A 72,089-nucleotide genomic window follows, 5' to 3' on the forward strand; every position below is an offset into this window, starting at 1 on the left:
ACATTCCGACAACTCTATCGGAATGTTCTCAAATTTTGAGAACAAAATGACCACTTTACAGTTGTATATCTATAAAAAAGAAGCAATTTTCCTAGTTTCATAGTTTTATACATTTTGATAACTCTCTCGGAATGTTCTCAAATTTTGAGAAAAAATGGTCACTTTAAAGTTGTATATATATATAAAAAAGAAGCTATTTTCCTAGTTTCATAGTTTTATACACTCGGATAACTCTATCGGAATGTTCTCAAATTTGGAGAACTAAATGACCACTGTACAATTGTATTTTCCTAGTTTCATAGTTTTATACATTCCGATAACTCTAACAAAATACTCACTGTATAGTTGTATGTCTATAAAAAAGAAGTTATTTAGGAAAATAAGTTGTACATCTATAAGAAAAGCTATTTTTCTAGTTTCATAGTTCCATACATTCCGATAATTCTATCGAAATGTTTTCACGTTTTTAGAACAAAATGGTCACTGTAAAGTTGTATATCTATAAGAAAGAGGCTATTTTCCTAGTTTCATACATTCTGATAACTCTATCGAAACGTTTTCAAATTTTTAGAACAAAATGGTTACTGTACAGTTGATATATCTACAAAAAAGAAGCTTTTTTCTTAGCTTCGTAGTTGTATACATTCCGAATACTCTATCGAAATGGTCTCAAATTTTGAGAACAAAATGAGCATTATACAGCTTTATATCTATAAGAAAGAAGCTATTTTCCTAGTTTCATAGTCTTATACATTTCGATAACTCTATCGGAATGTTTTCAAATTTTGAAAACAACATGGTCACTGTACAATTTTATATCTATAAGAAAGAAGCTATTTTCCTAGTTTCATAGTCTTATACATTTTATTAAGTCAATCAGAATGTTCTCAAATTTTGAGAACAAATGGTCACTTTAAAGTTGTATATCTATAAAAAAGAAGCTATTTTCCTAGTCTCATAGTTTTATACATTCCAATAACTCTATCGGAATGTTCTCAAATTTTCAGAACAAAATGGTCACTGTACAGTTGTATATTAATAAAAAAAAGAAGCTATTTTCCTAGTTTCATAGTTTTGTATATTCTGATAACTCTATTCCTATAAAACTTAATGAAAAAGAAGCTCTTTTCCTAGTTTCATAGTTTTATACATTTTGATAACTCCATCGGATTGTTCTCAAATTTTGAGAACAAAAAAAAACCACTGTACAGTTGTATATCTATAAAAAAGAAGCTATTTTCCTATTTTCATAGTTTATACATTCATTTAAATCTATCGGAATGTTCTCAAATTTTGAGAACAAAATGACAACTGTACAGTTGTATATCAACAGTTCGTGGTAACGAACTGTAGTAAGGAGCGACCCGGCTCAATAGTAACCAAAACTCTAAAAATTGAATTTTGATATTAATAGCTACATCAAAAGAATTGCATTTTAATGCTGATTTTAAATATATAAGTTTCATCAAGTTTAGTCTTACCCATCAAAAGTTAAGCGCCTGAGAAAAATTTGCCTTATTTAGGAAAATAGGGGGAAACACCCCCTAAAAGTCGTAGGATCTTAACGAAAATGACACCATCGGATTCAGCGTATCAGAGAACCCTACTGTAGAAGATTCAAGCTCGTATCTACAAAAATGTGGAATTTTGTATTTTTTGCCAGAAGACAAATCACGGGTGCGTGTTTATTTGTTTGTTTTTTTTTCCCCAGGGGTCATTGTATCGACCAAGTGGTCCTAGAGTGTCGCAAGAGGGCTCATTCTAACGGAAATGAGCAGTTCTAGTGCCCTTTTTAAGTGACCAAAAAAATTGGAGGGCATCTAGGCCCCCTCCCACGCTCATTTTTTTCCCAAATTCAACGGATCAAAATTCAACGGATCATTTTGTTCAACATAGTCGAAAACCATAATAACTATGTCTTTGGATATGACTTACTTCCCCACAATCCCTGGGGGAGGGGCTGCAAGTTACAAACTTTGACCAGTGTTTACATATAGTAATGGTTATTGGGAAGTGTACAGACGTTTTCAGGGGGATTTTATTTTGTTTGGGGGTGGGGCTGAGGAGATGGGGCTATGTTGGAGGATCTTTTCTTGGAGGAATCTGTCATGGGGGAAGAAAAATTCAATGACAAGGTCGCAGGACTCTCTTGCATTACTATAAGAAAACAATGAAAAATAAACATGAAAACGTTTTTTCAAATGAAAGGAAGAAGTAGCATTGAAACTTAAAACGAACAGAGATTATTACGCAAATGAGGGGTTCTAAAAATACTTTAGCATAAAGAGCGAGGTATTTAGGAGGAGATAAATACCTTGCTCTTTATGCTAAAGTATTTTTAGTAATTTCAACTATTTATTCTACGGCCTTTCCGATTCAGGGGTCATTCTTAAAGAATTGGGACAAAACTTACGATTCAGTGTAAGGAGCGAGGTATTAAGGAGGGTACAAACCCCCTCGTATACATAATAAAAATATAAGGTTATGAAAGTTTGTTACGTAAGTTAATTCTTAAGTTACGTATATTTTTTACTAATAAAAACGTTCGTTAATAATTAAAAGTTCTAGTTGCCTTTCTAAGTAACCTAAAAATTGGAGGGCAGCTAGGCCTCCTTCTCCACCCCTTATTTCTCAAAATCGTCTGATCAAAACTAAGAGAAAGCCATTTAGCCAAAAAAAGAATTAATATACAAATTTCATTTTAATAATTTATGTGCGGAGAGCCAAAACCAAACATGCATTAATTCAAAAACGTTCAGAAATTAAATAAAATAAAAACTAATTTTTTTAGCTGAAAGTAAGGAGCGACATTAAAACTTAAAACGAACAGAAATTACTCTGTATATGAAATGAGTTGTCCCCTCCGCAATCCCTCACTCTTTACGCTAAAGTTTGACTCTTTGCCACAATTCTACTTTTTAAAACAATTAAAAACTTGACTCTTTGCCACAATTCTGCTTTTTAAAACAATTAAAAGCTTTAGCGCAAAGAGCGAGGCATTGCGGAGGGGACAGCTCATTTCATATACGGAGTAATTTCTGTTCGTTTTAAGTTTTAATGTCGCTCCTTATTTTCAGCTAAAAAAATAGTTTTTTTTATTTAATTTATATAAAAGATGCTATTTTCCTAGTTTCATAGTTTTATACATACCGATAACTGTACCGAAAGGTTCTAAAATTTTGCGAACAAAATGACCACTTTACAGTTGTATATCGATAAAAAAAGGAGCTATTTCCCTAGTTTCTTAGTTTTATACATTACGATAACTTTATCAGAATATTCTCAAACTTCGAGAATAAATGGTCACTGTACATTTTTATATCTATAAAAAGAAACTATTTTCCTAGTTTCATAGTTTCATACATTCCGATAACTCTATCGTAATGTTCTTAAATTTTGAGAACAAAATTACCACTGTACAGTTGTAAATCTATAATAAAGAAGCTATTTTCCTAGTTTCATAGTTTTATACATTCCGTTAATTTTATCAGAATGTTCTCGAAATTTGAGCATATAATGACCACTATACAGTTGTATATCTATAGAAAAGAAGCTATTTTCTAGTTTCATACTTTTATATATTCAGATAGGTCTATCCGAATGTTCTCAAGATATGAGAACAAAATGACCACTGTACAATTGTAAATCTATAAAAAAAAAGCTATTTTCCGAGTTTCACAGTCTTATACATTCCGATACCTCTATCAGAATGTTCTCAAATTTGGAGAATAAAATGACCACTTTACAGTTGTATAGCTATAAAAAGAAGCTATTTTTCTAGTTTCATAGTTTTTTTACAATCCGATAACTCTATCGGTAAATTCTCAAATTTTGAGAACAAATGGTCAAGGTATATTTGTATATCTAAAAAAAAGCAATTTTCCTAGTTTCATAGTTGTATTGATTCCAATAACTCTATCGGAATGTTCATAAATTTTGAGAACAAAATGACCACTGTACTGTAGTATATCGGTAAAAAAGAGGCTATTTTCCTAGTTTTATAGTTGTATACATTCTGATAACTCTATCGAAATATTTTCAAATTTTTAGAAAAAAAATGGTCACTTTACAGTAGTATATCTCAAAATTTGAGAACATTCCGATATAGCTGTCAGAATGTATAAAACTATGAAACTAGGAAAATAGCTTCTTTTTTGTAGATTTACAACTGTATAGTGATCATTTAAAATTTAAAATTTGAGAACATTTCAATAGAGTTATCAGAAAGTATAAAACTATGAAAATAGAAAAATAGCTTCTTTTTTATAGATTCAACTCTACAGTGACAATTTTGATCTAAAAATTTTAAAACATTCCAAGAGAAATATTAGAATGTATAAAACTATGAAACTAGGAAAACAGCTTCTTTCTTATATATATGCAACTCTACAGTGACCATTTGGTTCTCGAAATTTAAAAGCATTCCGATAGAGGTATCAGAATGTATAAAACTAGGGAACTAGAAAAATAGCTTCTTTTTCATAAATATACAATTGTACAATGGCTATTTTGTTATTAAAATTTGAGAAAATTCCGATAGTTATCGGAATGTAAAAAACTATGAAACTTGGAAAATAGCTTTTTTTTATAGATATAAAACTGTACAGTGGTCATTTTGTCCTTAAATTTGAGAACATTCCGATAGAGTTACTGGAAAATATAAAACTATGAAACTAGGAAAATAGCTTCTTTTTTATAGATATACAGCTATATAGTGGTTATTTTGTTCTCAAAACTTGAGATAATTCCGATAGAGTTATCGGAATGTATAAAACTATGAAACTAGGAAAATAGCTTCTTTTTATAGATATACAACTGTAGAGTGGTTATTTTTTTCCGAAAACTTGAGATTATTCCGATAGAGTTATCCAAATGTATAAAACTACGAAACTAGGAAAATAACTTCTTTTTTATAGATATACAACTGTACATTGGTCATATATTCTCAAAATTTGAGAACCTTCCGATATAGAATTTCTATATCGGAAATTCTGAATATAATTCTGAACATATCTGAATATCTGAGTATATATAACATATATAGAAATTCTGAATACTCTATCGGAATGTTTTCAAATTTTTAGAAAAAAATCGTCACTGTACAGTTGTATATCTATAAAAAAGAAGCTATTTTCCTAGTTTCATAGTTTTATACATTCCGATAACTCTATCGAAAAGTTTTCAAATTTTGATAACAAAATTTTTCTAGTTTCATAGTTTTATATATTCCGATAACTCTATCGGAATATTCTCAAATTTTGAGAACAAAATGACCACTGTACAGTTATCTATAAAAAAAAGCTATTTCCCTAGTTTCATAGTCTTATAAATTCCGATAACTCTATCGGAATGTTTTTAAATTTTGAGAACAAAATGAACACTGTACAACTGTATATCTATCAAAAATAAGCCATTTTCCTAGTTTCATAGTTTTATACATTCCTATAACTCTTTCGGAATATTCTCAAATTTTGAGAACTAAATAACCACTGCATAGTTGCATATCTTAAAAAAAGAAACTATTTTTCAAGTTTCATAGTTTTACACATTCCAAAAACTCTATCGGAAATATCCCAAAATTTGAGAACAAAACGACTAATGTACAGTTGTATATCTATAAAAAAGAAGCTATTTTCCAAGTTTCATAGTTCTATACATTCCAAAAAATCTATTGGAATGTTCTCAAATTTTTGAACAAAATGACCAATGTACAGTTGTATATTTATAAAAAAGAAGCTAAATTCCTTGTTTCATAGTTTTATACATTCTGATAACTCTATTGGAATGTTCTCAAATTTTGAGAACAAAAAGGTCACTTTACAGTTGTATATTTATAAAAATAAGCTATTTTCCTAGTTTCATAGTTTTCTAAATTCCGATAACTCTATCAGAATGTTCTCAAATTTTGAGAACAAAATGACCACTGTACTGCTGTATATCTATAAAAAAAGAAGTCATTTTCCAAGTTTCATAGTTTTATACATTCCGAAAAATCTATTGGAATGTTCTCAAATTTTTAGAACAAAATGACCAATGTACAGTTGTATATTTATAAAAAAGAAGCTATTTTCCTTGTTTCATAGTTTTACACATTCTGATAACTCTATCGGAATGTTCTCAAATTTTGAGAACAAAAAGATCACTTTACAGTTGTACATCTATAAAAATAAGCTATTTCCTAGTTTCATGGTTTTCTAAATTCCGATAATTCTATCGGAATGTTCATAAATATTGAGAACAAAATGACCAATTTACAGTTGTATAATTATAAAAAAAATAAGCTATTTTCCTAGTCTCATACTTTGATACATTACGATAACTCTATGAGAATGTTCTCAAATTTTGAGAACAAAATGTTCACTGTACAGTTGTATATCTTAAAAAAAGAAGCTATTTTCCAAGTTTTATAGTTTTATACATTCCGATAACTCTATTGGAATATTCTCAAATTTTGAGAACAAAATGACTAATCTACAGTTGTATATCTATAAAAAAGAAGCTATTTTCTTAGTTTTCTAGTTTTATGCATTCCTATAACTCCATCGGAATGTCCTCAAATTATGAAGACAAAATGACCAATTTACAGTTGTATATCTGTAAAAAAAGAAGCTATTTACCTAGTTTCATAGTTTTATACATTCTGATAAAACTTTCGGATTGTTCTCAAATTTTCAGAACAAACTGACCAATCTAAAGTTGTATATTTATAAAAAAGAAGCTATTTTCCTAGTTTCATAGTTGTATACATTCTGATAGCTCTATTGGAATGTTCTCAAATTCTGAGAACAAAATGATCACTTTACAGTTGTATATCTATAAAAAATAAGCTATTTTCCTAGTTTCATAGTTTTATACACTCCGATAACTCCATCGGAATGTTTTCAAATTTTAAGAACAAAATGGTCACTGTACTGTTGTATATATATAAAAAAGAAGCTATTTTCCTAGTTTTATAGTTTTATACATTCCGACAGCTCTATTGGAATGTTCTCAAATTTTGAGATATACAACTGTACAGTGGCCATTTTGTTCTAAAAATTTGAAAACATTTCGATAGAGTTATCAGAATGTATACAGCTATGAAACTAGGAAAATAGTCTCTTTCTTATAGATATACAACTGTACACTGATCGTTTTGTTCTTAAAATTTGAAAACATTCCGATGGAGTTATCGGAATGTACAAAATTAAGAAACTAGGAAAATTTTTCCTAAACTTTTTTTAAAAATACCATAAATTGCAATTTGTTTCATAACTAATAATTAGATTATCATTCTATAATATTTCTATTTCTTTGCTATCGTAATTAGTAGAAATAAAACTTTTTAATATTATTTAATATTTTTGACTGGTTAATTTAAATATTTAATTTCTTTTAATGAATTATAAAAATATTTTGTTAATAACATACCTAATAAACACAATTAGTGAAGTATTAATCGTATTTATTTAATAGACAATCCCAAAAGATGATCATATCTTATTCACAATCAACCGAGTTTATCATAGATCGTAATACCAAACAGATCCAATGACTTCTTAGCGGAATAACACCATCTGTTGATTGTTGGTTGTTGATTGTCACAATACATCTGTTTATTGTCACAAAATAAATTGTGTATTTTGTAAATTTTGATTTATATTTACTAATAGTATTCACTAAGTTGTACACGAGTAACAATAAATCTATAATGTTATTACAAGATGTTAAATTATGTATTAAGACAACTAGTAGAATAATCTTAAAATAGATATGTTAAGACTTAAGAAGTGTTGCGTTCTTATTATGAAGTCAGTAATTATGTAAATTATATTAATTATTGTTTACAATCTTTTATCAAGATTATCAAAAAATCTTGAAAGATTATCAAGAATATAACCATTTATTCCTTAAATCATTTTTCGATAGAACTTTATTATCAAACAATTTGAGTTCAAGTTTTTAAGAAACTCGAAACTCTATTTCAAACATTGTATTTTCTTATTCACATGTAAATTACATAAAGAAAAATAAATTAAAAATAGTTTTTTTTGAAAAATCATAAAATAACACGTAAATCAATTATACGTTTGATAATAATTATAATAAAGTTAATGAAAGTTATATTCCGGTACTAAATCACAAAACTAATTATTTGGTTTTAACAATTTACATCATCAAAAAACTAGCATAAGTATATCAATAAATATGAGATTAAAATATAATTTTTAACTAATTTTTTTATCTTAAAAGGATTTCACAATATAAAATATAGCTATAAAAATAATGCAAGTTTTTCTACAGTTAACAATAATACAATCATGACTAATAGATTTATCTTTTCTACTTTTACATTAAATACACACTTTGTTAATTAACAATCCTTAGAAAAACTTAAATTAATATTATAAGATTACAAATTGTTTGAAAAATGTATGAAGATTTATTAAAAACAAAATCATATTTAACAATATAGTGTCATTCGTTTCTTACTAAACGGGTTTTTATATAAAAATTAGTTATTATATTATACTTGTTTAAAGCATAAAATGTTCAAAAGAATTTAATTATAATAAATCAGATTAATATAATATTGATTATGGTCAAAAATGCTATTTGACTTATATGTTATAACTTGGAATATAACATATATAAACTTGTATTATTTACAGAATCATTATGCTATTTTCAAATACTTTTTCTCTATATTCTATGAAAAACTTAAAAACTAATTTCTCTTTGTTTTTGGGTCATTCTACAAATTAGGTTATTTATTTATTTGATTACTTTTTTTAATATCTTTTTGCGTGCTATATATTTACTTGGTTAGATTCAAACAACAAGACCATTGGTTATTATATTAAATCTTGATCTATATGTTAGAATTATGCTATTGATCTATAGCCTGTTACAAATAAATTTTGTTTATTTATTTGAATGATGTTCTTATAATCCAAATTGAGTAATATCTGCTACCATTTTATTTCTGTTGATATTTATAAAATTGTTTTCAGATAAATATTTATTATAGTTATTATTTTATATCAAATATTCTGTGATCCAAAGAGTTTACATTGTAGACTAGTATTTATTTTCAATTATTTAGACAATAGGTTTAGCTTTTATAGCTAAAACTCAAGGTGCAGTGTACATGGATATTATATAGTTAATTATATAATTACTAGTAATTGAGATATACAAACTTTATTCTATTTTATATCGTTTAATATATTTCTTCCTTAATTAGATATCGTATTATAATAAAGTTTTATATTATTTTTGAATAAAACACAATTCTATAATTTAATATTTTGTATTTAGATTTTGAACTATAATTTAAGGAGTATTATAACATCATAACAAATATTTTGTTGATTTAGTAACAATTCTATAAATAATATATAAAACAAATAGATAGAAACTGTCAACATGAGATTCGAACATGCATCTAAATATAAATTTTATTTGATTTTAAAACTTCTATGGTAATATAATCATTATATAAAACATTTTATTATTTTATCATACAAAATAACAAAATTTTATCATATATAAATAAATTTATTAATATATAGAATGAACAACTATTTAATATATATAAAAGACTTTACTAAGTAAATATAAAAATATTTTTATATATTTCTATTGTATAAAAAAAATATTTCCGTATAAAAACGATATTATTAAGATTCGAACATAAACACACCTTTTTTCCAAAAACACAATTCCTGGTTGGAATCTTGATATTTGCACATTATTACAATAATATTTTTATAATAAGACAAAAAATGATACCAAAGAAGGTTAAAAAATTAAGAAGAAGCAATTGTATTCACCTGTTAATTCTATTTATAACTAGTTGTATTGTTTTACTTTGTTACAAGAATAAACATTTACAACTTAAAAGAGACAATATAAAGTTTTCATTGCGTTATGATATATTCTATTTATATATAAATATAGATTATATATTATAAGTTAGCTAAAGATTTTGTATTCTTCTATTTTTTTGATAAATTACCATTGTAGAAAAACATTTAATAGAATCTATAAGAATTTAAGAATAAAAATATCATTTAATTTCTGTAAATTATTATATAAATTAGTTATCACTTATTTTTGTTTAATTTAATTAGATAAAATTTTAAAAATATAATCATTGACATAGTGTTGAGAAAGTTTTTTTTTAGCAGTGAAAAAATATTGTCCTATAATTGTTCTTTATACTTTAACGCTTAAAAGAATTCTTCTACAATATAGGATACCAGTTTTTATTATTTATACTGATAGAAAAAAATACTTAATAATTAAAGTAGATAATAATTTGATCACCATCCTGTTTCATTTATCAATAATTAAGTTTAATTTAACTTTACCTTAAACACCATTTTTGAATCTCAATGTGAGATTTTTTTGTTTTAACTTTAAATCCGATTAGATTATTTTACTGATAAAATTTACATCTTTTTATTGTATTTACATAATAAAATATAATCAAAAATTACTCTTTTTTTATTTTTTGTGAACATTATGGATTTATTCATGTTATATTTGATCTATATTTAAATCTAAATTATTTATTGTGGAGTCTTTTATTGTGATTTAAAATTATTTAGTTAATAGATTACTATTTCTTACCTAGTTAAAATAAATTTCTTATATTTGTAATATCATTACTTAAATAGAAGAAATCTTTAAACGCTAACACTCAGTTTTAATACAATATTGGATATTGATGATATTAAATTATTCTTATTATTGTATTACAATCTTATTTTAACAATGTTAATAAATATTAGAAATTATTTATTTTTTATATGACTATAAAAATATAAATCTCGAAATATATTTTATTAGTGCATTTTATACATTATTTATAGAAATAAAATATGTTAAATTGCAAGTTGTATACCATTTTATTTTTTATCTATTCTTGTTAATATAAAAATATCATATAATATGTTTTTGATAGCATAATATAATTTTATTGATTATTAAACACAAAAGTAAATACTGGGATTCGAACCAATTACTTATAAAAATTAGATCAATATTTAAAATAAAATTTTTAAATAAATGATTTGAAGAAATAGTTTATTAATCAAAAAAATTTAGACGAAATCTGTTCTATTAATCATAGTAATAAGAAAAATCATTAAATTGTAGTACTATAAAATATAATATAGCAAAGTGATTCGAACTTCTGTACAAATATAAAATATAAAATATAGAACATCAGTATATGATAATAAAAAATTCCCTCTAAAGTATTAATTTATTATGCAAGAACATACTAATCAATATACAACATAGAAATAAAAAAGCAAATTAAAAAAACGGTAGTTAAATAATACTGTAAATTTTAGTTTTAAAAATATACCTTTTTTCTATGAATTATAATATTTTTAATTAATATTCAATTTCTGATTATCATTTATTGAAACAAATACTATTTAAAATAATATTAAAATAATTTAAGAAACCTAATAATTCATACAATTTATTCAAAATAATAGTAGTAATCATAAAAATTTTGTATTCCTAATTTTCTAATCTTATTTTCGACTACTTTTATATGTATATATATATATATATATATATATATATATTAATGAATTATTTAAATATTTTATTAGAAAGATAACCTAACACTTCTTAAATTTAAACATATTTATTTAAGATTATTCTTCTAATTATTTTAATATTTAATTTAACATCTTGTAATAAAATTAGATATTTATTTTACTTATGCGCAACTTAGTGAATACTATTAATGTATTTATTAAATATTCATTAAATCTTCAAGTATAAAAGTTTCTAAATATCATTATATTTTATACAATTTATAAATAAAGATTGCAAATACAATTTTGCTGTTTTTCAAACCTTAAAAGTAAACATATTTACATATTTCCGTATTCTATATGTATTTTTAAAAGAATAAAATAATATTTATTATCCATTATCATATTTTCTTTCAATTTTCGTTTTAAACAAGTGAACGACATAATAAAAAAAAAGATTTATTTATGCTAGAAGAATCAATATACCAAAATTCAATGAAAAGGATTCATTATAGATTTATAAAGGTTAAAGAGATATTACAAATTATATAAGAAGACTGAAAATAAAACAATCATTACTATATAATCTAAAATTATTAGAGATATAAATGCAAAATTGTATTTTCTTATCAAAAACAAAATGAGTTTGTCAGATTTATGATAATTATGTTAAGAACATTCTAACGTAGTTTTAATATGTTTAGTAAGATGAAATAAAAATCGTGTAGGTATTAATTTTAATAATACTTCGGGTATAATTCAGATTTATTCGATTGTATGATAGAGATTTCGGCTTTGAAAATAGTATAACATTATACAGATATAAGTTTAGTGCCATAATACAGCTCAAAATATCTAAGAAATAGACTTTATAAAACATTAAAAAATGAAAATGCATCTTTATCTTACAAAGAGAACATGGTAAAATTTTTATGTTGAATAGAAGAAAAATATCTCAAAAATAACATTGGACATCTGATTAAGATATTATTATTAACTCTCAACAAATAAGAAAAGTGTAATCTTTTACAATTTAAATTTTATCAGGATTTTTCTCTTTTTTTTAGATAAAAACAAAAATGAGCTAATTTGTATTTAACTGAGGCTAGGCAACATTAAAAAGGTATAATAAAATACATTAAAAATAATCTTAGATTAAATAAAGCCTTGTGATACGCGTGAAATATTTTTGAAGCAGAAAACTCAAAAGCAATCAAAAATTAATTGATGTCTTTAGGAATAGAAAGAGTTTAGTATAAAACAATGGTATAAAATTTAGATATAGTATATATTAATACATTATTATTTTAAAGAATAATCAGAACCATGTTTAACTGTTATTCTGCTAAGATTCTCTTACTAAAATATTATAAACGAAGTTCTCTATATTTAAGGATTGATAAAGAATTCTTTAATTTAATCACAAATACTATATTAAGGAATAATAACTTACAATTAATAATAAAATAAATTATTGTCATTTAAATATAATTTAATATTTATTTTAAATGATTGGTTTGTTTTTAATTAAATATTTAAAAACATTTTCTTATAAAATAAAAAGAAGATTTTTTACAATAATTGGTTAAAAAAGAAAATTATATTATTATATAATTTAAATTATTGTTTATTAACTGTAAACGAACAACAAATAATTTTAAATTAATTTATGAATATTGATTTAACAACATTCGTTATAAAAAAAAAACAAAAGCACTGTAATTTATAAGCATAAAACATATTACAATGATGTTTGTTTTATAAATAACTAACTAACGTCTTTAATTATTGATAATATTTCAATGAAAAAAGATGGTTAGAACAGATCAAATGAAATGATTTTGAAAAAAGATGCGAAAATAGCATTGTGTTTTTAAACTTTAATTTTAAAAATAATCAATGACTACTTGGTTAATAATTTGTTAACTACTTGGTTAAACTTTATACATCTAACTACTGACATCACATCTAAACATCACATATCTGATTCGACCAAACAGCTATTAACCAAGATAAGACAATTCAAATAGTACCAATTGTATGGAAGCAAGAACCAGCAAGACCTGAAAAGGAACTATTCAGCTGAGAAGGTACACCCACCCAAAACTCTCGTAGACACCAACAAAGAATACGACTGTCAACTATAAGAGTTGAAACCCAAACTATAGAAGTTGAAAAAAAACTATATAGAAACCCAACATAAGCCTAATTTAATAACTAGTGTATCGTTTACTAAGTAAGGTTTTAAGAACTATCTAAATCAAACGACTCATACGAAAATTTAACAAACATTAAAAAAAATTAAAAACTTCAACAACTCGTAGTATTTTTAACAGTAAAAATACTCTGAGGTGAAAAACTGAAAACTGACATTAATTAGCAAGAGAGATAATATACCAATTCAATTCATGAAATGGGCAGAGACATGAAAATTAATGCATAGGTGTGAAAGAAAACATTGTAAACTTAGTGATGAACGATAAAATAATGTGCAAACAGTGGATTGTAAAATTGACTTAATAAAAAATTATGAAATTTTACCATTGGTGATTTGATTATGATGCAATTTTAATGTAAGTTTACCCTTAAATGTTTTAGAATAACTGGGTTCAATTGAAAGCTAAATAAAATAAATAAACACTTTAATTATAATAAGGTCAATTTGAATACAATAAAAAAAAACAATTGAAATCAGGAATTCACGTGTAAATCCATTTATTGTTCAAGGGCTTTTTTTTAATTTAAGGTGTAGGAGTATAATTAATAAAAAGCTAAATAATCATTTTGTGGTGAAGGAATTATATAAAGAATCTTTCATAAAAAATAAATAATAAAAAAAAAAAGGATAAAGATCCTCCAGAGCCATTGCTGGCACATAGGGCGTCGAATCAACGTTTCAGTTGCTGAAATAATTTTAAGGAAACACAAAATTTAAAAGAATATTAGTCAGAATGATGAGGATATCATTCTACAGCGGGAAAGAGGAAATGTGACATACAGGTCTGCAATCTCCCTATAAAATTCAGGACCGAATCCCTCATTCATTTCCCCTAAAAAAATTTCAAAATAAGATTATTTTAAACATTTGAAGGTTTTAAAGTTAAATTTATTATTGTGTAAGATTCGTGCTTTTGGGCAGGTCTCGATTTGTCTGTTTTCTTGTTACAGCAAACAAAAGTGTTTGTTTTGAACTAGCCAATAAAAATCGAATTTCTAAAAGTAGAAATCAACTAGTTTATTTGAACCCAACGAACTAAATGAGAAAATCATTGTTATTTCTAAAAAGTGACAATTGATTAGGATTGAGAAATACTAGTTATTGTGAAAGGGCAATACATCTTTTAGTGGAGGTCAAACCATATAGTGTTGCTAAGTAATACCAGTTTGATTGCGAAACTACAATATCCCTCTAAGAGGAGGTCGAACTCAGCAAATAAGAGAGGATTTAGAAATCCTGTCCTCATAAAATAAGATTTAGCGGCAAGATGGGAAAATAGTTCTATTTTGGCGTCGATGCAATACATTCCACACAATCTTATGTGTGGCCACAGTTCCTGTGGTCATTACGATCTCAATTGAATCTACACAATTTAGGATATCTGGACATTGCTGAGATGATTCTGTCTCCCAGATCACTGACGATTTCAATAAAGTCGTCATTCCATTCTAGTTCCTCAACTATTTAGCTCCCATGAAATTATCTTGATTTGAATATCCCTTATATTATACCGAAGGTAAGCTCCCAAGACTCAGGAAAAACCCCTGGCAATATTCATAAAAAACCTGATAACATAGCACATAAATAAACCCCCTCCGTAACAGTTGGCACCGCCTGTAAGACTTGACAAAATGGCGCTTGTATTTTAAATTTTTGTTTTCATTTAATGTATCAAAAGTAATATTATAAATGGTTGGGTTTTACCGTTTAGGGAGAACTGGGACAGGGACACTTGGAATTATTACTATGGCTCTTACTGTTATACTTGTCTCTGTGGCCTTTTCCACAAACTATTGGCTTGAAAATTGGGGAGATAAATATTATGGTGACAAGTTTGAGAAATTGGGTCTTTAGTTCCATTCCATTACTTCCGTTTATTACCAGACCCTAAAGATCCTTCATACTCAAGATTTTTTACAGGTTTTCCTTGGGTATTTAGCGCGTATACTACTGAATATGGTGAAATAAGGGATTACTTATTGCCGCATTTTTCATAGCCATCAAGACATTTTTTTTACATTTTGTTTCATATGTAAGCTGATAGCCCTGGGAGGCACTGCGACCTTTGTCTTTTGCTTTATGTATGACTACCAAGTTTTTTTCCTCCAAGCATTTAGATGGATTACTCTAACCGGAGGTTCTTTTGGCTTTATTGCTGTCGTCGTCTATGGAACGTTAGGTGATACTTGGAACTGAATGCTTAACTACGAGCACAAATTCTTGTCCAGGTCCTTTGCTTTGGTCGTCGTTGAAACAAATTGCATGATTATGACCTCTATTTTGTTCTTCGTTGAAGCCAAAATCCAGAAAAGAAAAATAGAAACGACTAAATCGAATGCATATTTATACTGATAGCCTTTGGAGGCACTGCGACCTGTGTCTTATGCTTTACGTATGACTACCAGGTTTTTATCTTCCAAGCAATTGATGGGAACTCTAAACGTAGGTTCATGTTGCTTTATTGCCATCGTAGTCTTCTGAGCATTAGGTGATTCCCGAGACTGGATGCGTAACTACGAGCACAATTTCTTGTCTTTCTTGGATTCCATGTGGCCTTACATCTATTATCTCCTTGCAAGTTTTTTGATTGAATAAGAAGTACTAATAATGTGTTGTAAGCTTTTATTATGATTATCATTGTATGCTGTGCGCCAATTTTACTGTTTAAAGTGTTTGATGTTGTGTTGGAGAGAAGGATCCAAGCAACTTGGACTCCATTTCTGTGTTTAGCTTTCTATAATTTAAAATTCAGCTGTTTTTTATGTGTTGGTATTGCCTTTTGATTCCTTGTCAAGAATTCTTTTGATGGAGACACTGGTTAGAAGGAGAACAATAATAACCTGCTCTCTCTTATAAAGCAAAAAGAAAATATCACTCTTGTGTTTTATTTTTTCTTTCCAATTTTACTAGCTACTTGTAATTTGGCACCACAAGAGTATAAAACATAGCTTATTTCGTATATTTGTGTCTTTGCTCAGAAGTCACATTCGATTCACATTTAGTAACTATAATAACAACCCAAACATAAGCTCCTGTAAAGTACTTAAATGGAAAAAAGAAGTATTCTGTTTGCTAGCAATGATTTCAGGGGTCTTCTAACCAGGATATTCCAAATTCTTAAGAGAAACTTTTATGAATACAAAACTGCAGAAACATTCCCCTGGATTACAACACTAGGCTGACTATTCTTTCTAAATGAAGAAAAGACAATGCTTATTGCCTATTCATTAATGGATATTTTAAAAATATGTGTGTTATCATTACTACTGACATCATCATGATAATACCTAGAGATAAAGGTCCCCCCCCCCAAAAAAAGGGGCTAAAAGACCCCTTTTCCCAGCGGGAGGAACCTGAGCTTACCTCTGATCCTGGTAATAACAATAGTATGATGAGGAAATTATTCATGAGTATGGATTTGAAATATTTCATGAATTACTCCATTCATATTATGCGTAAGATATCTTAACTGTTATCTATGCAGTAATTATAAAGTGCAAATTGAAAATTGCGGAAATAAATATTATGTTGACACGTTTGAGAAATTGGGTCTTTGGGTCCATTTCTTCCAATCATTACCACTGTGAAGATCCTTCATTATCAAGATCTTTCAAAGGTTGTTGATGGATATCTACCCCATCTAATACTGGGTATGCTGAAATAAGGGATTATTTAATGCCAGCGTTTTTCATTGCCGGACTGTTATTTTTGTTACTTCAAGTTATTTAATTGAATAAGAAGTAGTAAGAAGACATGGAATAAAGACATGGTAAACTTGAGATTTCCAATTCATTTGTAATTTGAATATAACATATGTTGGTATTGGGGTTAAAACTATAAGATGAAATTTTGAATTTTTCAGTAACACCAATAAGCAAATTACACCGTTTATAAATGTAAAAAAAGATAAAACAATCACTATTTTTAGGGAATGATGTACGATATAAAGAATATTAAGACTCGAATAAACAAGAAATTTTTTGTTAAGCCCCTGGGGAAAATATCTATTCCCAAAACATAAGAAACTCTATTCTATAAAGTTGGATTAATATTTACAAAAGTGCTAACCTGCTTTCAAGAAGTAATAAAGTATTTTATAAAAGATTATAACAAAGTTGTGACTTTTAAGAGCCTGTAAATATTTCTTTATACAGAAGAATATATATTTGTACTGAAAGTGTAGATTACCACGGAAGATAACTTCCGGGTGCTTAGAGAGACTACATGATGAAGAGAGACAATCCGTCAGTATTTCATTATTGGAGTATCATAGTATCTATTTTACGAGTAAGTTGTGTTGATTTATGTTTTGCAATCTAATTGACAATTAAAATTTGGCACATTGTTTTCTACAATTGATGTTGAAATTTAAATCTTATTTATGCGGCCTCGAGGACCTCTAATAAGATTAATGGGTTTTACCGGCCTTGTTTATGAATCAGTGGGCTCAGGCATATACGTTTCTGAGAATGTGTTTCTACAAGGATTAGTTCTTGGTTGAAATAACACTGACTCAGCTGCAAGAGAATTTTAGAAATATATTGAAGAAGAAACAGGTCGATATAAAACGAATTAACTTGTACTTGGATTGCTGCACCATTCCAACAGTTCGACCTTTATACTAGCACACATGGTTCTGATCTATGATGAAACATATCTCACATATATGTACATTCCAGTATATCACATATGCTGAAAGACCCTAACATTTGATATTATGAGCTAGACGAAATTCCAGTCAAGATTATCTAGTATTTACAGAATCTTATTATCTTCCAAACTTTGACTTCACTGCCGCTAATGCTAAAATTGCAATTATGTCATTATTTGTGATATAATTTAACCCTGTGTGCTATTCGAAAAGATTATCTTTTTGGTAACAGAGCAGTAGCATCTTGCAACGCAGGTTGGATTAACACATATCATCTGGTTACTCTTGATACGGCTCAGCTATGAGCCACCTTCGTTTTTTATTGGACATCCCTGCTACTCTTTTGCCGCTAAGATACAGTTAGCAAAGAATTTTACCTTTAAATTTCTAAGGATAGTGAAAATGAAAGAGAAAAAAAAATAATGCATTGAATTCATAGAGTCCTAACCGGCAGTGTTGATCTTCTTTTCATGCCCCTTTAGCTAGGAACTGTAATAGGGGGTTTGGAGACCTGCCATGAGACACTTTTACAAACATACAGATTCATACAGATTCATCCTAATGACCCAGCACAAACAAAATAATGACCAAAACCAGGACTTAAACCTTTGTCCCCAAATACATAGTGTCTCAAGTCTAGCAGGCTAGCCAGTCGGCTAGGACGAGCAAGTTGTTATTATTGATTAAGGCTGGACGGACTCGCAAAGAATCTTCTTATACCTCCCATGTTAAACATTTGGAGTTTGCCTGACGTTCCTGAATTAGTGATTTTGGTGGTTTTTATGTCAATAGAAGTAAAAAAATCTGGTGAATATTTTGGCATAATCAAATCTTAAAGCCGACAATTATTTTTTTTATAATTCCAAAATAATTATAAAACCTGTTTCGGGTTTGCATTCTAGATTGCTATGCTTGACATTGTTGTTGTGGGTATCAAAAAATAGAGCAAAAAATTTTCTATTCATCAATAAGAAGCTTTTTTCTATAATATATACCTCCTGGCTGCAGTCCCTTCAAATACTTTACATATTTGTGTTCCGAAGTCAAAATTTCTCTTCAAAAGGTTAGATTGAGCTGTAATCGGAGCATCTAAGAATGCAAAAATTACACCAAGGGGCTAACCACTCGGATTGTTCAGGAGCGATTCAGTCAAGCATTATTTAGTTCTAACCTGTTTAAACGGAGTCTAGAGAAGAAGTAAGGTGCAGACACCAAACTACCGGTTAATGAATATATAAGAAAATTGTATTGTATAAATAATTAAGGATAAGCTACGTCTAATCCTAGAGATAAATTGAACACAGCTCAAGGGCCGAATAAGAAGCAATGGTTTTATTTTAAAAAGATTGATCTATCGTTTTGGTTTAATTAAAATAAATTCAGGACAAATTTATGTATTGTAGTATAAGTACAATTTTGCATAATCTTCGTACTGAAATAAGAATTAAAAATATATAAAACAAGCTAATTAATAACTAATGAATGAAACAAAATAACTAATGAACGAAACAAAATGTCCCCAGAATATTTAAATTTATTATAGCAAAACCCGAGTCTTGCTGTAGAACTACCAAAGCAAACTACAAAAGCAGTCAATGACCAGTCTCAAGTCCAAGGCCTTTCCAAGAAAGAATCCCACCCCTTGGTAAATAAACCCCAATAAAAATTACCCATACTAAAGCAGTCAAATGACCAGTCTCAAGTCCAAGGCCTTTCCAAGAAACAATTCAACCCTTTAGTAAGTGAACCCCGATAAAAATGGTCAAAACCCTCATAAGGTTCTTATATAGTTCTTGTTATTGACCACAGTAACATGGGAAAAAAAAAGAAATATACGAGGGCTCCATTTGCCAAATGTGCAGGCCCATCGTGAAAAGTTGAAATTAAATTATCGGGCTAGAGGCAGACTGCGTTTACCAAAATATATGTTAGAAGACTTAACGGATGCTTCGGTTCACGACGAATCAAGTTCCGAAGGAATTGGAACAAATTCCCCTTTTGTGTTGAAAGTTATCACTCCTGGAAGAAATTTGGGGTCAGACCTTCTAAAAGGCTCACGCTGGATTGTGGATCTGCCTTACCTTTTTTGAGAATTATGAAAAGCTCGTGATTCGCCGCATGTAAGTTTTTTCTTTGTCTTTCATTTTACGTCATTGATTTACTGCTATCAAAATTATTAGGATGGGGAATTATTCTGGGTTGCAATTAATACAACTTGTACCTTATTAATTCTTGATAATTGCCTTTTCTGCTATAGAGAAAGAATGTTCGATAACTTTTAAAGATATTTTCATCCCAAAGCAACAGAACGCTCCGACGGTATCTACTAAGGTTAGTTTAATTTCACTATTGTTGGTTTTACCAACAATTTAAAGCTTATATAGAATAGTCGGCAGTTGTTTCGCTATTTCTTTAGCAATCTCATCTTCGTTTAGACAAGACAAGATTTATTTCTACAAAACGGCTATCACAAGCCCAAAAGGGCCAAATTCACATTTTAGTCTCAATAAAAAAATTAAAAAAATGGTGAATGCTAATCAGTAATAAATATCAAACCAGTTCAAACTCATAAAATTGCAATCAGTAAAATAGTCAAACCATAAAAAGTCTTAAATTAAAACCGGGAAAACAAATTTAAACAAAATGACAATTTAGTTTACCTTGCAAGAATTGTAAAGTTTGCAGTTGTAAAATAAGCATTAAAACTATAAGTTAAAAGTGGAGCGATAAGAGCGAAGGGTTAGTAATTTAAAATTTCAAATATGTGAAGGATGAACGTTCTTCTATATCTTTCAGTGGAAACTCTTATTTGGGCAAGAAGGGGGATGTTTGTTGAATTAGAACGTGGGGCAGTGGCGAATGCAGGGGGCACCCTCCCCCTGACATAGTAGTAGATTTGTGGTTGGGACCGCTTCCTCTGGTTCTTTTAGGGACAAATTTTTTTATATTTGGTTTTTAATAGTCGAGTTTTTAGTAAGTTTTTAGTTATTAAGGCTGTTTCTTTTTGCAAACAAGTTTGAAACAAGGTTTCAGTTACTTTTTGCAGTCTCTGTTAGATTTTTATTAATGACACATGTCCCCAAAAAGTATTTAATTAAATTCAAGTTTATCAAGGGGATCTGTTCGTATTACCACAAATGCCAACTGGGAGGCGAAAATTTTCATTCGTAAGAAGGGGAGATTTAAAATTCTGACTTAATCCGCTGCTAATAGCAACAATAAGAAAGCATTATATTTCTATTTCTTTGTTCTATTTTTCCTGCTACACCATCAAACGAACTATTACTTAATGTTTAATCAACAATTAGTTCCAAAGAATGTATGATACCAAAATATGGTACTAATTTTTTTTTTTTGACAATACAAAGTTTAAGTAACTCGCTATAGTCGCCAGAAGTGCAAATGCTAAAAATTATGCAGACAAGATTTAATATATTATTTTTTTGTAGAGGGTGAACAACCTTTTAAATGTGTTTTATGGCGAGGTGGTTCTTATAAACTTACTTTTTTTGTATCAATATTTCTAATTGACTTTAATTTCAATAGAACTCATCAGATTTTATATTAAATTAAAGTCCATGTCCACTACCTACCCACGACTTAGAAATTGTTGCAGTTCCATTTAAATTGTTGGTATTTCTTTGTCCACAAGTTTATCGGAGTAACCTTTCATGTACACCCCCCCCAAAAAAAAATCCTAGATCCGCCCCTGACGTGGCGGGTGGGTAAATATTCACTAGGGAAAGGAGAAGTAGTACAAGGGTTATGCACGATATTGTTGGCAAAATAATAAGGAAATTTGTACTCTCATTTCCTCAAGGGTGACTAGATTTGCTCTCCGAAGAAGGGAAATGTAAGGCCCTTTACCCTGTTTGAAAATAATTCTTAGACACGTTTTTTGAACTGCCTCTATTCTGTCCCACAATTCATTGGACATGCCAGAATGGCAAACAGAGAAACAGAAAAAAAAGCACAAAAAAAATGTATTAATCCAAAAACATTCAGAAATAAAATGAAAAAAAAACAAGTTTTTGAACTGAAAGTAAGGAGCGACATTACAACTTAAAACAAGCAGAAATTACTCTGTATATTAAAAGATTTTCTCCCTTCTCAACGCTCTGCTCCTTACGCTAAAGTTTTTTACTGTTTTAAAAAGTAAACTTGAGAAAAAGAGTCAAACTTTAGCGTAAAGAGCAAGGTGTTGAGGGAGGAAAAGCCCCTTTGATATACGGAGTAATTACTGTTCGTTAATTTTGCTCCTTACTTTCAGTTAAAAACTTCTTTTTATCATTTTTTTTCCAACATAAAGCGAACTTACCAGTAGAGGTAATTTCGAACAGTTCGTGGTAACGAACTGTAGTAAGGAGCGACCCGGCTCAATAGTAACCAAAGCTCTAAAAAACAGAATTTTGATATCAGAACATCTCAAGAATCGCACTGTTATGCCGATTTTAAATATGTGAGTTTCATCATCAAGTTTAGTCTTACCCATCAAAAGTTACGAGCCTGAGAAAATTTACCTTATTTTCGAAAATGAGGGAACCCCCCTAAAAGTCATTTAATCTTAAAGAAAGTAACACCATCAGATTCAGCGTATCACAGAACCTTATTGTACAAGTTTCAAGCTCCTATCTACAAGAATGTAGAATTTTGTCTATTTTGCCAAAACACAAATCCCAGATACGTGTTTATTTATTTAATTCTTTTTTCCAAGGGTGATTGTACCGACCCAGTGGTCTTAAAATTTTGCGAGAGGGCTCATTCAAATGGAAATGAAAAGTTCTAGCGCCATCAAAATCCTGATATAGCCATTTTATTCAGCATAGTTGAAAAACCTTATAACTATGTCTTTCAGGACGACTTACTCCCCCAAAGTCCCCATGGGAGAAGCTGCAAGTTAAAAACTTTGACCAGTGTTTGCACATAGTAATGATTATTGGGAAGTGTACAGACGTTTTCAGTGGGATTTTTTGGTTGGAAGGAGGGGTTGAGAAGAGGAGGTTATATTGGGGAAACTTTCCATGGAGGAATTTGTCATGGGGAGGAAAATTTTCCATGAATGGGAGGGGGCAGGATTTTCTAGCATGATTTAAAAAAACAATGAAAAAATAAATATGAAAAAGTGTTCTCAACTGAAAGTAAGGACCAGCGGTAAAACTTAAAAAGAACAAAAAATATTACACATATAAGGGGTTCATTCCCTCCTAATCTCTCAGTCTTTACGCTAAAGTATTTTTTAGTAATTTCAATTATTTATTCTACGGCCTTTGTGATTCAGGGGTCATTCTTAAGGATTTAGGACAAAATTTAAGCTTTAGTGTAATGAGCGAGGTATTGACAAGTGGGCGAGCCCCCCTTATATACGTAATAGATACCTGCGAATATAGAAGTTCGTTAGGTAAGCTAATTCGTAAGTTACGTTTATTTTTACTAATGAAAACCATCGTAAAAAACTAAAAGCTCTAGTTGCCTTTTTAAGTAGCAAAAAATTGGAGAGCAGCTGGGCCTCCTTCCCCGCTCATTTTTCTCAAAATCGTTCGATCAAAATTATGAGAAAGCCGTTTAGCCAAAAAAAATAAAAATTCAAATTTCGTTTTAATTATTCATCTGCGCAGAGCCGAAATCAAAACACGGATTAACTAAAAAAAACGTTCAGAAATTAAATAAAAAACGATTTTTTTTAAATGAAAGGAAGGAGTAACACTAAAACTTAAAACGGACAGAAATTACCCAGTATATGAAAGGGGCTTTTCCCTCCTCAACGCCCCACTCTTTACGCTAAATTTTTTACTGTTTTAAAAATTAGAGTTAAGAGAAAGAGTCAAACTTTAGCGTAAAGAGTGGGGCGTTGAGGAGGAAACAGCCTCTTTCATATACGGGATAATTTCTGTTCGTTCTAAGTTTTAATGTTGCTCCTTACTTTCATTTAAAATACTTGTTTTTTTATCTAATCATTAAAAAGTACGGATAAAGGTTCTGAAAGAATGTCTGCAAAGGCTTTAAAGGATTTGAGAAATAAACTAGCTAATTTGATCCTCCTAACTCATAAAAGCATATTGGTATTTTTAATCGTACTAATAAGAACTTTGTGAATTACTCGAATAAAAATTTAAATGATAGTTGAGATGCAACTGAATTTGGGGCACGGATTTTTACTTTGAATTTGATTTTAGGGAGTCAAGTGAGACTTAATTTTTCTTGGAATTTGGTTAGTAATTTCCGTTGGAATTTGGTAAATCGACACGGGTCTGTTTAGATCCTGTCATGCCCCAAAGGATTTTGTAAAGTTTTGAAATACTTGGCTTTCCTGATCGGTAGTTCCAGGACAGTTTTTGGCTTGGTTACATACATATATAAAATTGGGTGGTTTAATCTGACAATGAAATACAACAAACTTTCGGTTAGATCGTATAATTTCCACTTCTCGCCCATTTCTAGCTATATTTTATATTTTATTTCATATTTTAATTACCCTACATCGCTCACTACTCTACATACTACCTATTCTTTTTGAAGCTATAGCACTTTCCTTTCTACCAAAACAATATAATCGCTACTTTACTATTTTACTTCCTCACAACCAATTAGCATTTTATTTATAGGTGCCAAGACATCAATTTGGTTTCAAATATGATGTTTTCTAAAGAACATAGAGCTGGATTGCACTCAAGACTCATCTTCAAATACGAATCATGTCATGAGGAAGCCACAATTCACACAGAAAAACCCCTTGCTCCTAGAAGGCTTAAAAAAAAAAGACTCAACGAAAACCGTAGTCAAAAAACGGAAAAGGACTGATTTTGATAGTGTAAATACTATCAGAAAGAAACACAAAACCGAAACAGGAACAGTAAGTGTCAACAAAGAGGTAGTGGTTGGTGCAATAAATGGTGGAATGACTCACGCCCAGGTTCAAGAACTTTTCTCTACCATTGGAATAAATACCCCGTCTCAAAAAGTCTGTACGAAATTTGAAAAAGAAATTTGCGTAGAATTGGAAAAAGTTCTCTATGACTATCTTATCGAAAATGGGAAAACCGAGTGAAGGATGGCACTGGAAGCAGGTGAGAAAATTCACCCAAATGGAGCTGTAGAGACATGTTTTATAGTTGATGGAAGCTGGTGTACACGAAGTTATGGGAATAGATATCGTGCACTCTCAGGCTGTGGAGTGGTGATAGGTTTCTATTCGAAGAAACTCTTAAATCTAGGAATTAGGAACAAATATTGCTGTACATGCGTGAAATACAGGCATCAAGTTAATAGATCTGTTCCTGAACATACATGTTTTATGAACTGGCAGGGGCCCAGTACAGGTATGGAGTCAGATATATTAGTTGACGCATTCCGAATAGCAACATCCATGCACAATCTAAGATATACTCGATTTGTTGCCGACGGCGATTCAAGTACCCATTCTGAAATCATTGCAAGGGTACCATATGGCAGAAATGTAGAAAAAATTGAGTGTGCTAATCATGCGTGCAAATGCTTGAAAAACAGACTATATAAGAAGCAGCATGAAAATGCCGAATGCAGAAGATTTCTTAGTGCCGCAATAATAAAGAAAATGTGTGATTTTGCCAGAAATGCAATTGTATGTGCCACCACAGAGAAAAAAAGCGTGAAGGATCTCATCAGTGCGCTGAAGGCAATTCCTCTACATTTTTTCCGTGGTGACCATAGATTTTGTCCTACACGCTGCTCGTTCTCCGGGAAAGTTCTACAGGTCAATCCTGAAGACATCCCTAGCAACATCTTTCTCAGCCATGTGTATTCAGCCTTTGATACGCTGACCAGAAGGGCTCGTCTACTGATAGGAAACCACACGAGCAACCTGGCAGAATATTTTATGAGCATAGTTGCAAGGCTTATAGGTGGCAAAAACATCATGGTTAGCCAAAGTGCGCGATATACCACCCGTGTTAAAGCAGCAGGAATCCGATTTACGAAAGGTCACTCTGCTCGCCTTGAAATATTTCGAAGAACTGTAGGATCTACACCAAGTAGGCAGCTGAAAAAACTTGCACAACAGCGGGCCATGACTACTGCTCGACGTAAAAAACTGTCTGCTAAAAAGTGCCTTTTCACTAATGCTTCCACAAAACTCCCTTCAAAAGAAATCAGGGAGCCAACCGGAGCAGACAAAAACTACGGCTCGAACGCAACTGCTCCGGATCTTGATTGCAGTGCGCTCGAAATTGCAAAAACAGATTTTTTGACTCGTCTCCAATGTACTGCAACAGATATCCTCAGTATCGAAAAAGCCACTAGGCTTCAGAGAAATTCTATCGATAATAGCTGGATAGAATACAGAAGAAACAGAATTACAGCTACCGTAGCTGGTGCTGTTTGTAAAAGGCGGTTGAAGACTGTGGGCTCATTAGTTCGGCAGCTGCTGTATCCCAGAAACCGCCAAACAAAGGCAATGGAGCATGGTCAGATGTATGAGCCTGTAGCTATTGCAGCTTTTGCAAAGAAAATGGGTTGCATTGTGAACTCTGCTGGGCTTTTCATTCACAAGGAATATTGGTTTCTAGGGGCCAGTCCGGACGGGATAGCAATTTTTCCTTCGGGTGAGAAGGCTCTTTTGGAGGTGAAGTGCCCTTTGACAGCAAAAGGGCTTACATTGGAAGAGTGGATAGCGCTTAAAAAATATACATGTCTAGAAAAGAAAGTTAATAGTGAAATAAAGCTGAAAAGAACACATGACTACTATTACCAAATTCAAATGCAATTGGAATGTTGTGACATTGATTTTTTATACTTTGTAATATTTTTAGGGGAAGAGGAATTATATTATGAAAAGATTGGTCGTGACCGAGAATTCTGGTCTAACAAAATGCTGCCAAATCTAAAAAAAATTTATTTTGAGGCACTGTTACCAGAAATTGTCGACGGAAGGTTGCCAAGAAGTATGGAGATACGAGAACCGTTTATATAAATCCAACTGTGCTAGGTATGGGTAGTTATCATGTGTCATTACAGTCTTATCCGAATACAAATTCAGATATACAAATACTCAAGCAACAATCGAACTTTAGAATATTTTTTAATGAACCCGTATGGATAAGCTAAATAAAAAGAACAAGTTTTTTTTTAACTGAAAGTAAGGAGCGACATTAAAACTTAAACGAACAGAAATCACTTCGTATATGAAAGGGGCTGCTCCCTCCTCAACGCCCCGCTCTTTACGCTAAAGTTTTTTACTGTTTTAAAAAGTAGAATTGAGAGAAAAAGAGTAAAACTTTAGCGTAAAGAGCGGGGCGTTGAGGAGGGAGCAGCCTTTTTCACATACGAAGTAATTTATATTCGTTTTAAGTTTTAATGTTGCTCCTTGCTTTCAGTTAAAAACATGTCTTTTTTTCATTTAATATCTGAACGTTTTTGAACTAATGCATGTTTTGATTTTGGCTCTCCACAGATGAATAATTAAAACGAAATTTCATATTTATATGGCTTTCTCATAATTTTGATAGAATCACTTTGAGAAAAAAGGAGCAGGGGAGGAGGCTTAGTTGCCCTCCAATGTTTTGGCTACTTAAAAAGGCAACTAGAACTTTTAATATTTTACGAACGTTTTTGCTAGTAAAAGATCTACGTAACTTACGAGTTAGCTTACGTAACGAACTTCTGATTTCTGTTAGTGTTAAATTTTAATGCTGCTCCTTACTTTCAGTTGAAAAAACTGTTTCATATTTATTTTTGTATTGTTCTATTTTGAAATAAGGCTAGAAAATCCTGCGCTCCCTTCATGGAAATTTTCTTCCCCCATGACAAATTCATCCATGGAAAGTTCCCCCAACATAACCCCCTGTTCTCAACCCCCCCCCCCCCCAACCAAAAATCCTCCTGAAAACGTCTGTACATTTCCCAATAACCATTACTATATAAACACTGATCAAAGTTTGTAACTTGTAGCCCCTTCCACGGGGATTCTGGTGGAATAAGTCGTCCCCAAAGACACAGTTATAAGGTTTTTCGACTATGCTGAATAAAATGGCTATCTCAGAATTTTAATCGGGTGACTGTGGGAAAATAATTAGCGTGGGAAGAGGCCTAGGTGCCCTCCAATTTTTTAGATCACTTAAAAAGGGTACTATATACTTCATTTTTTTATATATAATTCACTTGTATATAACTTCATTTCCGTTGGAATGAGCCCGCTCGCAACATTCTATGACAACTGGTTCGATATAATCACCCCTGGAAAAAAAATCCATATTTTTGCTGATAGAAGCTTAACACTTCCACGGTAGGGTTCCCTGATAGGCTGATTCGGATGGGTGTAATTTTGATTTTATTACTTTTATTGGGTGTTTCCCTCTATTTTCTAAAATAAGGCAATTTTTCTTAGACTCGTAATTTTAGATAGGTATCTCATATATTTAAAGTCAGCATTAAAATGCGATTTTGTTCATGTAGCTATTGGTATCAAAAATCCGTTTTTTAGAGTTTTGGTTACTATTGAGCCGGGTCGCTCCTTAGTACAGTTCGTTACCACGAACTTTTTGATAAAATGAAATAAATTTGTCACTTCGCTGCGAGCAATTATTTAAATTATATTTTTCTAAATAGGTCTGCATGAAGTAAAAACCCAAAAATATGTACTTTTTATTTGTAATTTCCACAATTTTATACCGCGTCTCCTGGCAAATAATGATGACCAGACCACAGGCACACACGCAGGCGAGGGATTCACCCACCTTAAATTTGTATAATGCTTAATTTTCTCAGCGAAATGTTTAATTTTCCTGTGTTTTCCTGGTATTTCTTTCGTAAGAGTTGAACCCACCTCCTCCAAAAAAAAAATCTCGAATAATAATTTCTCTAATTTTCTCCTCAAATAATAGTTCTTTTCCAAATAAATATTCCTATTTACTTGTCGAATTACGAAGAATGAATATACATTAATTATAATTTTCAGTGAGAAACCCCTTGAGTTTAATGACGGCAGTGAAATCTGATAACCTTGAGTGTTTGTGTGATATCCCGCGATTGAAAAAGAATTGAAAAGACAGTATAATTTCTGGAGGAGCGTTCGGCCTTAAGTGGACACTCAAACAGCCAATGTGTTTTTTCGGTTTTTAATAAAAAAAATACCTTCATACGTCACACTGCAAATTTTTGGTAGTAGCGGGCACGAAAGTTAAAAAGAAAAAACGAGGAGGAAAAATCAGAAAAAAAACGAGATGAAACATGGTGTCAAACAGCTTAAGAAAGTGTAGTACTCTTTTACAGTAAAACGACACAAATATAAATAGTTTCGCTTAATTTCTTTTTTTCAAATCTTGCACAAAAAAGAAAAGGTTTGATACAAAAGGCTTAGACTCTTAAAAGTGACTGTTGTTGTTGGTATTGTTTTCTTATTTAACAATACAACACAAGAATCGCAATCTTTGCAAAAACAAAAAAGAAAAACCACAGATTACCTAGAAATGACTCGCTAGGCCTCTGAGCAGAAACTGTTCGCCTAAACAGAGTGGTTCCCTGAATATACCTTAAAATATACGACACAAAAAGTTTAGACTCTAAAAATTACTGTTGTTGTTGGTATTTTTTTTCTTATTTAGCAATACAACACATGAATCGTAATCTTTCCAAAAACAAAAAACAAGAGCCACAGATTACCTAGAAATGACTCGCTAGGCCTCTGAGAAGAAATTGTTCGCCCAGGTAGAGCGGTTCCCTGAATATACGTTAGAATTTTCAATACAAAAAGATTAGACTCTAAAAATGACTGTTGTTGTTGGTATTTTTTTCTTATTTAACAATCCAACAAACGAATCGCAATCTTTGCAAAAATAATTTTTTTTTAATAATAATAATTTTTTCGCAAAAAATAAATTTTTGCAAAAAGCAGCAGAGAAAGCTGGTAAGGTGTAGAAAAATATTAGTAAAACTGATAATAAAAGGAAACGAAAGAGGAAGGAAAGCTACGCCATTTACATTTACAAAGTTCTCAAGCAAGTGAATCCCGACACTGGTGTTTCTAGAAAGACAATGAGCACCATGAATAGCTTTGTCAATGACTTCTTTGAAAGGTTTGCTGCGGCAGCCTCTCGTCTAGCTCGCTACAACAAGAGGTCCACCATCACTAACAAAAAGGTTCAAACTGCTGTGAGGCTGCTACCACCCGGTGAACTTGCTATGCACGCTGCTAGTGAAGCCACTAAAGCCTTAACAAAATGCACAAGCTCCAAATGAGGGGGTTTCCCCCGACTATTAGTGCTCAGTCAGCCAAACCCTCCCAAATAGCCCTTAAAGGGCTAACACTTTTATCAAATGCTCGGTTCACTACGACATCTAGTGACGGAATACTGGTTCTTTAAGTTCCCAGGGCCATCTTGGGATTAACAAACTGAAGGGACTTCAAAAAAGGATCACCGTGCGGGAAGCACTTGAGCGTCTGTGTCGCTGCAGTAATGTAGAAGCCTAAACATCTAAACGCTGTGTAGAAAATTTTACTTTAGTTTGGTCTTTAGTATATCTATACGGAGCGCCAGCCACGCGAAAGAGTCACATTTTGACGGGAAGAGTTTAATAATATAAATTGAGCGGGCTTTGAAGGAAATTTCTTAGTTTGACAAAAACTTTACAGCTGTTGACGACTCCACTGAATTTAATATGACAGAAAGAGGAAAAGGAGGAAAGGGGCTTGGAAAAGGAGGCGCAAAACGTCATCGCAAAATTCTTCTTGATAATATCCAGGGTATCACAAAGCCAGCTATCGGAAGACTTGCTTGCCGCGGTGGTGTAAAACGTATATCCTGCCTAATTTACGAGGAAACCAGAGGTGCTCTTAAAGTTTTTCTCGAAAATGTTATTCGTGATGCTCTCACCTACACAGAACATGCCAAGAATAAGACAGTTACTGCAATGGATGTAGTCTACGCTCTGAAGCGTCAAGGTCGTATATTGTATGGCTTTGGTGGTTAATGGTCCCCCTGAAATGTCTGCCTATCCCACGACCTTTTTAAAGGCCACCAAATCTTTTAGATACTTTTTAGCTCACGTTTTTGAGCCTTTTCTTTGTTGTGCCTTTAAAACGTCGGTAAATACTTTTCTTTTTTCGTCTCAGGTATAATATCCGATTAGAAATATTCAATAAAATTCTCCATTGCTATTTTACTGTATTTAGCTTTTTCTTGCATATTTTTGAATAAAGTTGCGTATTCACACCATGGAAATATTCAAAGAAATAATTGTTGCTATTTAACTGCACAAGCCCATTCTTTCTAGTTTAAATGAAGATAGTAGGAACGGGGGAAAATGGGTTCCTTCTCTTTGCTAGATTGCTGCTAGACCTTACAATGTGGATAAAAGTATTGCATTAGTTATTTGCAGTTAATAAACAAGTATGAAAAGCTGGGAAAATTTTAGCTACCAAATGAATTTCCTTGTAAACTGACTCTGAGAATGAAGCCCGAAATCATGAGTTTCAAACTACAACAAAAGGCATCTAACTGTCTTTACTTTAGAGGTCGGGAAATAACAGCAAATCGACTTTTATCTGGTATTCTTTTCAATACTTTTCTTTTGTGCTTTTCAATGCTAAACATTGAGAATATTAGTTTGTTACAACGCTGCTTTTGGTCTTTTAAAATACAAGACGCCTTAAACCTATAAAATTAAGCTATATATTAAGCTATATATATATATATATATATTAAGCTATATATAGTAACAATTTGTTGCCGTTTTTTTTAAATTTATTTATTTATGATTTGTAATGTTTTTTTAAGCAAAACTTGAAAATATACTGTAGAAAGGGACATTTTTCCCGTTTAACACAATTCCTTTATCAGTGGAATGGATATTAAAACTTTCAGATAGCCTTAGATCGAAATAAATAAAAGTGGGTTTATTTGTGATTATATAGCAACAATTCGTTATGCGCTTGTAACTTTGGTAAAAAAAATTGTTGGCATTTGTGTTTTAACCTTTTTTTTTTATTTTATTTATGATTTCTAATGTTTGTTTTTAAGCGAAACTCGAAAATATACTGTAGAAAGGAACACTTTTCTAGTTAAAACAATTCCTTTTTTGTTGATCGAAACAAATCTGGGATCGAACACTTTTTTTTCTGGGAACGAAACAAATAAAATGCAGTTTGCTTCAACTTTACGTACAACCCCCCCCCCCCCCCCATTCCCACCTTCATCTCAAAAATATTATAACACCATTTTTATCTTTTCACAATATAATACTAAAATAAAGTAAAATTTATTTTTATTAGAATGCAAATTTAACATACAAGCCTCAAATTTTCGATATTTTTGGCCCTTTGAAATACAAGACTATAAGTAATAAAAGCCTTTGTAGTGAAAAAAAATGCATCCGAGTTTTTTTACTCATCTTTGGTTGAAAACTGTCGTGCTAAAGGGATTCTGATAAAAAAGGGAAAAAAAGAAAAGAAATTCAGAGATGCTTGTTTTTAAAAGCCTCCTTATCCTCCTCAAATCCTCCGTGTACTACCACTTATAGACTTCAATACCTAAATCTAAAAGGTAAACATTCCTTACTTACTTATTCATATAAATATAATGATTGTAAATGTGTCAAATACTTTTTTTACGATTAGGCTAATTTGTGATTTTTATTGTTTGATATTAAACAAACTCAAAAATATACTCCAGCAAGGGACACTCCTCAGGTTACAAACAGTTTAGTTTTAAGTGATATGTATATTGAACTTCTATATAGGCTGTGATTAAAACAAATAAAAACAATTCAATTCCACTCCCCCCCCCCCCCCTCCCTCGGCATCTCGAAGCCTTACAACGTAATTCTTGTCTTTTTAAATATAATACTAGAATAAAATGAAATTCATTTTCATTAGAATACGAGCCTGACACTTTCAGCCTCAAATTTAAGTGTCGTTTCTTATTGCTTTATCTTCTGTGTTTTTTGTTGAAGTCTCGGAATTAATTTCCGTAAGATTTTGCAAACACACATGCATGTATGTTACATTGTCTGAAAGCACTTGTACTGGATTTCACTAATGAAAAATAAAAAGTGTGAATCAGGGATCTAAATTCCTAGCAAAAAGGTGTTTATTGACATTGAACACAGGTTTTGATGGAATTTCCACTATTCTCTGCCCCTTTGCTGGCAAATTACCATGGATGAAGCTTTGAAAAAATGTCTAACTATATAAAAATGACCTGTCTATCCTTAAGTTAAGGTATCGTTCCTCAAAAGCTTACCTCCTAATCAAAAATTCGAATAAAGTATTTTCAAACAAACACAATCACGGCCGAAATTCCTTCGCTAGCGCTAACAGAAAAATGTTAACCCGGGTACGGCGGTTTCCAACTTTGAATGTATTCAGTATTTAGTCGCACTACTGACAGAGAAAAGTAGAGAAGAGTTGAACATGTCTCAAATTGAAGCTGAAGTGGCACCAGTATCTTTAGAATCTCAGAGCATGGTTTCACCAGCAAAGAAGGAAAAGAAAGCAAAGGCTTCAAAACCAGTTAAGGCTTCAAAACCTAAAGGGGATAAAAAAAAGTCAAGGCACTTGGAAACCAACCAAAATACACGGAAATTATCACCAAATCCGTTGCTGACCTGAAAGAACGTGGGGGACCTAGTCGTCAGGTCATTCCAAAACACATAATGGGCAATTTTCAGGTTGGCAATCATACCAAAGTTGTGAATATGCATCTTAAGCAAGCTTTGAAGCGTTGCCTTGCAAATAGAATTGTTATAAATCCCAAAGGTACTGGCGTAACTGGTTCTTTTAAACTTAAAAAGCCTGTTAAGGCCAAAAATTCCAAGGCTGTAAAGCCTGCCAAACCCACAGCTAAGAAAACCTTAGTCAAGAAAACATTACCAGCAACAACTGTCATTTTTAGAGTCTAAACTTTTTGTATCGTATATTCTAACGTATATTCAGGTAACCGCTCTACCTGGGTGAACAATTTCTGCTCAGAGGCCTAGCGAGTCATTTCTAGGTAATCTTGGTTCTTCTTTTTGTTTTTTCAAAGATTGCGATTCATGTGTTGTATTATTAAATAAGAAAACAATACCAACAACAACAGGCATTTTTAGAGTCTAAAGTTTTTTTTATCGTATATTCTAACGTATATTCACGGAACCGCTCTACCTGGGCGACCGATTTCTGCTCAGAGGCCTAGCGAGTCATTTCAGGGTAATCTGTGGTTCTTCTTTTTTGTATTTTCAAAGATTGCGATTCATGTGTTGTATTGTTAAATAAGAAACAAAAACAACAACAACAGTCATTTTTAGAGTCTAAACTTTTTATATCGTATATTCTAACGTATATTCAGAGAACCGCTCTACCTGGGCGAACAATTTTTGCTCATCTAGGGGGCTAAAGGGAGAGAAAAATTAGAAAAAATTAGGTATTCATAACTTTAGCTCTTATTTTAAATCCTGACCGGCATTAAGCATCTAATTTTCCTTTTTAAATCAATCTATTGATTCATATAATTTTGTTAGAGCTCATACCATATGATCTCTTGGCTTTTAGCTCTTCTCACCTCATCACAATTGCCATATGAGCTCTTAGCTCTTGTTATAAAATCACTTCAATTTTCTTTGAAAATCGTTCTGTTTTGTTTTTTTTTGTAAATCATGTTTAAAAGCAAAAAGAGCCGAAAAAAACTAAAATTTCAAGTTTATTTTAAGACGCGTGTTTTCCTTTTCTTTCTCTCATTTGTATCCTCTTTTTTGTATACAAATCGAATTAGGCTTACATTTTCTTTATTTTGATTTTTATCCATTTATGAAAATTTATAGCAGCTATAATTTTTTTTAACGAATGCTCTCTGGGCAGTGGCATGGCTCAGAAGTTTTTCAGTTTCGTGTTAGTTTTTGTATTCTCTCTGAAGTTATCAAAGTGCCCTCTCTAAATGCCCTAAGTCACTCTATGTGCCCTCAGGTTGCAGTTGTCTCAGATTTTGTGTATATCACCTCTGTTACTCTTCTAATAAAATATGGGGCTAATACATGTTCTTCTATGAAATTATTTTGTCTTCTCTTATTTTTTTTTTATTTTTATCCATTTATGAAAATTTATAGCAGCTATCATTTTTTTTAACGAATTCTCTCTGGGCAGTGGCATTGCTCAGAAATGTTTCAGTTTCGTGTCAGCTTTTGTATTCTCTCTGAAGTTAAGTTGAGGTATGTTTTCAATGAAATATGTTTGAAGCCTGTTTAGGAGTAATTATAGTCCAATCTTTTCCCTAAACATCTATCTGCATTTTTTTAGGGGAATAATAAGTTTGATTGAGCCTGAGAAGAGTTTTGAAGCCTGTTTAGGAGTAATTATGGTTCAATCTTTTCCCTAAGCATATCTACCTGTATATTTTTAGGGAATCGATGATGAGAATTGATGGATAGGGAATGATGAGAATTGAAACTTTATCTTCATTTGTTTTAAGTTTATCTTTATTTAATCGCAAACTTGTTTTTTGGCTAAAAATAATCAAATCAACTTAATGATGCTTAACAAGTGCCCTCAAATTGCAGTTGTCTCAGATTTTGTGTAAATCACCTCTGGTACTCTTCCAATAAAATATGGGACTAATACATGTGCTTCTATGAAATTATTTTGCCTTCTATGTCAAATACTCATAAAATAATCTTATAAACTTACGTAGAACTTTCACTTCAAGTCGCAGCTTTAGTGGCTTCCTTTTTTAAGGGAATTCTATAGCATTTTAGGTGACGGACCTTTAAATATGAGATTTGAAATAGTGAAGTACAGCTTTCTTGAAGAAGCCCCTTTCAGATATAATCAATATATAACAGCCTGGTTAATTAATTAATTATCGGATTGTTAATTAATTAGGCAATTGAACATTAAATGGATTAAACAATGGTTGATTTATGAACTGCACTATTTAAGTGTACTGGACATCTGTATATGCCTGTATGTACTCTTCAGCATGGCTTATATGTTTCAATGATTTATTTAACAAATCTTTTTTATGTTTTGTTTTCAGTTTAGCCGTTGAACCCTTATATCTTCAACTATGCCAAGCCAGTCCTTCTTTCGAAACACCCCATCTACAAAATGGTCCAACTCCAGTTGAAGTCAGTAGACGACTCAACTCACTACCCTGTTCTCTTAGCTTCCCTAGAAACGAGCTGTCCTCACTGCTACAACTAATCCTTTAGGTAAAACCTATATTCTTGCTAATCAGGATAATTAAATGTCTTAGTTAACTTTCAGATGTTTTATGATAAAATTTGCTGCACCGTCCGCTGCTTAAGGGTATGGTACTACTATTGGGAAATATATAGTTAATAGCTGTATGGAAGGTTAATTTATTTTATAGACAAAATATCTTTCATGTGATACAATAAAGAACAGTCTAGATCCTTATAGTTAATCTCAGCTAAGGTAGTGCTGACTTAAAAGGAAATCTAGTTGTAGGCTACCTACCACGCTCCAGTTTTGCTGCCAGGTCATCAATCGCTGTTGAACCTTGACTTTGCTATCAATGTTCCCTTACTCATGAGTGACTTTAAAAAGAAAGTTCTGTACCAGCTCCCTGTTTTGCTCCATGATCAATAGTATCATGATCGCAAAGACGAATCTAACAAATTTCGGAAGCTTGAAGATTATCTATGATGGAAGTCAAATCAAACTTTGGTTTTGTCCTAGTGAGATAGTTTATTCTTAGTTTATAATGATTTTCTTAATTTTAATATTTAAGTATTAATACTACTTCTGATTCAAGATGGGTGGATTTATCGTAAAACTCCAGCTATTTATTCACATACTTAATATACTTTTGACCGGTCTTGATGTTTTCCTTCCTCCAGTCCAGGCATCTTATATCCTGTTTTTAAAACGTAATGCAGTTTTGGACTTGTTGCTGTTGTTCAATTAGGTTCATGCACATAATCTCTGCTCTTGTTATGTTTTCTCCAATTTTGAGCTCAGGTAAGTTTGACTCTTTCCCTCAACTTTACTTTTTAAAACAGTAAAAATCTTTAGCGTAATGAGCGTTGCGTCGAGGAGGAAACAGCTCCTTTTATATATGGAGTAATTTCTGTTCATTTTAAGTTTTAATGTTGCTCATTACTTTAAATTTAAAAACACTTGTTTTTATTTAATTTCTAAACGTTTTTGAATTAATGCATGTTTTGATTTTGGCTCTCCGTACATCAGTAAGTAAGACGACATTTGTATATTAATTTGTTTTTTTTTGGCTAAATGACTTTCTCATTATTTTGATCGGATGATTTTGAGAGAAAAAGAGCGGGGGAATAGGCCGAGTTACCTTCCAATTTTTTTGTTACTTAAAAAGGCAACTAGAACTTTTAATTTTACGAACAATTTTATTAGTAAATATATACATAATTTACGAATTAACTTACGAAACGAACTTCTAAATTCGTATGTTTTCATTACGTATATAAGGGGGTTCGCCCCCTCGTCAATACCTCGCTCTTCACACTAAAGCTTAAAATTTGTCCCAATTCCTTAAGAATGACCCCTGAATCACAAAGGCCGTAGAATAAATAGTTGAAACTAATAAAATTACTTTAGCTTAAAGAGCGAGGTATTAGGAGAAGGTGAACCCCCCTCACATGCGTAATAATTTCTGTTCGTTTTAAGTTTTAATGCTGCTTCTTACTCTCAGTTCAAGAAACTTTTTCATATTTATTTTTTCATTGCTCTTTAAAAAAATGCTAAGAAATCCTGCAACCCCTTCCTGAAAATTCTCTTCCTCCATGATAAATTCCTCCATGGACAGTTCCTCCGCATAACCCCCTTCCCTCAACCCGCCTCCCCAATTAAAAAAGTCCTCTTGAATGTGTCTGTACACTTCCCAATAACCATTACTATGTGTTAACACTGGTCAAAGTTTGTAACTTGCAGCCCTTTGCACGGAGACTCTGGGGAATAAGTCGTCCCCAAACACATAGTTTTTCGGTTTTTTGACTATGATGAATAAAATGGCTGTCTCAGAATTTTGATCTGGTGACTTTAGGAAAAAACTGAGCGTGGGAGGGGGCCGAGGCGCCCTCCAATTTTTTGGTCACTTAAAAAGGGGACTAGAACTTTTAATTTCCGTTGGAATGAGCCCTCTGGTAGCATTCTAGGACCACTGGGTCGATATGATCAACCCTGAAAAAAAACTAAAATTAAAAAAAAATAAAAATAAACACGCATCTGTGATCTGTCTTGTGGCAAAAAATACAAATTGAAACTTCTACCGTAGGGTTTTCTGATACGCTGAATCTGATGGTGTAATTCTCGTTAAGATTATATGACTTTTAAGGGGTGTTTCCCCCTATTTTCTAAAATAAGGCAAATTTTCTCAGGCTCGGTACTTTTGATGGGTAAGACTAAACTTGATGAAACTTGTATATTTAGAAATCAGCATTAAAATACGATTCTTTCGATGTAACTATTGACATCAAAATTCCATTTTTTAGAGTTTCGTTTACTATTGAGCCGGGTCGCTCCTTACTACAGTTTGTTACCACGAACTGTTTGAAAGGCTATAAACTAACCCTTGTAATAAGCTGTTAATCTGATAATCTGAAGGGAAATAAGCAATTGAAACTAAAAACAAAATCATTTTTATTTTTAAGCTGGCCATGAACAAGGTTTAACAAATGGGCAGGCAAAGAAGTCTTCAGTTAGCTTTGACTTAGTAAAGAGCGGTATGTCTCCCGTTTATTTTTTCTGTGGTCAAACAGTGCGTGGTATCGAACAATAAGTAAGGAGCGACGTGGCTCAATATTAAGCGAGACTGTAAAATACAAACTTTGCAATCAATAGGCACATCAAAATATTTGGCTTACTATGCTGATTCTAAATTTATAAGATTCGTTAAGTTTAGTGTTACTCACCAAAGGATAAAAACCTGAGAAAATTTGCCTGACTCTTGAAAAAGGGGGAGAACACCCCTTAAAGGTCACGGAATGATATTGGAAATCACACAATCAGATTCAGCATATCAGAGAATCCAACTGTGGAGGTTTTGAGCTTCTTGAGCTGTGGAGGTTTCTTAGAATTCTTAGAATGGGATTTTGTAAGTAAGGGAATTTTCTACGGGAAGAGTTTTCCATGGGAAGGAAGTTTGTGGGGGAACTTCCTAGGGGAAATTTAAACCAAAGGGTGGGGATTTCCTGGCATTATTTGAAAAATAGTGATAAATTAAATTTTAAAAAATTAATAGGAAGTAGAGAGTAAGATTAAAACTTAAAATGAAATAACTTATTCCATATATGAGGGTTGCCGCTCCCTCCAAAAAATAGTTAAATAAAATCATCACAAATACAGTTAAAATACAGTATCACAAAAATAGTTAAATGAAATTATGACAAAGAGTGAGATTTAAGCATCAAGAGAAGGTATCAAGGAGGGGGCAGCCCCTTTCATATATGGAATAATTTCTGTTCGTTAAAGTTTTAATGTCGCTTCTTATTTTCAGTAGGAAAAACTAGTTTAAAATAAATTTAGTTTCTAATGAAAAATCCATGATACATTACACAGTAGAAATTATCACGGTACCTGTGGTGCTCTGATATTAGAGTGTTTTGTTTTCTATAATTAGAGGTGGTTCTATGGAGTCTTAGCCCCCTCCCATCCTCTCATTTATTGATGGATTGTATACTTTTTTTTAAATCTTGATCATTCTGGAATTATTTTTAAAGTAGTCCTAAATGACTAAATATCTACTATTAAAATTAATTTCAGTAATTAACTTCAGAAGATAAGTTAGTTTATCACATAACCAAACACGATGCTCCTTCACTCATTTGATCGGTGATAACAGTAAACAAGAAGTGCCACAAAAGAAATACCAAAGTTTTCTTTCCTCTCCCCCCTCTTCCGTTCCAGAAAGTAGATGTAGGCCTTTTGACTGTTGGAAAATTAGATAGTTTCTTATTCTATACAGCGTCAAAACGTCGTGATCAAAGGATCAAATGAAGTTGAAACCTCATGGGAAGGAGTAAAAAGTGAAGCTCTGAACAGGTTTGGGTGGGAGAATGGCCTCTATAGCTCCATTGGCCTGATGGCGATACTTTCAGACAGTTCGTGGTAACGAAGTGTAGTAAGGAGCGACCCGGCTCAATAGTAACGAAACTCAAAAAAACAGAATATTGATGCTAAAAGATACATCAAAAGAATCTAATTTTTATGCTGATTCTAAATATATAAGTTTCATCAAATTTAATCTTAGTCACCAGAAGTTACGAGCCTGAGAAAATTTGCCTTATTTTGGAAAATAGGGGTAAACACCCCCTAAAATTCAAAGAATCTTAACGAAAATCACACCATTGCATTCAGTGTATCAGAAAATCCTGCTGCAAAAATTTTAAGCTCCTATCTACAAAAATGTGGAATTTCATATTTTTTGCCAGAAGACAGATCACGGGTGCGTTTTTACTTGTTTGTTTGTTGTTTTTTTCCCCAGGGGTCATCGTATTGATCAAGTGGTCCTAGAATCTCGCCAGAGGGCTCATTCTAACGGAAATTAAAAGTTCTAGTGCCCTTTTTAAGCGACCATAAAATTGGAGGGCACCTAGGCGCCCTCCCACGCTCACTTTTTTCCCAAAGTCAACGGGTCAAAATTTTGAGATAGCCATTTTGTTGCGTATAGTCGAAAAACAAAATAACTGTGTCTTTGGAATGACTCACCTCCCCAAACTCCCTGGGGGAGGGGCTGCACGTTACAAACTTTGTCCAGTGTTTCAAACAGTTCGTGGTAACGAACTGTAGTAAGGAGCGACCCGGCTCAATAGTAACCAAAATAGTAACCAATACCAGTACCTACATCAAAATAATTGCATTTTAATGCTGATTTTAAAAATATAAGTTTCATCAAGTTTAGTCTTACTGATCAAAAGTTACGAGCCTGAGAAAATTTGCGTTATCTTAGAAAATAGGGAGAAACGCCCCCTAGAAGTCATAGAATCTTAACGAAAATCACACCATCAGATTCAGCGTATCAGAGAACCTTACTGTAGAAGTTTCAAGCTCCTATCTACAAAAATGTGGAATTTTGTATTTTTTGCCAGAAGGCAGATCACGGATGCGTGTTTATTTGTTTTTTTGTTTGTTTTTTTTCCCAGGGGTGATCGTATCGACACAGTTGTCCTAGAATGTTGCAAGAGGACTCATTCTAACGGAAATAAAAAGCTCTAGTGCCCTTTTTCAGTGACCAAAAAAATTGGAGGGCACCTGGGCCCCCTTCCACGCTAATTATTTTACCAAAGTCAATGGATAAAAATTCTGAGATAGCAACTTTATTCAGCGTAGTCGAAAAACCTTATAACTATGTCTTTGGTGACGACTTACTCCCCCACAGTCCCCAGGGGAGGGGCAACAAGTTACAAACTTTGACCAATGCTTGCATATAGTAATGGTTATTGGGAAGTATACAGTCGTTTTCAGGAGGATTTTTTTGGTTGGGAGGGGGGTTGAGAAGAGGGGGATATGCTGGGGGAACTTTCCATCGATAATTTGTCATGGGGGAAGAAGATCTCCATGAAGGGAGCGCAGGATTTACTAGCATTATTTAAAAAAAAAAAATGAAAAAATAAATATGAAAAAGTTCTATCAGCTGGAAGTAAGGAACAGCACTAAAACTTAAAACAAACAGAAATTATTACCCATTTGAGGGGCTCACCTCCTCCTAATACCTCGCTCTTTACGCTAAAGTAATTTTAGTAATTTCAACTATTTATTCTACGGCTTTTGTGATTCTGGGGTCATTCTTAATGAATTGGGACAAAATTTCAGCTTTAGTGTAAAGAGCGAGGATCTGACAAGGGGGCGAACCCCCTCATATATGTAATAAAAATATGAGAATATAAAAGTTCTTTACGTAAGCTAATTTATAAATTACGTAAATCTTTTACTAATAAAAATATTCGTAAAAAATTAAAAGTTCTAGTTGCCTTTTTAATTTATCAAAAACTTGGAAGACAACTAGTCTTCCTCCCCGCTCTTTTTTTCTCAGAATCATTCGATAAAAATTATGAGAAAGCGATTTAGCAAAAAAAAAAAAAATGCAAATTTCGTTTTAATTATTCCTCTGCGGAGAGCCAAAATCAAAACATGCATTGATTCAAAAACGTTCAGAAATTAAATAAAAAAACAAGTTTTTTAACTGAAAGTAAGGAGCGACATTAAAACTTAAAACGAACAGAAATTACTTCGTATATGAAATAGGCTGCTTCCTCATCAACACCCCGCTCTTTACGCTAAAGTTTTTTACTGTATTAAAAAGAAGAATTGAGAGACAGAGTCAAACTTTAGCGTAAAGAGCGGGGCGTTGATGAGGAAGCAGCCTCTTTCATATACGAAGTGATTTCTGTTCGTTTTAAGTTTTAATGTCGCTCCTTACTTTCAGTTAAAAAAACTTGTTTTTTTTATTTAATACATACAGTAATGGTTATTGGGAAGTGTACAGACGTTTTCAGGGGGATTTTTTTGGTTTGGGGGTAGGGTTGAGGAGAGGGGGCTATGTGGTAGGATATTACTTTGGAGGAATAAGTCATGGGGGAAGAAAAATTCAATGAAAAGGGCGCGGGATTTTCTAGCATTAATAAGAAAAAAACAATGAAAAAATAAACATGAAAAAGTTTTTTCAACTGAAAGTAAGGAGCAGCATTAAAACTTAAGACGAACAGACATTATTACGCATATGAGGGGTTCAAAAAATACTTTAGCATAAAGAGCGAGGTATTTAGGAGGAGATAAATACCTTGCTCTTTATGCTAAAGTATTTTTAGTAATTTCAAATATTTATTCTACGGCCGTTCTTATTCAGGGGTCATTCTTAAAGAATTGGGACAAAACTTAAGATTTGGTGTAAATATCGAAGTTTTAACGAGGGGACAAACCCCCTCATATACATAATAAAAATATAAGAATATAAAAGTTTGTTACGTAAGTTAATTCCTAAGTTACGTATATTTTTTACTAATAAAAACGTTCGTTAAAAATTAAAAGTTCTAGTTGCCTTTTTAAGTAACCGAAAAATTGGAGGGCAACTAGGCCTTCTTCCCCATCCCTTATTTCTCAAAATCGTCTGATCAAAACTTAAAGAAAGCCATTTAGCCAAAAAAGAATTAATATAAAAATTTCATTTTAATAATTTATGTGCGGAGAGCCAAAATCAAAAATGCATTAATTAAAAACGTTCAGAAATTAAATAAAAAAAAAAATAGTTTTTTAAACTGGAAGTAAGGAGCGACATTAAAACTTAAAACAAACAGAAAATACTCCGTATATGAAATGGGTTGTCCCCTCCGCAATCCCTCGCTCTTTACACTAAAGCTTTTAGTTGTTTTAAAAAGTAGAATAGGGGTAAAGAATCAAACTTTAGCGTAAAGAGCAAGGGATTGCGGAGGGGTCAACCCATTTCATATACGGAGTAATTTCTGTTTGTTTTAAGTTTTAATGCCGCTCCTTACTTTCAGTTTAAAAAACTAGTTTTTTTTATTTATCGCTAGAAAAAACTGTGTTGTAGTTTGTTTAAATATTAATAGTTGTAGTTAAAATGAATTATATCCTTTTACAAAATTGTGCATTTAATCGAAATTTGTGTTCAGTCCAATTTACTCTTGTGAATCTAGTTAATAATTTCAACGGTAGAATAATTTTAGTGATAAACTAAATTATAATTATTTGCTTAGTTATAGTTCCACAATCATTTTTAGTTATTTTACGATTAGTATATACAGTAATTGAATGATAATTAATTTAACACATTTCATAATGATTGAACAAATAAATAATTAATAGTCAATAATTAAAGTCAGTGCTGATGACAAAGAGACGATGACAATAGAGAGAGGGAGAGTCTGCTTGTTTAAACTTAGAAAATTATTTTTCACATTTCAAACTAATGAATTGCTTATAATCCTTGAGATCCTTTTGTGTCTGTTAGTGCTAAAAATTATTTTGCAAATCCAAAATTTCAAAATCACAAGAAAGCAAAATTTCATATATTCCAGCCCAGAACGGAGTTTAATTGCGCTCTTCATTTTCATTTAAAAACACTTTTTGTAGTTTTTTTTTTACATATTTAATCAAAAATAGATTAATTTTCGAAACCAAGGAATCTTTGCTATCCAAATATTGAAAAAGGATTATGTAACCCTTTAAAGATAATCATTTAGGCCGTTTTAATAACATAAGTGTTGAATACTCAATAGTCCTTATTTCTTTGTAGGTGTAGAGCCATTTACCTTGTACCTTTATATTACCTTTATTATTACCTTTGTAGAGCCATTTACCTTGTACCTTTACATTGCCTTTATTATTACCTTTGTCGGGCCATTAACCTTGGCTTGAATTAAATGTCAAATTTTTCCCGTCAAGAACTTTGGCTGTGTTTTGTTGTTGATCCGTTACTTTCCGTCTCTTTGATGAGTTTACCAACAGATCCAGATATTTTGATAGTTCCTACTGAAAAGGTGCCAAAAAACTTGTCCAAAGAGGTAATTTCTATCAAAATTCTCATTTATGGGATAAAAGACTGAGCACCACTATACGGCAAACATGTAGAAACATGGTATGATCGGACTACTCGTATGAGGAGACACTCCACAAGTCCTTGAAGCATAAATTTGTATGCATATATTTGTGCTAGGTGAAAAGAAGGGTTGTTGGGGTAAGTCTTGTCGATATCCATCAGTTTTGAGTCTTAAAAATAAACTAAAGCTTCCAATCTTAACCTAATGAGCCACCTCTAAGGTTTATATAACCACCCTTTCCATTTGAACCCTAGATGCCCCAGGGACATAGCATGTTTTGTTACATCATTTTAACAAAAATTCGGCATTAATATTTTTTACCTCCTTTTGCTATTTTTTTTCGATTAGGACTCCATCATTTTCTATATTTCTATTTACTCCGCGGAAGCGGGGCATTTTCCGTGTGGGCTATTTTCTGGGGGTAGGTGGAATAACTACAACATACTTTCTATGACTGCAAATTCAGCTTGGTGTTACCCTTAACACAAGTTTTCAACGCAAAGCTTAAAACATGATTTCGTTAAAATAGAAAACGCTGCTGATATTTGAAACTAGTTGTCACTCCTACCATAGGTTCCACAAATAAAATGTTTAACTAACACATATGAATTACAAAAGCTGAACAAGCGGAAATTACTCACACTTGTTGTTTAAATACGGGAAAGAGATTTGTCTGTTGCTTTCTCCTTTCGCCTTATTCTGTCTTCTTTTATTCATATCTATTACACTTATTTTTTATTTTTGATTTTATTCGTGCAGCTATCTATGTAAATTGATATTCTTCGAGAAAGTGGAGTTGGGTAGACATCGCCATGATCATTTCCATTAGACTGTTTTACTAAGACATTTTTTGCCAATAGCTCTGAAGTTCCAAAGGGAAAAAAGAGCTTATGGAGCTTATAAAGAGAGCTACGGTTAATTAATTAGGCTAATTTTATGATGCATTTTTGCAAAGCAATTCTACAAAAATTTTGAATTTTGCATTTTCTGCCGGAAGAAAGATCACGGATGCGTGTTAATTTGTTTTTCCACATGTGATCAAATCGAACCAGGTATCTTAAAATATCGAGAAAGGACTCCTTTGATCGCAAGTCAAAAGTTCTAGTTCCCTTTTAAATGATTAAGAATATTGAAGGGCAGCTAGCCCCCCTCCCATGCCAATTTTTCCCAAAAGTCGTCCGATCAAAATTTTGAGACGGTTATTTTTTCAGCATATTTCCAAAATATAGCAACTATGTCTTTGTGGATGACTTGACAACTTAAATCTGATGAGTATGACGCCTGAATCTGATATTTTTATCTTTGACTTTAAGATATTTCATGGAAGCGACTCTAAATTTAAACTCATGATAAATTAGATGATATTTAAATGTGTACGCCGACATTTTCCATAGCAACACCTGATATTAATCCAAATTGGGAGACAGACAAGATTGGGGAAAATTTTGACATAACGACACGAGCCAAAAAAAGCAGATTTTTAGAAAAAAACAGTAATTTTTTTCTTTTACGAGAATGAACGACTCTATTATAAACTTGTGGATAGTATTTTAAATAAACTATTGATTTTCCATTGGCTACGGGTATGAGATATAGTGTTTTGAAACACCCTAAATTTGTCTCTGACTTTTAAACTTAAAAAAAAAATCTAATATTCTTAGTCCAGTTCTTTGAGAAATTTCACTAATGGAAGTTTTTTATGTACCCCCCCCCCCCCCAAATGAAAATTCAGGGTATGACCCTCTGCAAAACTGGTTAACTATTTTTAAAGACAAGGGAAAAAGTAAGGTCTTTCCCCAACACCGATAGCTTAAAAAGCCCCTGGCCCGGCACTGGCCAGCTTTGGGTATTCATTTTACACGAAGATGGGCAACCCCTTGTCAAAATATTGTTTCCAAATGTTTTACTATTTAATGTTACTCACCTAATTCTAACTCAACTTAACCAGTTTTTTATCTTAAAATTCCTGAAGTCTATTGAATTTGTACCGGAGCAACGAGAATATAAAAAATTGTTTTCTGGTGTGACAGTTGCTCGGTCAAGAACGAAAATTGGACTGAGTTTAGAGCCCTTCTTTGCATCCTGAATCAGAGTTGTGGACCCAACCACCATCAGTTTGAAGTACCTTACCAAGGGTAACCCACATATGACGGCGGACGCTATCCATGGCTGCATCAAAAAGATGATAAGAAATCAGGCTGATGTCGATGATTTGAAGGATCTAGTAATCATGATGCAAAATTAAAAAAAAAACACTAGTGTAAAGGTTCTAGACACAAGAGATTTTTTTCATTTGGAAAAATGGAACGTCAACTAAAAAGTGCTGCAAAAAGGATTTGGTGGTGCTGAATAGAATTGTGAAGGCTACTTTTAAAAAAGGTCAAAAGGACCTGTCTACAAGTACAATTTTGACGACACTTTAAAACGTTTTGATTTCCTGAAAACGAAATTGAAGCGCATGAATGATTTGCCAAAAAAAAAATCAAATATCCAAGGGGGGTTTGAAAAGAAATAAAATGAATTCTGAGACTATTTTCACATTTTTCTGATAGAAACAGCAATTTTGGCTTGACTTGCCACTGAATGAAAGATTGCCTGATATAACCACGTGTTTCAAAGGATACCAAAGTGATGATATTTAAACAACATTCAAATAAGCTGCTTTATAATTCATTTCTTCTTCTAGATTTGAGTAAAAGTAGCCTTTGAGAAAAGAGTAAATAGAATTGTTTGCTAATCATAGTGATTTTGTTCTTTGTTGTGGAGTACGACGAAGCGTAAACTTGTTTTGTCACAATTTGAAGAGCATCACTTTTGTGCGTCTTGTGCAAATAGATCTTGAAATGTGCAATGTGAACTTTTAAATCTTTCAGTGTTCTAAGAATTTACCCTTGGAAAAACACGACAACAAATAAACACGCATCAGTGAACTTTCTTCAGGCAGAAAATGCGAAAGTCCACGTTTGTAGAACTGGCTTGCAATAGTGCGTCATAAAATTAACCTAATTAATTAAAACATACTTTTAAAACGGGAACACAGGTCAATAGCCTCTCTTTTTCCATTTGAAGGGTCTTTTTTGAAGAGAATTGAAGAGAATGTTTCATGACTTGTGGAGTGTCTCCTCATACGAGTAGTCCGATCATACCATGTTTCTACATGTTTGCCGTATAGTGGTGCTCAGTCTTTTATCCCATAAATGAGAATTTTGATAGAAATTACCTCTTTGGACAAGTTTTTTGGCACCTTTTCAGTAGGAACTATCAAAATATCTGGATCTGTTGGTAAACTCATCAAAGAGACGGAAAGTAACGGATCAACAACAAAACACAGCCAAAGTTCTTGACGGGAAAAATTTGACATTTAATTCAAGCCAAGGTTAATGGCCCGACAAAGGTAATAATAAAGGCAATGTAAAGGTACAAGGTAAATGGCTCTACAAAGGTAATAATAAAGGTAATATAAAGGTACAAGGTAAATGGCTCTACACCTACAAAGAAATAAGGACTATTGAGTATTCAACACTTATGTTATTAAAACGGCCTAAATGATTATCTTTAAAGGGTTACATAATCCTTTTTCAATATTTGGATAGCAAAGATTCCTTGGTTTCGAAAATTAATCTATTTTTGATTAAATATGTAAAAAAAAAACTACAAAAAGTGTTTTTAAATGAAAATGAAGAGCGCAATTAAACTCCGTTCTGGGCTGGAATATATGAAATTTTGCTTTCTTGTGATTTTGAAATTTTGGATTTGCAAAATAATTTTTAGCACTAACAGACACAAAAGGATCTCAAGGATTATAAGCAATTCATTAGTTTGAAATGTGAAAAATAATTTTCTAAGTTTAAACAAGCAGACTCTCCCTCTCTCTATTGTCATCGTCTCTTTGTCATCAGCACTGACTTTAATTATTGACTATTAATTATTTATTTGTTCAATCATTATGAAATGTTTTAAATTAATTATCATTCAATTACTGTATATACTAATCGTAAAATAACTAAAAATGATTGTGGAACTATAACTAAGCAAATAATTATAATTTAGTTTATCACTAAAATTATTCTACCGTTGAAATTATTAACTAGATTCACAAGAGTAAATTGGACTGAACACAAATTTCGATTAAATGCACAATTTTGTAAAAGGATATAATTCATTTTAACTACAACTATTAATATTTAAACAAACTACAACACAGTTTTTTCTAGCGATAAATAAAAAAAACTAGTTTTTTAAACTGAAAGTAAGGAGCGGCATTAAAACTTAAAACAAACAGAAATTACTCCGTATATGAAATGGGTTGACCCCTCCGCAATCCCTTGCTCTTTACGCTAAAGTTTGATTCTTTACCCCTATTCTACTTTTTAAAACAACTAAAAGCTTTAGTGTAAAGAGCGAGGGATTGCGGAGGGGACAACCCATTTCATATACGGAGTATTTTCTGTTTGTTTTAAGTTTTAATGTCGCTCCTTACTTCCAGTTTAAAAAACTATTTTTTTTTATTTAATTTCTGAACGTTTTTAATTAATGCATTTTTGATTTTGGCTCTCCGCACATAAATTATTAAAATGAAATTTTTATATTAATTCTTTTTTGGCTAAATGGCTTTCTTTAAGTTTTGATCAGACGATTTTGAGAAATAAGGGATGGGGAAGAAGGCCTAGTTGCCCTCCAATTTTTCGGTTACTTAAAAAGGCAACTAGAACTTTTAATTTTTAACGAACGTTTTTATTAGTAAAAAATATACGTAACTTAGGAATTAACTTACGTAACAAACTTTTATATTCTTATATTTTTATTATGTATATGAGGGGGTTTGTCCCCTCGTTAAAACTTCGATATTTACACCAAATCTTAAGTTTTGTCCCAATTCTTTAAGAATGACCCCTGAATAAGAACGGCCGTAGAATAAATATTTGAAATTACTAAAAATACTTTAGCATAAAGAGCAAGGTATTTATCTCCTCCTAAATACCTCGCTCTTTATGCTAAAGTATTTTTTGAACCCCTCATATGCGTAATAATGTCTGTTCGTCTTAAGTTTTAATGCTGCTCCTTACTTTCAGTTGAAAAAACTTTTTCATGTTTATTTTTTCATTGTTTTTTTCTTATTAATGCTAGAAAATCCCGCGCCCTTTTCATTGAATTTTTCTTCCCCCATGACTTATTCCTCCAAAGTAATATCCTACCACATAGCCCCCTCTCCTCAACCCTACCCCCAAACCAAAAAAATCCCCCTGAAAACGTCTGTACACTTCCCAATAACCATTACTGTATGTATTACATAAAAAAAACTAGTTTTTTTTAACTGAAAGTAAGGAGCGAAATTAAAACTTAAAACGAACAGAAATCACTTCGTATATGAAAGAGGCTGCTTCCTCATCAACGCCCCGCTCTTTACGCTAAAGTTTGACTCTGTCTCTCAATTCTTCTTTTTAATACAGTAAAAAACTTTAGCGTAAAGAGCGGGGCGTTGATGAGGAAGCAGCCTCTTTCATATACGAAGTAATTTCTGTTCGTTTTAAGTTTTAATATCGCTCCTTACTTTCAGTTAAAAAACTTGTTTTTTTATTTAATTTCTGAACGTTTTTGAATCAATGCATGTTTTGATTTTGGCTCTCCGCAGAGGAATAATTAAAACGAAATTTGCATTTTTTTTTTTTTTGCTAAATCGCTTTCGCATAATTTTTATCGAATGATTCTGAGAAAAAAAGAGCGGGGAGGAAGACTAGTTGTCTTCCAAGTTTTTGATAAATTAAAAAGGCAACTAGAACTTTTAATTTTTTACGAATATTTTTATTAGTAAAAGATTTACGTAATTTATAAATTAGCTTACGTAAAGAACTTTTATATTCTCATATTTTTATTACATATATGAGGGGGTTCGCCCCCTTGTCAGATCCTCGCTCTTTACACTAAAGCTGAAATTTTGTCCCAATTCATTAAGAATGACCCCAGAATCACAAAAGCCGTAGAATAAATAGTTGAAATTACTAAAATTACTTTAGCGTAAAGAGCGAGGTATTAGGAGGAGGTGAGCCCCTCAAATGGGTAATAATTTCTGTTTGTTTTAAGTTTTAGTGCTGTTCCTTACTTCCAGCTGATAGAACTTTTTCATATTTATTTTTTCATTTTTTTTTTTTTAAATAATGCTAGTAAATCCTGCGCTCCCTTCATGGAGATCTTCTTCCCCCATGACAAATTATCGATGGAAAGTTCCCCCAGCATATCCCCCTCTTCTCAACCCCCCTCCCAACCAAAAAAATCCTCCTGAAAACGACTGTATACTTCCCAATAACCATTACTATATGCAAGCATTGGTCAAAGTTTGTAACTTGTTGCCCCTCCCATGGGGACTGTGGGGGAGTAAGTCGTCACCAAAGACATAGTTATAAGGTTTTTCGACTACGCTGAATAAAGTTGCTATCTCAGAATTTTTATCCATTGACTTTGGTAAAATAATTAGCGTGGAAGGGGGCCTAGGTGCCCTCCAATTTTTTTGGTCACTGAAAAAGGGCACTAGAGCTTTTTATTTCCGTTAGAATGAGTCCTCTTGCAACATTCTAGGACAACTGTGTCGATACGATCACCCCTGGGAAAAAAAACAAACAAAAAAACAAATAAACACGCATCCGTGATCTGCCTTCTGGCAAAAAATACAAAATTCCACATTTTTGTAGATAGGAGCTTGAAACTTCTACAGTAAGGTTCTCTGATACGCTGAATCTGATGGTGTGATTTTCGTTAAGATTCTATGACTTCTAGGGGGCGTTTCTCCCTATTTTCTTAGATAACGCAAATTTTCTCAGGCTCGTAACTTTTGATCAGTAAGACTAAACTTGATGAAACTTATATTTTTAAAATCAGCATTAAAATGCAATTATTTTGATGTAGGTACTGGTATTGGTTACTATTTTGGTTACTATTGAGCCGGGTCGCTCCTTACTACAGTTCGTTACCACGAACTGTTTGAAACACTGGACAAAGTTTGTAACGTGCAGCCCCTCCCCCAGGGAGTTTGGGGAGGTGAGTCATTCCAAAGACACAGTTATTTTGTTTTTCGACTATACGCAACAAAATGGCTATCTCAAAATTTTAACCCGTTGACTTTGGGAAAAAAGTGAGCGTGGGAGGGCGCCTAGGTGCCCTCCAATTTTATGGTCGCTTAAAAAGGGCACTAGAACTTTTAATTTCCGTTAGAATGAGCCCTCTGGCGAGATTCTAGGACCACTTGATCAATACGATGACCCCTGGGGAAAAAAACAACAAACAAACAAGTAAAAACGCACCCGTGATCTGTCTTCTGGCAAAAAATATGAAATTCCACATTTTTGTAGATAGGAGCTTAAAATTTTTGCAGCAGGATTTTCTGATACACTGAATGCAATGGTGTGATTTTCGTTAAGATTCTTTGAATTTTAGGGGGTGTTTACCCCTATTTTCCAAAATAAGGCAAATTTTCTCAGGCTCGTAACTTCTGGTGACTAAGATTAAATTTGATGAAACTTATATATTTAGAATCAGCATAAAAATTAGATTCTTTTGATGTATCTTTTAGCATCAATATTCTGTTTTTTTGAGTTTCGTTACTATTGAGCCGGGTCGCTCCTTACTACACTTCGTTACCACGAACTGTCTGAAAGTATCGCCATCAGGCCAATGGAGCTATAGAGGCCATTCTCCCACCCAAACCTGTTCAGAGCTTCACTTTTTACTCCTTCCCATGAGGTTTCAACTTCATTTGATCCTTTGATCACGACGTTTTGACGCTGTATAGAATAAGAAACTATCTAATTTTCCAACAGTCAAAAGGCCTACATCTACTTTCTGGAACGGAAGAGGGGGGAGAGGAAAGAAAACTTTGGTATTTCTTTTGTGGCACTTCTTGTTTACTGTTATCACCGATCAAATGAGTGAAGGAGCATCGTGTTTGGTTATGTGATAAACTAACTTATCTTCTGAAGTTAATTACTGAAATTAATTTTAATAGTAGATATTTAGTCATTTAGGACTACTTTAAAAATAATTCCAGAATGATCAAGATTTAAAAAAAAGTATACAATCCATCAATAAATGAGAGGATGGGAGGGGGCTAAGACTCCATAGAACCACCTCTAATTATAGAAAACAAAACACTCTAATATCAGAGCACCACAGGTACCGTGATAATTTCTACTGTGTAATGTATCATGGATTTTTCATTAGAAACTAAATTTATTTTAAACTAGTTTTTCCTACTGAAAATAAGAAGCGACATTAAAACTTTAACGAACAGAAATTATTCCATATATGAAAGGGGCTGCCCCCTCCTTGATACCTTCTCTTGATGCTTAAATCTCACTCTTTGTCATAATTTCATTTAACTATTTTTGTGATACTGTATTTTAACTGTATTTGTGATGATTTTATTTAACTATTTTTTGGAGGGAGCGGCAACCCTCATATATGGAATAAGTTATTTCATTTTAAGTTTTAATCTTACTCTCTACTTCCTATTAATTTTTTAAAATTTAATTTATCACTATTTTTCAAATAATGCCAGGAAATCCCCACCCTTTGGTTTAAATTTCCCCTAGGAAGTTCCCCCACAAACTTCCTTCCCATGGAAAACTCTTCCCGTAGAAAATTCCCTTACTTACAAAATCCCATTCTAAGAATTCTAAGAAACCTCCACAGCTCAAGAAGCTCAAAACCTCCACAGTTGGATTCTCTGATATGCTGAATCTGATTGTGTGATTTCCAATATCATTCCGTGACCTTTAAGGGGTGTTCTCCCCCTTTTTCAAGAGTCAGGCAAATTTTCTCAGGTTTTTATCCTTTGGTGAGTAACACTAAACTTAACGAATCTTATAAATTTAGAATCAGCATAGTAAGCCAAATATTTTGATGTGCCTATTGATTGCAAAGTTTGTATTTTACAGTCTCGCTTAATATTGAGCCACGTCGCTCCTTACTTATTGTTCGATACCACGCACTGTTTGACCACAGAAAAAATAAACGGGAGACATACCGCTCTTTACTAAGTCAAAGCTAACTGAAGACTTCTTTGCCTGCCCATTTGTTAAACCTTGTTCATGGCCAGCTTAAAAATAAAAATGATTTTGTTTTTAGTTTCAATTGCTTATTTCCCTTCAGATTATCAGATTAACAGCTTATTACAAGGGTTAGTTTATAGCCTTTCAAACAGTTCGTGGTAACAAACTGTAGTAAGGAGCGACCCGGCTCAATAGTAAACGAAACTCTAAAAAATGGAATTTTGATGTCAATAGTTACATCGAAAGAATCGTATTTTAATGCTGATTTCTAAATATACAAGTTTCATCAAGTTTAGTCTTACCCATCAAAAGTACCGAGCCTGAGAAAATTTGCCTTATTTTAGAAAATAGGGGGAAACACCCCTTAAAAGTCATATAATCTTAACGAGAATTACACCATCAGATTCAGCGTATCAGAAAACCCTACGGTAGAAGTTTCAATTTGTATTTTTTGCCACAAGACAGATCACAGATGCGTGTTTATTTTTATTTTTTTTTAATTTTAGTTTTTTTTCAGGGTTGATCATATCGACCCAGTGGTCCTAGAATGCTACCAGAGGGCTCATTCCAACGGAAATTAAAAGTTCTAGTCCCCTTTTTAAGTGACCAAAAAATTGGAGGGCGCCTCGGCCCCCTCCCACGCTCAGTTTTTTCCTAAAGTCACCAGATCAAAATTCTGAGACAGCCATTTTATTCATCATAGTCAAAAAACCGAAAAACTATGTGTTTGGGGACGACTTATTCCCCAGAGTCTCCGTGCAAAGGGCTGCAAGTTACAAACTTTGACCAGTGTTAACACATAGTAATGGTTATTGGGAAGTGTACAGACACATTCAAGAGGACTTTTTTAATTGGGGAGGCGGGTTGAGGGAAGGGGGTTATGCGGAGGAACTGTCCATGGAGGAATTTATCATGGAGGAAGAGAATTTTCAGGAAGGGGTTGCAGGATTTCTTAGCATTTTTTTAAAGAGCAATGAAAAAATAAATATGAAAAAGTTTCTTGAACTGAGAGTAAGAAGCAGCATTAAAACTTAAAACGAACAGAAATTATTACGCATGTGAGGGGTTCACCTTCTCCTAATACCTTGCTCTTTAAGCTAAAGTAATTTTATTAGTTTCAACTATTTATTCTACGGCCTTTGTGATTCAGGGGTCATTCTTAAGGAATTGGGACAAATTTTAAGCTTTAGTGTGAAGAGCGAGGTATTGACGAGGGGGCGAACCCCCTTATATACGTAATGAAAACATACGAATTTAGAAGTTCGTTTCGTAAGTTAATTCGTAAATTATGTATATATTTACTAATAAAATTGTTCGTAAAATTAAAAGTTCTAGTTGCCTTTTTAAGTAACAAAAAAATTGGAAGGTAACTCGGCCTATTCCCCCGCTCTTTTTCTCTCAAAATCATCCGATCAAAATAATGAGAAAGTCATTTAGCCAAAAAAAAACAAATTAATATACAAATGTCGTCTTACTTACTGATGTACGGAGAGCCAAAATCAAAACATGCATTAATTCAAAAACGTTTAGAAATTAAATAAAAACAAGTGTTTTTAAATTTAAAGTAATGAGCAACATTAAAACTTAAAATGAACAGAAATTACTCCATATATAAAAGGAGCTGTTTCCTCCTCGACGCAACGCTCATTACGCTAAAGATTTTTACTGTTTTAAAAAGTAAAGTTGAGGGAAAGAGTCAAACTTACCTGAGCTCAAAATTGGAGAAAACATAACAAGAGCAGAGATTATGTGCATGAACCTAATTGAACAACAGCAACAAGTCCAAAACTGCATTACGTTTTAAAAACAGGATATAAGATGCCTGGACTGGAGGAAGGAAAACATCAAGACCGGTCAAAAGTATATTAAGTATGTGAATAAATAGCTGGAGTTTTACGATAAATCCACCCATCTTGAATCAGAAGTAGTATTAATACTTAAATATTAAAATTAAGAAAATCATTATAAACTAAGAATAAACTATCTCACTAGGACAAAACCAAAGTTTGATTTGACTTCCATCATAGATAATCTTCAAGCTTCCGAAATTTGTTAGATTCGTCTTTGCGATCATGATACTATTGATCATGGAGCAAAACAGGGAGCTGGTACAGAACTTTCTTTTTAAAGTCACTCATGAGTAAGGGAACATTGATAGCAAAGTCAAGGTTCAACAGCGATTGATGACCTGGCAGCAAAACTGGAGCGTGGTAGGTAGCCTACAACTAGATTTCCTTTTAAGTCAGCACTACCTTAGCTGAGATTAACTATAAGGATCTAGACTGTTCTTTATTGTATCACATGAAAGATATTTTGTCTATAAAATAAATTAACCTTCCATACAGCTATTAACTATATATTTCCCAATAGTAGTACCATACCCTTAAGCAGCGGACGGTGCAGCAAATTTTATCATAAAACATCTGAAAGTTAACTAAGACATTTAATTATCCTGATTAGCAAGAATATAGGTTTTACCTAAAGGATTAGTTGTAGCAGTGAGGACAGCTCGTTTCTAGGGAAGCTAAGAGAACAGGGTAGTGAGGTGAGTCGTCTACTGACTTCAACTGGAGTTGGACCATTTTGTAGATGGGGTGTTTCGAAAGAAGGACTGGCTTGGCATAGTTGAAGATATAAGGGTTCAACGGCTAAACTGAAAACAAAACATAAAAAAGATTTGTTAAATAAATCATTGAAACATATAAGCCATGCTGAAGAGTACATACAGGCATATACAGATGTCCAGTACACTTAAATAGTGCAGTTCATAAATCAACCATTGTTTAATCCATTTAATGTTCAATTGCCTAATTAATTAACAATCCGATAATTAATTAATTAACCAGGCTGTTATATATTGATTATATCTGAAAGGGGCTTCTTCAAGAAAGCTGTACTTCACTATTTCAAATCTCATATTTAAAGGTCCGTCACCTAAAATGCTATAGAATTCCCTTAAAAAAGGAAGCCACTAAAGCTGCGACTTGAAGTGAAAGTTCTACGTAAGTTTATAAGATTATTTTATGAGTATTTGACATAGAAGGCAAAATAATTTCATAGAAGCACATGTATTAGTCCCATATTTTATTGGAAGAGTACCAGAGGTGATTTACACAAAATCTGAGACAACTGCAATTTGAGGGCACTTGTTAAGCATCATTAAGTTGATTTGATTATTTTTAGCCAAAAAACAAGTTTGCGATTAAATAAAGATAAACTTAAAACAAATGAAGATAAAGTTTCAATTCTCATCATTCCCTATCCATCAATTCTCATCATCAATTCCCTAAAAATATACAGGTAGATATGCTTAGGGAAAAGATTGAACCATAATTACTCCTAAACAGGCTTCAAAACTCTTCTCAGGCTCAATCAAACTTATTATTCCCCTAAAAAAATGCAGATAGATGTTTAGGGAAAAGATTGGACTATAATTACTCCTAAACAGGCTTCAAACATATTTCATTGAAAACATACCTCAACTTAACTTCAGAGAGAATACAAAAGCTGACACGAAACTGAAACATTTCTGAGCAATGCCACTGCCCAGAGAGAATTCGTTAAAAAAAATGATAGCTGCTATAAATTTTCATAAATGGATAAAAATAAAAAAAAAATAAGAGAAGACAAAATAATTTCATAGAAGAACATGTATTAGCCCCATATTTTATTAGAAGAGTACCAGAGGTGATATACACAAAATCTGAGACAACTGCACCCTGAGGGCACATAGAGTGACTTAGGGCATTTAGATACATGGTCAATAATTAAGACAAAAAATAATGCATCTTTCAAAATAAATAATAGAAAATAAGAAGAAAATACCTACGAAAGTATTCTGTCAAAGACCTTATTACTTTTCAAAACTTAGGATGACGTCATGGGAGTTAAACAAATGATGAATTAAGACAGAGGGACACTGTTAATGATTCCCAATATTCTCAGTAACAGAATTATCTTAGGGATGGATGGGTTTTACTTTATTGTATAGATTCCCTTGAGAACGTTCCTAAGGACCACGGGAATTGTGCCTAATGTCTGGATTCATAAACAAAGACGATTAATAAACAATAGTTTTATTCGAGTACTTGCATACATATTGTCTGATAAGGCACTTAAATGTCCAAAACATAAAATCAGGTTCTGAGACAGTATAAATTACATCTAAGTTTTCTTAAGAACAGCTCTTGACTGTCTTCCAAAACTTGACTGTGTCAAAGCTAATGTCAATAGTATACAATATTTTAGACCTATGCTCCTTTAGAAACATTTCTTTGATTGTGGAAATTTAATTTTGCACTTTTTTCTGATATTACTGGTAGCTCAAGTTCAAGTTCTATTTATTTTCATAAAATAACAATAACAAAAACAATACCCCAAAGGGCTCAATGGCCCGTTATTTGGGAGACGGCATACAATAAATAAAGAATCATAAAACTTGTCATAAACATACTAACCAATTATCTAAATATAAATATGTAAGGAAAAGAAATCAACTCACCGGCAGTCCCCATGAAACAGCGACCCTCACATCAACCGACAATAAAATACAAATTAAAATTCTCGCGTCATTGAGGATACAACACCAACAAAACAACAACCCAAAAAAGAAAGAAAATAATAATAAATAAACCATAGGAAACATTTAATAAGAAGCCTTTAATAAGAAACTTTTCATCTGTCTCTTAAAGGAGCCAAGTGTTCGTGAGCGGGGGTCTGAGCGGGAACCAAGTTCCAAGCACGCCCCACAGTCACAGGCAGGCCGAAGTCTGAACGAACCGAGGGACTAGCTGGAATCATTACATCCTCCCGGTTACGAAACATATACAAATTTACTTCCCCTACTAGTTTAAGCTGTCCCGAAAAACAACATGGGAGATCTCCCTGGAGTTATTGATATGCCAACGAAGATAGAGATAAAATATAAATATCTTTAGTTTTGAGGAGGTCAAGAGGAGTGTGTGTAGCCGACTGGAGACTTCTTGCCGATTTCTCATAAAGATTGTGAATAGGAGCAAGTACCGAGGGAAATGTGGACATCGACACAGACGAACAATAACATATATAAGGGTAAATCAGAGAAAAGTATAAAAGACGGGGGGTAGGGACAGGAAATAAACGCTTTAATTTTCGGATGATCCCAAGTCCACGGGAAATTTTCACTCTTATTATTTGAACTTGCCACTTAGATGATAAATTTTCATCCAAAAGAACTCCCAGGAATCGCACATATCGATCCGGGGGACGACTTATGGAGCCTCTTTGTGTATGATGCTCTGTAATTGTGGGGCAGCTCACACCTTTACGAGAAACAATAAGAAGGTAGGACTTTTTTATATTTAAAGTTAGTTGATTTATGTCAAACCAAAAGAGTATTTTCTCAGTCATTGCTTTAAGCTTTAGAATAAGGGATGATTCATCCAGAGCTGCAGCACCTAAAGTAGTGTCATCTGCAAATGCTATTTATTCTTCTCGACTATCAGGTGTGAACGTACTCTGAGAGTAAGACTTGTGACACAATCCACAGCAAACATTATTAATTGGGGTGTTAAAAAGTCGGTAGAGATCGTTCACATATATGAGGAAGAGGGTTTGCCCAAGAATAGAACCTTGGGGTACTCCGTATTCAATTGGAACTTTTTGTCTGTAACTTCCGTGGCAATAGATCTGTCAGTTAGGTATAACGAGAACCAAGACAATGCTTCTCCATGGACGCCAAAATGACAAAGTTTACCAATGAGAATCTTATGTGTTAGACTGTCAAAAGCTTTCTTTACAGCAAGAAAAATGGCTGCAGGAATAAGATTAGAATCTAAAGATCGTCGTATAAACTGAAGAAGTCTATTATAAGCATGTTCTGTAGAATACTTTGCGCGAAACCCAAACTGATGCTGATGGAAAAAAAATTTGCTTCAAGATATCTCACCAGACGCCTTACCATCGCTCTTTCAAATATCTTAGAGAATACTGACAGAAGAAAGATCGGCCCGTAGTTCCCAGGATCCTTTCGGTCACCTCCTTTAAAGAGAGCTATAACATGTGCAAGTTTAAGACGTTGGGAAAATACTCCTAGTTGAAATGACCAATTAATCAAATGGTATATTGAGGTGATAATCGATGGAAGAATATATTTAACTACTTTAGCAGAAATTTGGTGGAAACCTGCTGAAGAATTCTTTAAAGACAGAACAATATCTCTAATTTCCTGCACCGTAACCTCCCCAAGAACCATTGATTTGAAGCACGAGGGACCTAAGAACTGCTTCCAAGACTTTGACACAGAGGAATAAGAAACGCTACTAGCAGTTTTTTTCCCTATCTCCGCGAAGAATTTATTCATATGATGTTGAATTTGGCCTTTTTCTGTTACAAGTTCATCGTCTACAATGAGAGACTTAGGGAGACCTTCTGGTTTCATTTATGGCCGACTAACTTCCTTAATCACGTCTCACGTCTTTTTTTATATTTTTACCGCAATCAACAAATCTTTTTGTAAAATATACTGTTTTGGCTCTGCGAATAATTGATTTTAGAAAATTACGGTACAACCTAAATGCTTCTAACTTGGCCTTATTTGGTCTTTTTTATACTCTTTCCAAGGGTACTGCTTCCTTTTTATTGACTTTAGGACTCCAGATGTTGATCTTGTAGATCGAGGATTTTTTGAAGGAGCGTTTAGACAATGAGACGTGAATTTTTCCTTAACAGTGTCATAAAACCGGCCAAATATGTCGTTATAATTGCCTAAACTAATATTTTCTGGTAAAGAAAAGTCCCATTTATATGTACCAAGATCGTCTTTCAATCTATCCAGCTCCACTGGTGAGCAAAAAAATCTCGGTTTATACTGGGGGACTCATCTTTGTGGATTTTGGAGGGCTGAAACTGGCAAATGGTCGGAAATGTCAGAAAGCAGTACTTCATTCTTAAAGGAGTGTAGCGATGAAAAAATATTGTCAATTAATGTTGCTAACTGGTTTGAAATCCTTATCGGTATGTTTATACAAGGAGCCAATCCGTACGAAATTAGTAAAGAAAACAGATTATAAGCCTGCCTAGATGACGATTTCATAATGTCAAGGTTAAAGTCACCCATCAATATAACTTCATATTTTTCAGCAAGAACTTTCCTAAGAACGTCATCTAATGTTTCAAGAAATTCAGTCACAGATCCGCTTGTAGAACGATATACTTCGCCAATTATTACCCTTTCCTTAGTGTTAATTGGGATTTCAATAAAAAGTGACTCAAATATTTTTCCATTATTTATGCATAAATCATGTCTTAGTACAGTCTGAAAATTATTTTGGATGTAAAATCCGAGTCCACCTTTTTTGCCCATCTTACGGTTAAGAAAAATCGACACATAACCGGGAATATCCAAAAGTACCTGATTATTCTCATTCAAAAATGTTTCATAGAGACCGATAATTGCTTGGCACGAATCACTACATAATAATTGAATATTGTCGAATGAAGAATTTGGGCCCTGAACGTTAAGATGCACAACCGGAAAAACATCACCCCACCGAGCTCCGGAGCCCCAAAATCTCAGCTCCTCCAGAAACACGCTATCAATAAGATTCTCAAAATTTTCATCGAAACTTGTATTGGGGGCTTTACCAACCGGATTATTTATAATTTCATTAAAGTTAACCCTCTTAAATTCATTATCATTTAATCTCCCTAATGTTACGTTGGCGTTAATCCCCAACGGAGAATCAATGTTAACCATAATTACTTACCGATACAGGTGATCGAGAGTCATGCTGTAGTCACGTGAACACCAACGACGTCAACTGCTTAACATTCCCAAGTAAAAAGGCTAAGAAACGAACTTGATTATTTTGATCTGAAAAAAAAATGACAAGTAAAATAGCCTAGGAAGGTGTAAATACTGAGGGAAAAAATGAAAAATAAAAGGGAAAAATACAATAAGACAAACAACAATAAAGAAAAGCACATTTTTTTATACCTCGGTGTGAAACACTTTATCGGAGGGAACTTTACTATATCTTAAATTATAAGCCGTACTTAGAAGCTCTTTCCGACGTTTAGCCAATTCGAATGGAAGGTCAGTACTGACGCTTTTCCCCGTATTTCTTAGATTACCAACACTAGCCATAATACTACCTTATGTCGAAGATTTAAAACAGATACAAGAATAGGGTCCAATGCCGGGTGCGAGTTTTGTCTTACGGGACGTTTAGCCTTACTTCTAAGTCTATAGATGGCCGTAAACTTAATATCCCTGTAGTTCCGTATCGAAATTTCTGATAAAAGATCATTAACAGTTTCTTCAATTTTTTCATTTTCCTTGTTGGGTATCCCATGGATAAGAAGATTTGCGTTTAGCGTACAAGTCGGTTCTTAAACACTGGTCTTTGACTGTAACTAGTAAAGATTTCGAGTCAGTGTTTTCTTTTTTTAACACTGCATTCTCCCTACGAATATAGCTATGACAATATTTTTGAAGAATCAAAATATTATCATATTTTGGTGAAGAATCTGAATACACTGATATCAACAGAGTTACGAGCATGCCAAAAAACGGTGCACAGTGACGTAAAACATGATAAGGACAACTTTTTGATTCTCAAATTACGCACAAAATCAAATGTGGAAAAAACTGAACAATAAAGCTACTGGATTGTTTTGGTTTTGGCAATCACATCCCCCTGAAATGTATGAATTTACTTACCAACAACGCCTATACGTATGTAAAACGAAACATGTTCTTCACTATAGTAAACTTTAGATGTAGGCAATTGGTTAAAAGTACCGCTTCTTGATTTTGTCCCGTCAAGACATGACTTATTTAAATTTGTATACACATGTATAAAATTATGTATATTTTCTTATTAAATTTGTATACACATGCAAGTACTAAAAGATGATATAAGCAATGTCATAGGGACCGCTGCTCTATCGTCGCTCGTAATATCATCTATATTTAAAGGAGCTAATTTGATAGGAAATTCAAACTTTTAGTACCCGTTCTAAGGCTCAAAAGTGTTTGGAGTGCCATTAGCCCTCCTCTTTAGCTCATAATTTTCCAAACACTTTGAATCAAAATTTTAAGAAAGCCATTTTGTTTAGGGTAGCTGAATGGTCTTGTAATTATATCTTTAGGGCTATTGTGTAGGTTAACTCCCCACGGTTATGCAATTTGGTCTTTATGCTTAAAACACAATTCTTATAACCAAATGTTACTTTAAGATTTAATGAAAATGGTCAGTTTAAGATCTGCAACAGCTTACCCTGAAAGACCTAGCTTAACAATTTAAGTGTTATTGTGACATTTGTCTTTGGTGAAAAGAGGGGTAACTTGGGGAGGTCTAACTAAAATCCATCACTTTTGACTCTTATAAAGGAACTAAAGCTTCCAATTTCAACTTATGAATCACTTCTAAAGTTTAAATAGCCATCCCTTCTACTCAAACCCTAAATTCTCCAAGGGCATAAAATGTAACACTCACCTCCAAACTCTAGCAGTTTATATCAATCCAAAAGCCACGTTATATGGGCTATGGACTATATTGAATAAAAGGAGTGTCTCAAAATTTATACTTGATGTATTTCGGGGACGTGTGGGGGATGGTAGCTACAATCTAATCACTTTTATTCTTGGCTGTATCTCACTAATTTTTAGTGAGATACTATTGCTGGCTGTATCTCACTAATTTTTTTTCAGGGTTTCGAAGCTCTCTTGTTCACCATCCGTCTATACCAAATGGTTCCAGGAAGTCATGTCTTGACGGGACAAAATCAAGAAGCGGTACTTTTAACCAATTGCCTACATCTAAAGTTTACTATAGTGAAGAACATGTTTCGTTTTACATACGTATAGGCGTTGTTGGTAAGTAAATTCATACATTTCAGGGGGATGTGATTGCCAAAACCAAAACAATCCAGTAGCTTTATTGTTCAGTTTTTTCCACATTTGATTTTGTGCGTAATTTGAGAATCAAAAAGTTGTCCTTATCATGTTTTACGTCACTGTGCACCGTTTTTTGGCATGCTCGTAACTCTGTTGATATCAGTGTATTCAGATTCTTCACCAAAATATGATAATATTTTGATTCTTCAAAAATATTGTCATAGCTATATTCGTAGGGAGAATGCAGTGTTAAAAAAAGAAAACACTGACTCGAAATCTTTACTAGTTACAGTCAAAGACCAGTGTTTAAGAACCGACTTGTACGCTAAACGCAAATCTTCTTATCCATGGGATACCCAACAAGGAAAATGAAAAAATTGAAGAAACTGTTAATGATCTTTTATCAGAAATTTCGATACGGAACTACAGGGATATTAAGTTTACGGCCATCTATAGACTTAGAAGTAAGGCTAAACGTCCCGTAAGACAAAACTCGCACCCGGCATTGGACCCTATTCTTGTATCTGTTTTAAATCTTCGACATAAGGTAGTATTATGGCTAGTGTTGGTAATCTAAGAAATACGGGGAAAAGCGTCAGTACTGACCTTCCATTCGAATTGGCTAAACGTCGGAAAGAGCTTCTAAGTACGGCTTATAATTTAAGATATAGTAAAGTTCCCTCCGATAAAGTGTTTCACACCGAGGTATAAAAAAATGTGCTTTTCTTTATTGTTGTTTGTCTTATTGTATTTTTCCCTTTTATTTTTCATTTTTTCCCTCAGTATTTACACCTTCCTAGGCTATTTTACTTGTCATTTTTTTTTTCAGATCAAAATAATCAAGTTCGTTTCTTAGCCTTTTTACTGGGGAATGTTAAGCAGTTGACGTCGTTGGTGTTCACGTGACTACAGCATGACTCTCGATCACCTGTATCGGTAAGTAATTATGGTTAACATTGATTCTCCGTTGGGGATTAACGCCAACGTAACATTAGGGAGATTAAATGATAATGAATTTAAGAGGGTTAACTTTAATGAAATTATAAATAATCCGGTTGGTAAAGCCCCCAATACAAGTTTCGATGAAAATTTTGAGAATCTTATTGATAGCGTGTTTCTGGAGGAGCTGAGATTTTGGGGCTCCGGAGCTCGGTGGGGTGATGTTTTTCCGGTTGTGCATCTTAACGTTCAGGGCCCAAATTCTTCATTCGACAATATTCAATTATTATGTAGTGATTCGTGCCAAGCAATTATCGGTCTCTATGAAACATTTTTGAATGAGAATAATCAGGTACTTTTGGATATTCCCGGTTATGTGTCGATTTTTCTTAACCGTAAGATGGGCAAAAAAGGTGGACTCGGATTTTACATCCAAAATAATTTTCAGACTGTACTAAGACATGATTTATGCATAAATAATGGAAAAATATTTGAGTCACTTTTTATTGAAATCCCAATTAACACTAAGGAAAGGGTAATAATTGGCGAAGTATATCGTTCTACAAGCGGATCTGTGACTGAATTTCTTGAAACATTAGATGACGTTCTTAGGAAAGTTCTTGCTGAAAAATATGAAGTTATATTGATGGGTGACTTTAACCTTGACATTATGAAATCGTCATCTAGGCAGGCTTATAATCTGTTTTCTTTACTAATTTCGTACGGATTGGCTCCTTGTATAAACATACCGATAAGGATTTCAAACCAGTTAGCAACATTAATTGACAATATTTTTTCATCGCTACACTCCTTTAAGAATGAAGTACTGCTTTCTGACATTTCCGACCATTTGCCAGTTTCAGCCCTCCAAAATCCACAAAGATGAGTCCCCCAGTATAAACCGAGATTTTTTTGCTCACCAGTGGAGCTGGATAGATTGAAAGACGATCTTGGTACATATAAATGGGACTTTTCTTTACCAGAAAATATTAGTTTAGGCAATTATAACGACATATTTGGCCGGTTTTATGACACTGTTAAGGAAAAATTCACGTCTCATTGTCTAAACGCTCCTTCAAAAAATCCTCGATCTAAAAGATCAACATCTGGAGTCCTAAAGTCAATAAAAAGGAAGCAGTACCCTTGGAAAGAGTATAAAAAAGACCAAATAAGGCCAAGTTAGAAGCATTTAGGTTGTACCGTAATTTTCTAAAATCAATTATTCGCAGAGCCAAAACAGTATATTTTACAAAAAGATTTGTTGATTGCGGTAAAAATATAAAAAAAGACGTGAGACGTGATTAAGGAAGTTAGTCGGCCATAAATGAAACCAGAAGGTCTCCCTAAGTCTCTCATTGTAGACGATGAACTTGTAACAGAAAAAGGCCAAATTCAACATCATATGAATAAATTCTTCGCGGAGATAGGGAAAAAAACTGCTAGTAGCGTTTCTTATTCCTCTGTGTCAAAGTCTTGGAAGCAGTTCTTAGGTCCCTCGTGCTTCAAATCAATGGTTCTTGGGGAGGTTACGGTGCAGGAAATTAGAGATATTGTTCTGTCTTTAAAGAATTCTTCAGCAGGTTTCCACCAAATTTCTGCTAAAGTAGTTAAATATATTCTTCCATCGATTATCACCTCAATATACCATTTGATTAATTGGTCATTTCAACTAGGAGTATTTTCCCAACGTCTTAAACTTGCACATGTTATAGCTCTCTTTAAAGGAGGTGACCGAAAGGATCCTGGGAACTACGGGCCGATCTTTCTTCTGTCAGTATTCTCTAAGATATTTGAAAGAGCGATGGTAAGGCGTCTGGTGAGATATCTTGAAGCAAATTTTTTTTCCATCAGCATCAGTTTGGGTTTCGCGCAAAGTATTCTACAGAACATGCTTATAATAGACTTCTTCAGTTTATACGACGATCTTTAGATTCTAATCTTATTCCTGCAGCCATTTTTCTTGCTGTAAAGAAAGCTTTTGACAGTCTAACACATAAGATTCTCATTGGTAAACTTTGTCATTTTGGCGTCCATGGAGAAGCATTGTCTTGGTTCTCGTTATACCTAACTGACAGATCTATTGCCACGGAAGTTACAGACAAAAAGTTCCAATTGAATACGGAGTACCCCAAGGTTCTATTCTTGGGCAAACCCTCTTCCTCATATATGTGAACGATCTCTACCGACTTTTTAACACCCCAATTAATAATGTTTGCCGTGGATTGTGTCACAAGTCTTACTCTCAGAGTACGTTCACACCTGATAGTCGAGAAGAATAAATAGCATTTGCAGATGACACTACTTTAGGTGCTGCAGCTCTGGATGAATCATCCCTTATTCTAAAGCTTAAAGCAATGACTGAGAAAATACTCTTTTGGTTTGACATAAATCAACTAACTTTAAATATAAAAAAGTCCTACCTTCTTATTGTTTCTCGTAAAGGTGTGAGCTGCCCCACAATTACAGAGCATCATACACAAAGAGGCTCCATAAGTCGTCCCCCGGATCGATATGTGCGATTCCTGGGAGTTCTTTTGGATGAAAATTTATCATCTAAGTGGCAAGTTCAAATAATAAGAGTGAAAATTTCCCGTGGACTTGGGATCATCCGAAAATTAAAGCGTTTATTTCCTGTCCCTACCCCCCGTCTTTTATACTTTTCTCTGATTTACCCTTATATATGTTATTGTTCGTCTGTGTCGATGTCCACATTTCCCTCGGTACTTGCTCCTATTCACAATCTTTATGAGAAATCGGCAAGAAGTCTCCAGTCGGCTACACACACTCCTCTTGACCTCCTCAAAACTAAAGATATTTATATTTTATCTCTATCTTCGTTGGCATATCAATAACTCCAGGGAGATCTCCCATGTTGTTTTTCGGGACAGCTTAAACTAGTAGGGGAAGTAAATTTGTATATGTTTCGTAACCGGGAGGATGTAATGATTCCAGCTAGTCCCTCGGTTCGTTCAGACTTCGGCCTGCCTGTGACTGTGGGGCGTGCTTGGAACTTGGTTCCCGCTCAGACCCCCGCTCACGAACACTTGGCTCCTTTAAGAGACAGATGAAAAGTTTCTTATTAAAGGCTTCTTATTAAATGTTTCCTATGGTTTATTTATTATTATTTTCTTTCTTTTTTGGGTTGTTGTTTTGTTGGTGTTGTATCCTCAATGACGCGAGAATTTTAATTTGTATTTTATTGTCGGTTGATGTGAGGGTCGCTGTTTCATGGGGACTGCCGGTGAGTTGATTTCTTTTCCTTACATATTTATATTTAGATAATTGGTTAGTATGTTTATGACAAGTTTTATGATTCTTTATTTATTGTATGCCGTCTCCCAAATAACGGGCCATTGAGCCCTTTGGGGTATTGTTTTTGTTATTGTTATTTTATGAAAATAAATAGAACTTGAACTTGAGCTACCAGTAATATCAGAAAAAAGTGCAAAATTAAATTTCCACAATCAAAGAAATGTTTCTAAAGGAGCATAGGTCTAAAATATTGTATACTATTGACATTAGCTTTGACACAGTCAAGTTTTGGAAGACAGTCAAGAGCTGTTCTTAAGAAAACTTAGATGTAATTTATACTGTCTCAGAACCTGATTTTATGTTTTGGACATTTAAGTGCCTTATCAGACAATATGTATGCAAGTACTCGAATAAAACTATTGTTTATTAATCGTCTTTGTTTATGAATCCAGACATTAGGCACAATTCCCGTGGTCCTTAGGAACGTTCTCAAGGGAATCTATACAATAAAGTAAAACCCATCCATCCCTAAGATAATTCTGTTACTGAGAATATTGGGAATCATTAACAGTGTCCCTCTGTCTTAATTCATCATTTTTTTAACTCCCATGACGTCATCCTAAGTTTTGAAAAGTAATAAGGTCTTTGACAGAATACTTTCGTAGGTATTTTCTTCTTATTTTCTATTATTTATTTTGAAAGATGCATTATTTTTTGTCTTAATTATTGACCATGTATCATATTAATCGTAGAGTTGAGCCAAACATCTGTTTTTTTTGTCTATAGTCTTGCTTTAGCTGACAGGTCAATAAATAGTTGGAGGAAGAATATAGAAGAAGCGAACCTACTTTAAAAATGGTCTTTAAGTTTTTGGAAGTCATTAAACCCTTCTGCAGTATACTACCTGAAATCCCTGAACCTGAGAGAATGGTTCAGTTAAAAGAAAAGGTTTTTTGGACAGCAATTACCCTGTTATTTTTCTTGTTTTGCTCCCACATTCCACTTTTTGGCATCATCTCTTTAGATTTAGCAGATCCTTTTTATTGGAATCGAGTTATCCTGGCATCCAGCAGAGGAACTCTGATGGAACTTGGAATTTTGCCAATTGCGACCTCTGGACTAATTATTCGATTGCTAGTTAGAGCCAAAATTATCGAAGTTGGAGATACCCCGACAGATAGACAACTCTTCAATGGAGCACAGAAACTATTTGGAATGATTATTACTGTTGGTCAAGCAATTTTATGCGTTATGACTGGCATGTATGGTGATCCAAGTGATATTGGCTTAGGAGTTGGTCTTTTGATCGTCATACAATTGTCCATTGCCGGTTTGATTGTACTTTTTTTGGACGAACTCTTTCAGAAAGGCTATGGGCTAGGATCAGGGATTTCTCTCTTCATTGCAATAAATATCTGTGAAACAATTTTCTGCAAAGCATTCAGCCTCACTAAAATTGGAAGAGGTAGAGAATTTGAAGGCGCAGTCATTGCTTTATTCCATATGCTAGCCACCAGAAAAAACAAAGTCGGAGCATTGGTTTATGCTTTAATTAGGCAAAATCTACCTAACCTCTCGGACTTGCGGGCACTTATCCTCGTATTGGCCGTTGTTATCTACTTTCAAGGTTTCCGTGTCGATCTTCCAATTACGTCAGCTTACTACGGGGGCCGTTACCACAGATATCCCCTCACGTCGAATATTCCTATTATTCTACAGTCTGCGCTTGTATCAAATCTCCATGTCTTGTCCCAGATGTTGTCTTCTAGATTTGCTGGTAACTTTCTTGTGAATCTATTTGGTGTATGGTCTAACGTTGCGGGAGGACCTGTTCGTGCTCATCCCATTGGAGGTTTGTGTTACTACTTGTCACCCCCTGAAGGCTTTGGCAGCATAACTGATGATCCAATTCATGCCTTAATCTACATTATTTTTACACTTGGATCCTGTGTTTTTTTCTCTAAATTCTGGATAGACATTTCAGGATCATCTGCTAATGATATTGCTAAGCAGCCTAAGGAGCAGCAAAGGGTTATCAGAGATTTAGGCATTGGTGCCTTGGGTAATTGGCTGTTTCGGTTGATTGGTGCACTTTGCTCAGTCACTGGTATTCTGTTGGCTGTCGCAATTACATATCAATATTTTGAGATTTGGTTAGAAAACAAAATTGAAATATTTTATATTTTGGAAAAATTGTGTTTGTAAAGAAATAGTGTAGTCAAATGCTTCTGACTCTTCACTTGAAGATGAGTCAGTTTTCTTTCGTCTCTGCTAGACGGGGGTACTTTTTTGGGGGGTAACCATATTTGTCATTGTTAGAAATTCATTAAATTTTTCTTCGTCACTACTATTTTCAAAATATCCTTGTTTAAAATTGAAAGGTTTAAGCTCGCTTAGTCTAGATTGAGGTGGCTCATTTTCGTTTTCCGAGGTATTCGATGTTGACGGTTGCGGAGTCCATGCCTCTGTGAATTTCGCCCTTTTTACACGACTAACATGCGTTTTGTAGATTTTTCCTGTTTTTGGTTTTACTAGTTTAAATGTAACGTTATTATCATTTTTTTTTTTAATTATTCTATAGGGTCCGATATATCGATCAGAGAGCTTCTTACCGTCCGATTTGTTTTCATTTTTTAAGTAAACACAATCTCCTACTTGAAAATCGAGTTCACCTTTGACATTTTGGATATTTTTGGCCTCTTGTTTCCTTTTTGATTTTTCTATTTCTTGTTTCACAAGTTTATAATTTTTTCTCATTCTATTGATAAATTCTTGCTTATAATCTTCAGAGTCATTATAGTATTGTCTTGACTCTATAATTTCATTATACGTGACTCTAAAGTCTCGTCCGAATAATATATAAAAGGGTTATCACGTATAACTGGGGAGTAAGCTGTATTAATCACATTCGTTAAATAAGGTAAAGTTTCGTGCCAATCTCTTCTATCACCCTTAGTGTAAATCCCTAAAATATTAGAGAATAGCTTGTGCCTGTTTTCCATTTTTCCATTGGTCTGGGGATGGTAGGGGGTCGTTACCAATTTATTTATTTGAAGAAAAGACATTAAATCCTTGGTCACTTTTGATACGAAATTAGGACCATGTAACAAAACCATATAGTGCTACTGCCCAAGCCAAAAAGTCACAACTAAAAGTTCAAAAGTTCCTAAAGAAACAATATAAAAATTTCGATTTAAAATCACTAGCAAAACCAAAGAGAAAAGATACAGAGCCTAAAGAAGAAAATGTAACAACAAGGTCGGGCCGAGTTGTCAAAAGGCCGAGTAAATTATATTATTATTAGGCAATTTATCTGGCTTTTTGACAAGTTCTGCCGACAAAAAAAAAATAATAATAATTTCTTAACATTAAAGCTTATTAACACCACTATAACTAACACTTGTCCAACAGGAGTCGCTATTCTTTTATCTAACGTAAGATTAAAACTTTGTAAAACATAAAGCCATATCAAAATCACAGTCTAGCAATAGTTAATTAAAGTTCATCATTGACGTTAAACAAAAAATAATAAAATTCAAATACTCAAATAACTTGCAAATGCCTAATAAGCATTTAAATTTGGCATCAAATCCACTTTGGTCAATTGCAATTGATGCTGATGATTCTACTCGAAATTATTGTCAGGTAAATCACCCGACAAAATAAGAACAATTTATTATTCGAACCAAAAAATTTCCTAAGACCAACAAACAACAGCGGGCGCCCTAGCGGGTAGTGGTGGAAAGGCTAAGTGCGTTTCAACTCACCTTTCCGCATACTACGTGGGAGGACCCTTTGATTCGCCGCTTCTTCGTTACTCCAACAAGTGATATAGTGAGCAGGTGAAATTTCATTATACATGACCAAAACAAGAAATTTTAATTTTATAATCTGAGATATAATTTTACCTCATCCAATCCTCCCCGTGGTATTAAACTCGCGCTTAAATACTTTTTGAAAATATTGTATTTTCTTGTTACTAATTCCACCCCTATTAATTAATTATCTAATTTTCTCCGTAAGTATGGCTAAAGCAATTATAGACACGGAATTTATTTCAATAGTTAATACTAAGGAA

At 32.9% G+C, this 72,089-nt stretch overlaps 2 protein-coding genes across 2 annotated transcripts in view; both read left to right on the forward strand.

The window, feature by feature from the left end:
• Positions 1–31,039: 31,039 nt before the first annotated feature.
• LOC136042031 (histone H4-like) lies at positions 31,040–31,351 on the forward strand. Its single transcript, XM_065726888.1, has one exon. The coding sequence runs from the start codon at positions 31,040–31,042 to the stop codon at positions 31,349–31,351; it is 312 nt and encodes a 103-aa protein (XP_065582960.1).
• A 37,515-nt stretch (positions 31,352–68,866) lies between these two features.
• The window catches only part of LOC136042032 (protein transport protein Sec61 subunit alpha-like 1), a 5,623-nt gene continuing 2,400 nt past the window's right edge, over positions 68,867–72,089 (forward strand). The window contains exon 1 of the mRNA XM_065726889.1: positions 68,867–70,164. Within this exon, the coding sequence (XP_065582961.1) occupies positions 68,867–70,164 (1,298 nt within the window). The remainder of the gene's footprint in view (positions 70,165–72,089) is intronic.

Source organism: Artemia franciscana, unplaced genomic scaffold (genome assembly GCF_032884065.1).
Source record: "Artemia franciscana unplaced genomic scaffold, ASM3288406v1 PGA_scaffold_57, whole genome shotgun sequence".
Classification (NCBI taxonomy): domain Eukaryota; kingdom Metazoa; phylum Arthropoda; class Branchiopoda; order Anostraca; family Artemiidae; genus Artemia; species Artemia franciscana.

Bases quoted from the DNA above. Each gene is read 5' to 3' on its own strand.
- LOC136042031 (XM_065726888.1), top strand. From the start codon at position 31,040: ATGACAGAAAGAGGAAAAGGAGGAAAGGGGCTTGGAAAAGGAGGCGCA.